Here is a 72089-nt window from a genome sequence, read left to right as displayed (position 1 = left end):
ATAACCACATTGTCAGTGAGATCGTGCAGTTCATCTGATGCAGCCATCCCACCCCGCGCCCTCCCCTTAAATTCAGACCCCTACCAAAGGCCTTCTCATCCACAACAACACAAGTATCCATTGCGCTGCCACCAAATCGCTCCATCACATCGATATCCATGCAAAAACACCAAGCCCTACTACTGGTGATGGCGTTCACCGACGAGTACAAGGGCATGGAGGCCCACGGCAACACCAAGTTGCACGTCATCCACACCAACGACAAGAAGCAGATGACGATCTCCCTCGTGCAGTACGAGCGCCACCTCAGCCTCCAGCGCCACAAAATCGTTGGCATTGATCTCGAGTACAACAACGAGCCTGAAGCGACGCAGAAACCCGCCCTGTGCCAACTCTCCATCGGCAAGAATCACCCGGTGCTGCTCTTCCAACTGAGCGCCGCTGAAAGGTGCACCGTCTTCGACAACTTCCTCGCGGACCCCAGGTACACCTTTGCAGGCTTCTCCATCGACGGCGACAAAACTAGGCTAGAGCGCGTCAATCTGGAGGTCACCAACTTCGTCGACATCCAGAAGGAGTGGTGGGTGCCCGAGGCAACCAAGGAGTTGGACTCCCTTGGAGACGTCTCCGGCAAGCTCATCGACGACTACTACAACAACATGAAGAAGAAGATCGCCGACGACGAACACAAGCGCTGGGCCACCCTGCCTCTGTCCATGAGGCACATCGAGTACATGGCGAAGGACGCCTACGCAGCGTACGAGATATGGAACCACATCACCCTCACCTAGGACGGGCTTCGCCGTGCAAAGCTGGATAAGGAGGAGCCCCCCAAGAAGCGCCAGGAGCAGCTGGGGATGGGGAGATGCTAACTGGTGAAGAAGAAGATGGTGCCGGCCAAGAGCCAACAATTCCAGCGTCATTTTAGAATTATCATCAAATTTGCTTTATGTTGTTTGCTTATGTATCATTAGTTTGCTTGTGATCATTTGCTTTTGCTGAACTTAGTTTGCTTGCCATGCAGAATTGCTTGTAATGATGAACTTTGATTATGTTAGATTGCTTTCTGTTCAACTTAGTTTACTAATGATGAACTTGTCGTACATAATGCTTGTGATAATTAGTTTTCTGTTGTTTGCTTATGTATCATTAGATTCGAGCAGTGCACAAAACGAAATAAGATGCAGTGTGCAAATAGGACGCATGCAGTGCAAATTGTGTACGAATGCAGTACAGACTCTGTCGAATGAAGTTTACACATACCCAACAAAGCAGTGTGCACCCTAAAATTGAAAATAATACATAAGAGCAAAAACACAAAAAGAAAAATGCGACCTGTATATGTAGTGCGAAAATATATGAACGTGCAGTATAGAAAAATAATCAATGCAGTACACGTATGATTTACTAAGCAGTGCACTCCCCTACATTGGAAAAAAATTTACATAAGAGCAAAAACACGAAAACAAAAATGAGAACTGTACATGTAGTACAGAATGCCTGCACATCCAGTACTGAACCCTGATCAATGCAGTGCACGGATGATTTGCTAAAGCAGTGCATGCCCCGACATTGAAAAAAATACATGACAGAAAACATTAAAAAAATTGACCACCGAGGTGCAACCGGCCCCAGCCAGCCTCGTAGTAGACCTACGCCCACAACAGGCGAGTCGTTCTGAGCCACGATGCATGGGGCTAGGCACACATGGGCCCACAGGTCAGAGAGCATAGAGTAGCGAGCGTTGTGTATAAGCGCCCAAATAAGTAACCAGAGGAGTTTGACACAGCTGCCTCGCCAGCGCTTATAAACAGGTCGGGCGCGCCTTCTGCGGGCAAGGTGGGACTAAACATTAGGCCGCACACAACGCATCGAGAACCAGCCATGCTCACAGGCCGACTTGGGCTCAATGCGTCTTCACTACCCACAGGCCCAACAAGGCCCACTAAGAAAAACAATAAGTTCAAAATAAAACATCAAAGAAAAATGAGAAACATTTTTTAAATGAATAACAACAAAAAAATGTGCGTGGGCACTGCCAGAAACTACAGTTCGCTATTAATAAATAAAACGCAGGAAGCCCGAAGTCAACGTACAAATGCAGTCCGTGGCGTACAACAATGCAGTTCTCCATGTGGAAGCACGAAGTATTCTTTTTTATGAAATGCAGTTCTCTTTACACTGCAATGCAGTATGGCTAAAATGAAGAATGCAGCCCTGTTACTTAAGCAAAGCAGTTCGACACCCCTACCCACACTACCCTCCATCCACACAAAAGCTGCATTACCATCAAAAAAAGAGAGAGAAAAGAAAGAACTCAATCAAAAAACTAAATGTGCGTACATCCGTGTGAATCCTAATCCGATAGAATTCAGTGCACGAACAATAAATTTCACTTCAATGAAGTACACTATGTGGACATACGCAATTCTGTTCTGATAGCAAAGAAGTGCACTTACTTGGAAAATACACCGAAAACACAATCATCACATTTTCTGACAGTTGCGTCAATACCTTGAACTAGTGACGAAAAAGAGGCGACGACGTTCCGAATTTCCAACGCACTAACAGAGCCACCTCATAGCAGAACCTCTCTACAGTTGCCACGTAACTAAAAACAGAGCCCCACCATGCTACTACCCCGCTCCACCTCTCCCACGTCCTATCAAGGAGAGCAGAGGAGAAAACACAACTGCTTCATCCCCCCAAAAACCCCATTGCATCTTATTCTTCACACTTCCTTTGACTAACCTCTCTCTCTAGAACAAACACGAGAGAGCAGAGGAGAGTCATGGCGGATGCACCTCTGTACAAGCAGCGCAGCACGTACAGTAGGGAGCTCCACGACGTCGACCTCCACAGCAACCATAAGCTCCACGTCATTTGCACAAGCAAGGGTGAAGACGTGGACAAGATGTTGTCCACGCTCAGGAGGAAGCTGCTACCTCTTGAGATTGCGTTGGATTTCCCCGAAGAGGAAGGGATGATGCAGCAGAGTAGCGTAAGTATTTCCCTCAGTTTTTGAGAACCAAGGTATCAATCTAGTAGGAGGCCACGCTCAAGTCCCTCGTACCTGCACAAAACGATAGCTACTCGCAACCAACGCGATTAGGGGTTGTCAATCCCTTCACGGTCACTTACGAGAGTGAGATCTGATAGATATAATATTGTTGGTATAGAGATGCAGAGTGAAAAGTAAAAGGCAAAGTAAAAAAAGCAAAGCAAGATTAAAGTGATGGAGATTGATATGATGAGAATAGACCCGGGGGCCATAGGTTTCACTAGTGACTTCTCTCAAGAGCATAAGTATTCTACGGTGGGTGAACAAATTACTGTTGAGCAATTGACAGAATTGAGCATAGTTATGAGAATATCTAGGCATGATCATGTATATAGGCATCACGTCCGTGACAAGTAGACCGAAACGATTCTGCATCTACTACGATTACTCCACTCATCGACCGCTATCCAGCATGCATCTAGAGTATTAAGTTAAAAACAGAGTAACGCTTTAAGCAAGATGACATGATGTAGAGAGATAAATTCATGCAATATGAAATAAACCCCATCTTGTCATCCTCGATGGCAACGATGCAATACGTGCCTTGCTGCCCCTTCTGTCACTGGGAAAGGACACCGCAAGATCGAACCCAAAGCTAAGCACTTCTCCCATGGCAAGAACTACCAATCTAGTTGGCCAAACCAAACGGATAATTCGAAGAGACTTGGAAAGATAACCAATCATACATAAAAGAATCCAGAGAAGATTCAAATATTATTCATAGATAGACTTGTTCATAAACCCACAATTCATCGGTCTCAACAAACACACCGCAAAAAGAAGATTACATCGAATAGATCTCCACAAGAGAGGGGGAGAACTTTGTATTGAGATCCAAAAAGAGAGAAGAAGCCATCTAGCTACTAACTATGGACCCGAAGGTTTGAAGTAAACTACTCACACTTCATCGGAGAGGCTATGATGATGTAGAAGCCCTCCGTGATGATGGCCCTCTCCGGCGGAGCTCCGGAACCGGCCCCAAGATGGGATCTCATGGATACAGAAAGTTGCGGCGGTGGAATTAGGTTTTTGGCTCCTCCTGATCGTTTGGGGGTGCGTAGGTATATATAGGAGGAAGGAGTACGTCGGTGGAGCACCGAGGGGCCCACAAGGCAGGGGGGCGCACCCCCACCCTCGTGACCGCCTCTTTGACTCCTTAGAGTAGGGTCCAAGTCTCATGGATCACGTTCGGTGAGAAAATCATGTTCCCGATGGTTTTATTCCGTTTGGACTCCGTTTGATATTCTGTTTCTCCAAATACTGAAATAGGCAAAAAAACAACAATTCTGGGCTGGGCCTCCGGTTAATAGGTTAGTCCCAAAAATAATATAATAGTGGAAAATAAAGCCCAATATAGTCCAAAACAGTAGATAATATAACATGGAGCAATCAAAAATTATAGATGCGTTGGAGACGTATCAGGCATCCCCAAGCTTAATTCCTGTTCGTCCTCGAGTAGGTAAATGATAAAAAGAGAATTTTTGATGCGGAATGCTACTTGGCATAATTTCAATGCAAATCTTCTTAATTGTGATATGAATATTCAGATTCGAACGATTCAAGACAAAAGTTTATATTTACATAAAAATAATAATACTTCAAGCATACTAACAAAGCAATTATGTCTTCTCAAAATAACATGGCCAAAGAAAGTTATCCCTACAAAATCATATAGTCTGGCTATGCTGTATCTTCACCGCACAAAGTATTTAAATCATGCACAACCCCGATGACAAGCCAAGCAATTGTTTCATACTCTAACTTTTTCAAAACTTTTTCAATCTTCACGCAATACATGAGTGTGAGCCATGGATATAGCACTATAGGTGGAATAGAATGGTGGTTGTGGAGAAGACAAAAAGGAGAAGATAGTCTCACATCAACTAGGCGTATCAACGGGCTATGGAGATGCCCATCAATAGATATCAATGTGAGTGAGTAGGGATTGCCATGCAACGGATGCACTAGAGCTATAAGTATATGGAAGCTCAAAAAATAAACCAAGTGGGTGTGCATCCAACTTGCTTGCTCATGAAGATCTAGGGCAATTTGAGGAAGCCCATCATTGGAATATACAAGCCAAGTTCTATAATGAAATATTCCCACTAGTATATGAAAGTGATAACATGAGAGACTCTCTACTATGAATATCATGGTGCTACTTTGAAGCACAAGTGTGGTAAAAGGATAGTAACATTATCCCTTCTCTCTTTTTCTCTCATTTTTTTATTTGGGCCTTTTTATGGCCTCTTTTCTTTCTCTTTTTATTTGGGCTTCTTTGGACTCTTTTATTTATTTTTCGTCCGGAGTCTCATCCCGACTTATGGGGGAATCATAGTCTCCATCATTCTTTCCTCACTTGGGACAATGCTCTAATAATGATGATAATCACACTTTTATTTTTCTTACAACTCAACAATTACAACTCGATACTTAGAACAAAATATGACTCTATATGAATGCCGCCGGCGGTGTACCGGGATATGCAATATGACAATGATGAATGTGTCATGATAAAAGGAACGGTGGAAAGTTGCATGACAATATATCTCGGAATGGCTATTGAAATGCCATAATAGGTAAGTATGGTGGCTGTTTTGAGGAAGGTATATGGTGGGTGTATGATACCGGCGAAAGGTGCGCGGTATTAGAGAGGCTAGCAAAGGTGGAAGGGTGAGAGTGCATATAATACATGGAGTCAACATTAGTCATAAATAACTCATATACTTATTGCAAAAATCTAGAAGTTATCAAAGCAAAGTATTACGCACATGCTCCTAGGGGGATAGATTGGTAGGAAAAGACCATCGCTCGTCCCCGACCACCACTCATAAGGAAGACAATCAATAAATAAATCATGCTCCGACTTCATCACATAACGGTTCACCATACGTGCATGCTACGGGAATCACAAGCTTCAACACAAGTATTTCTCAAATTCACAACTACTCAACTAGCATGACTTTAATATTATCACCTCCATATCTCAAAACAATTATCATGCTTCAATCTTTTCTTAGTATTCAACGCACTCAAAAGAAAGTTTCACAAATCTTGAATACCAAGCATATTATTATTAAGCAACTTACCATGCTATTAAGAGACTCCCAAAATAATTTAAGTGAAGCATGAGAGATCAATAGTTTCTTTAAAACAAATCCACCACCGTGCTCTAAAAGATCTAAGTGAAGCACATAGAGCAAAATTATAATGCTCAAAAGATATAAGTGAAGCACATAGAGCAAAATTACATAGCTCAAAATATATAAGAGAAGCACATAGAGCAAAATTATGACGCTCAAAAGATATAAGTGAAGCACATAGAGCAAAACTACATAGCTCAAAAGATATAAGTGAAGCACATAGAGTAGTCTATCAAATTTTAATTCATGTATGGCTCTCTCAAAAGGTGTGTATAGCAAGGATGATTTTGGCATACTAGAACACAAAGACAAAAATAATACAAGATGCTCCAAGCAAAACACATATCATGTTGGTGAATAAAAATATAGCTCCAAGTAAATTACCGATGGAAGTGGACGAAAGAGGGGATGCCTTTTGGGGTATCCCCAAGCTTTAACTTTTTGCTGTACTTGGATTATATTGGGTGTGCCATGGGCATCCCCAAGATTAGACTCTTTCCACTCCTTGTTCCATAATCCATCAAAAGAATTCACCCAAAACTTGAAAACTTCACAACACAAAACTTAAAGTAGAAAACTCGTGAGCTCCGTTAGCGAAAGAAAACAAAAGACCACTTCAAGGTAATGTAATGAACTCATTATTTATTTATATTGGTGTTAAACCTACTGTATTCCAACTTCTATATGGATTATAAACTATTTTACTAACCATAGATTCATCAAAATAAGCAAACAACACACGAAAAACAGAATCTGTCAAAAACAGAACAGTCTGTAGTAATCTGTAGCTAGCGCAAGATCTGGATCCCCAAAAATTCTAAAATAAATTGATTGACGTGAGGAATTTATCTATTAATCATATGCAAAAAGAATTAACTAAATAGCACTCTTCAAATAAAAATGACAGCAGTTCTCGTGAGCGCTAAAGTTTCTGTTTTTTACAGCAAGTTCAACAAGACTTTCCCCAAGTCTTCCCAACGGTTCTACTTGGAACAAACACTAATTAAACACAAAAAACACAACCAAAACAGAGGCTAAATAAATTATTTATTACTAAACAGGAGCAAAAAGCAAGGAATAAAAATAAAATCGGGTTGCCTCCCAACAAGCGCTATCGTTTAACGCCCCTAGCCAGGCATAAAAGCGAGGATAGATCTAGGTATTGCCATCTTTGGTAGACAATCCATAAGTTTCTCTCATGATAGTTTCATATGGCAATTTTATTTTCTTTCTTGTAAAGTGTTCCATGCCCTTTTTTAATGGAAATTGAAATCTAATATTCCCTTCCTTCATATCAATAATCGCACCAACCGTTCTAAGGAAAGGTCTACCAAGAATAATAGGGCAAGAAGGATTGCAATCTATATCAAGAACAATGAAATCTATGGGCACATAATTTCTATTTGCAACAATAAGAACATCATTAATCCTTCCCATAGGTTTCTTAATAGTAGAATCCGCAAGATGCAAGTTTAGAGAGCAATCATCAAAATCGCGGAAATCTAGCAAATCACACAAAGTTTTGGGGATAGTGGAAACACTAGCACCCAAATCACACAAAGCATAAAACTCATGATCTTTAATTTTAATTTTAATAGTTGGTTCCCACTCATCATAGAGTTTTCTAGGGATAGAAACTTTCAACTCAAGTTTTTCTTCATAAGATTGCATCAAGGCATCAACAATATGTTCGGTGAAGGCTTTCTTTTGACTATAAGCATGTGGAGAATTTAGCACGGATTGCAACAAGGAAATACAATCAATTAAAGAGCAACTTTCATAATTAAATTCCTTGAAATCCAATATAGTGGGTTTAGCAACATCTAGATTTTTATTTCTTTCAATCCCACTTTCATCAATTTCATCATAAAGATCTAAATACTCTGAATTTTTAGAACGCCTTCTAGGTAAGGGAAGATCATATTCAGTTTCATCAAGATTCATATTGCAAAACAAATATTTAATAGGAGACACATCAATAACTTTTAGATCTTCATCTTGATTTTCATAGGAATTGGAAGAACACGCTTTAATAAAGGCATCTTTGGAAGCACGCATCCTAGCGGTTCTTTCCTTGCGCTCATCAATGGAAATTCTGATGGCTTTGAGAGACTCATTGATATCATGCTTAGGAGGAATAGATCTAAGCTTTAAAGAATCAATCTCAAGAGAAATTCTATCAACATTCCTAGCCAAATCATCAACTTTAAGCAATTTCTCTTCAAGCAAAGCATTAAAATTCTTTTGTGAATTCATAAACTCTTTAACACTATTCTCAAATTCAGAGGGCATCTTATTATAATTTCCATAAGAGTTGTTGTAGGAATTCCCATAATTATTAGAAGGATTACTAGGATATGGCCTAGGATTAAAATTTCCTCTATAAGCGTTGTTACCAAAATTATTCCTACCAACAAAATTCACATCCATAGATTCATTGTTATTCTCAACCAAAGTAGACAAAGGCATATCATTAGGATCAGAAGAAACACTCTTAGTAGCAAATAATTTCATAAGTTCATCCATCTTTCCACTCAAAACATTGATTTCTTCTATCGCATGCACTTTTTTATTAGAAGATCTTTCAGTATGCCATTGAGAATAATTAACCATAATATTATCTAGGAGTTTAGTAGCATCTCCTAAAGTGATTTCCATAAAAGTGCCTCCCGCGGCCGAATCTAAAAGATTTCTAGAAGCAAAATTCAATCCGGCATAAATTTTTTGTATAATCATCCACAAATTCAAACCATGTGTAGGGCAATTACGTATCATTAATTTCATTCTCTCCCAAGCTTGTGCAACATGTTCATGATCAATTTGCTTAAAGTTCATAATATCATTTCTAAGAGAGATGATATTAGCGGGAGGGAAATACTTAGAGATAAAAGCATCTTTGCACTTGCTCCAAGAATCAATACTATTTTTAGGCAAAGACGAAAACCAAGCTTTAGCACGATCTCTAACCGAAAAAGGAAATAGCTTCAATTTAACGACATCATTATCGACATCTTTTTTCTTTTGCATATCACATAAATCAACGAAGCTATTCAGATGAGTAGCGGCATCTTCACTAGGAAGGCCGGCGAATTGATCTTTCATAAAAAGATTCAACAAAGCAGTACTGATTTCACAAGATTCAGTATTAGCAAGAGGAGCAATCGGAGTGCTAAGGAAATCATTATTATTGGTATTGGTGAAGTCACACAATTTGATAGTATCTTGAGCCATCGCGACAAACAAGAAATCCAACACATGAGCAAACAAAAGGCAAGCGGGCAAAAAGAGGCAAATAGAGAAGGAGGATAGAGAGAGAGAGGGCGAATAAAACGGCAAGGGTGAAGTGGGGGAGAGGAAAACGAGAGGCAAATTGCAAATAATGTAATGCGAGAGATAGGGATTGTGATGGGTACTTGGTATGTTGACTTTTTGCGTAGACTCCCCGGCAACGGCGCCAGAAATCCTTCTTGCTACCTCTTGAGCTTGCGTTGGATTTCCCCGAAGAGGAAGGGATGATGCATCAGAGCAGCGTAAGTATTTCCCTCAGTTTTTGAGAACCAAGGTATCAATCCAGTAGGAGGCCACGCTCAAGTCCCTCGTACCTGCACAAAATGATAGCTACTCGCAACCAACACGATTAGGGGTTGTCAATCCCTTCACGGCCACTTACGAGAGTGAGATCTGATAGATATAATATTTTTGGTATTTTTGGTATAGAGATGCAGAGTGAAAAGTAAAAGGCAAAGTAAAAAAGCAAAGCAAGATTAAAGTGATGGAGATTGATATGATGAGAATAGACCCGGGGGCCATAGGTTTCACTAGTGGCTTCTCTCAAGAGCATAAGTATTCTATAGTGGGTGAACAAATTACTGTTGAGCAATTGACAGAATTGAGCATAGTTATGAGAATATCTAGGCATGATCATGTATATAGGCATCACGTCCGTGACAAGTAGACCGAAACGATTCTGCATCTACTACTATTACTCCACTCATCGACCACTATCCAGCATGCATCTAGAGTATTAAGTTAAAAATAGAGTAACACTTTAAGAAAGATGACATGATGTAGAGAGATAAATTCATGCAATATGAAATAAACCCCATCTTGTTATCCTCGATGGCAACGATGCAATACGTGCCTTGCTGCCCCTTCTATCATTGGGAAAGGACACCGCAAGATCGAACCCAAAGCTAAGCACTTTTCCCATGGCAAGAACTACCAATCTAGTTGGCCAAACCAAACGGATAATTCAAAGAGACTTGCAAAGATAACCAATCATACCTAAAAGAATTCAGAGAAGATTCAAATATTATTCATAGATAGACTTGATCATAAACCCACAATTCATCGGTCTCAACAAACACACCGCAAAAAGAAGATTACATCGAATAGATCTCCACAAGAGAGGGGGAGAACTTTGTATTGAGATCCAAAAAGAGAGAAGAAGCCATCTAGCTACTAACTATGGAACCGAAGGTCTGAAGTAAACTACTCACACTTCATCGGAGAGGCTATGATGATGTAGAAGCCCTCCATGATGACGGCCCTCTCCGGCGGAGCTCCGGAACAGGTCCCAAGATGGGATCTCGTGGATACATAAAGTTGCGGTGGTGGAATTAGGTTTTTGGTTCCTCTTGATTGTTTGGGGGTACGTAGGTATATATAGGAGGAAGTACGTCGGTGGAGCACCAAGGGGCCCATGAGGCAGGGGGCGCGCCCTAGGAGGGTGGGCGTGCCGCCCCACCCTCGTGACCGCCTCTTTGACTCCTTGGAGTAGGGTGCAAGTCTCCTGGATCACGTTCGGTGAGAAAATCACGTTCCCGAAGGTTTTATTCCGTTTGGACTCCATTTGATATTTTGTTTCTCCGAAATACTGAAATAGGCAAAAAAACAGCAATTCTGGGCTGGGCCTCCGGTTAATAGGTTAGTCCCAAAAATAATATAAAAGTGGAAAATAAAGCCCAATATAGTCCAAAACAGTAGATAATATAGCATGGAGCAATCAAAAATTATAGATACGTTGGAGACGTATCAGAAGCTCGGCGGAATGCCCGTTAAACTAGTCGGCGTTGATGTCGAGTACACGCACTACATGAAGCCACAGCGGGCAGCAGTGCTCCAGCTATGCATAGAAAAATAATGCCTTGTCTACCACATCTCTGCAGCTAAAGACATGCCAGGATAACTATCAATCTGTACTATTGCTTGTCAATATTGATTTTAATTTTTCTTCACTGCAATTGCCAATATTTAAACTTTGGTTCTCATTTTTGAAAAGCATGGCATATGAATTCATTAAGAGTTTTCATCTGGCTCCATGTATGTCACTCACGTGTTCAATTCTTGAATTATATGATCTAGCAATACCCATAGTTTTATTTTGTTTTACCAAATACAAACTATTTGACTAAACAATACAAAACTGCAACATTACTATATGAAACTTGTATGAAATTTAGTTCAAGAATACAAGCATGCACAAAACATGCATTGTTTATGCAATATATTATCGGATTTACTACTTATGCAGAACAAAGTATTAGCAACTACTCACTTCAATAGATTCAGATATTCATATTGCAGTTTAGTTTCAGAAAAAACAAAAAAACATTGGTAGTTCTAAGAAAATAAACTATATTCACTCTATACAAACATCTTGCAGGCCAATGGAACTAGACAAATTCCTCATGAATGATGAGTACACCTTCATCGGATTCGCCATTGAAGGAGACAAAAGCAAGCTGAAGCTATCTAGTTTGGAGATCAACTCCGGCAACTGCATTGATATTCAGGTGGAATGGAGAGACCCATAAAATAAAAAGAAGTTTGACTCTTTGGCTGATGTTGCCGGCAAGATGATAGACATTCACTACCATGACATCAAGACAAAAAATTAACCACAAGGAGGACCATACTCTGTGGGGATTTTGCCCGCTGCCAGAAAAGCTTATCAAGTATGCAGCAATAGATGCATTCGCAACATATGAGTCATGGAGAATCATCTACAATGTCATAATGGGACTGGACAGGGCAAAAAGAGACAAAGAAGCAAAGAAGAAGAAGAACAAGGCTGTAATCCAATACAACAACTAGAAATAATCAGGGCTATGTTTAGTTTCACTTTACTTTAGTCATTGTGTTGTTCTTTGTTTCATGTATGCAAGCTTTTGATTATGTCGTTGCTTCATATCGAACATTTCTTTTGTAAAAGAATACCATTTTAGAATTATCATCAAATTTTCTTTCTGTTGTTTGCTTATGTATCGTTAGTTTTCTTGTGATCAATTGCTTTCGCTGAAATTAGTTGGTGTTAGAACAAGTATCCAGAAAACTTTGAAAAAATTAATCTATGATATCAAAACATACTATTCACATACAAAACATATTCAAAAACAATGTCAGACAAAAAATTAAGTAATCTGACTACAACTCATACCTAAAAAAGAAAGATTAATGCAGTTCACAATGGTAAAAATAAGCATTACGCATTTGTACACATGCAGTCCGCAAATAGTAATTATAGAAAAAGAACATTAATATTAATATTTATAAAAAATATATAATCCGCAGAACATTATAAACAAGCACGAACACAGTTCACATAGCAAATATAAGGCAGTTCACAAAGTGTATACATGAAGTGCTGTATATGCATAAATGTAGAATGAGAGGGGCTGCGGCAACTTTTGTGTAGTGCACAACACACGGACTTGGTACGCGCAGTGCAGCACTCAACGTTGGTGCAAGCAGTACAAATGACACCATTTGTACTACCACGAAATATATATACTCCAAAAGAAAAAAATGCTTCAGATAAGGAAAAAAATTGACCACCCAGCTGCAACCAGGCTCTAGCCAGTCCCGTAATAGGTCTGCGCCTACAGTAGGTGATTCGTCCTGAGCCACAATGCATGGAGCCGGGCACAAGTGGGCCCACAGGTTAGAGAGCATAGAGCAGTGCCCACCGTGTATAAGCACCCAAATAAGTAACCAGAAGAGTTCGATACGGCGGCCTTGCCACTGCTTATAAACAGGTCAGGCGCGCCTTCCGCGGGCGAGGTGGGACTAAAGATTAGCCCGCACACAACGCACAAGGAACCAGCCGTGCTCACAGGCCGACTTGTGCCCAATGCATCTTACACCCCAACGAACCCAACAAATTCTCATAGCCCCAAAACAAACAAAGCCCAACGACACACAACTAGCAAGTAATTCCAGTACCCCCTCACCTAAACAAATGCAGTCCGCTGTGCAGTCCGGTATGGGACGGAAGATGTGCTGTCAATAAAGCATTGCAGTTCGCTTAGACGAATATTTTTTCCATCCATTCAAGAATACTACCACGGGGAATCTTTTCACTTGGCTACAACGACACAAACCCACGTCAGACACTGGCTTGGTTGATAGGCGCACGGGGTGTGATAGGGAGGCGACGGGGTGTGACGGACTCGCCTACGCATGCGGCGCCGCGGCACGCCGTGTCGCCGCCTGCTCCGGCTCGTTCTAGGCTCGGCCTCATAGGGGGGTGGGGAGGGGGGTCACGACCCCCCTCCCACCCCCTGCTCGGCCTCGCGCTAACGCACGTAGTGCGCTTGCTTGACAAGCGCAGTGCGGACATTATGTTTTTCCAACAATAGGATGCACACAACTCCAGAGCCACACCCCTAAGATAGACATGGAGGCGATGGGGTGTGATGGACTCGCCTACGCATGCGGCGCAGCGGTACGCCGCGTCGCTGCCTGCTCCGGCTCGTTCCAGGCTCGGCCTCGCAGGGGGGTGGGGAGGGGGGTCACGACCCCCTCCCACCCCCTGCTCAGCCTCGCGCTAACGCACACAGTGTGCTTGGTTGATAGGCCCAGTGCGGACATTCGGTTTTTTCCAATAATAGGACACACGCAACCCTAGAGCCACACCCCTAAGATAGACAGGGAGGTGACAGGGTGTGACGGACTCGCCTATGCATGCGGCGCCGGGGTACGCCGTGTTGCCGCCTGCTTCGGCTCGTTCCAGGCTTGGCCTCGTAGGTGGGTGGGGAGGGGGGTCCCTCCCACCCCCCTTCTCGACCTCGCGCTAACGCACGCAGTGCGCTTGGTTGACAGGTGTAGTGCGGACATTCTGTTTTTCCAACAATAGGACACACGCAACCCCAGAGCCACACCCCTAAGATAGACAGGGAGACAACGGGGTGTCACAGACTCGCCTACGGATGCGGCGGCATGGCACGCCGCGTCGCCGCCTGCTCTGGCTCATTCCAGGCTCGGCCTCGCATGGGGGTGGGGAGGGGGTCACGACCCCCCTCCCACCCCCTACCCGGCCTCGTGCTAATGCACGCAATGCGCTTGGTTCACAGGCGCAGTGCGGACATTCTATTTTTTCCAACAATAGGATGCACGCAACCCCATAGCCACACCCCTAAGATAGACAGGGAGGCGGCGGGCTGTGATGGACTCGCCTACGCATGCGGCGCCGCGGCATGCCATGTCGCCGCCTGCTCAGGCTCGTTCTAGGCTCATCCTCACAGGAGGTTGGGAAGGGGGGTCACGACCCCCCTCCCACCTCCTTCTCGGCCTCGCGCTCACACACGCAGTGCGCTTGGTTGATAGGCGCAGTGTGGACATTTTGTTTTTCCAACAATAGGACGCACGCAACCCAGAGCCACACCCCTAAGATAGACAGGGAGGCGACAGGATGTGGCGGACTCGCCTACGCATGCGGCGCCGTGGCACGCCGTGTCGCCGCCTGCTCTGGCTCGTTCCAGGCTCGACCTCGTAGGGGGGAGGGGGTCACGACCCCCCTCCCACCCCCCCTGCTCGGCCTCGCGCTAACGCACGCAGTGTGTTAAGTACACGGAATACAGGAGCAATACAAATCTATAGACAACAAAAAATGGTGGGGCCCCCCAACCCCCCTACCTTACTGTACAAACAATAAAGAAACCAACTGCAGGATGCATCTTTTTGGCAAAGCAGTGCATTTAGTTAGGCAAAAAGCAATGCCGTATCATAAGAGCAATGCAGTTTCGGGATACACACATGAATACAGGGTCTGCGGCAAGTGCAGCAAAAAAACAGGTGCAACACAAACTTGTAGACAAATGCAGTGCTTTTTGTTGGACGAAGAAGTTCGGCATCACATGCGATGCAGTTTATGGGACACAAACGATACATATAAGCGTTACAAGTGCTAGTTCACACAGAACGTGGTTGTCAACAAAATAAAAATATACACATATGTATACTATATGAGTTATTTATATAAAATACATATACACGTACAAATTCGTCCATATACACTGCTGCAAAAAGCACACGAAAACACGACAACAGAAAAAAGTCTTTTTCATACATTATCTACCTTAGACAGCACACAATACACAACATGAACTTCTAGTTCTTGTCCATACACAGGCTTTTACCCAGTAAAGACAATGCCAAAATGACTGCGACTACGTCTATGATTGCGATAGGGAAGTAAGCCCCAGGTTCGCAATCAGATCTCGTAGCTCAAGCGGCATGTCTTCATAACACAACATGTTCGAAGGATTGAACAGCAGCTGAAACATGTACTCTGCCTGCCAATCTTCAACAGCAGGCTGGAAAAGAAAATTAAAAAAATGCAGACCAGTGATTAAAAAAGGTTGTCATAAAAAACAAAAACTGAAAAAGTAAAATAATAAAAAAAGTAACAAGAAAAATGAGAAAACAGAGAAGGTGTTACGTCGGATTTGATAATTCTCTCAACTAGACGTTGGCCGTCATACAACTGCGTCAACCTCAGAACATAGATTCCGCACTCGTTTGCTCCCTGCACTGGCACGACCAGGTAAGAGGGCTCCTCTGCCAATTTAACCCAGTCAAGGTGGTTCTTCGATTTATACATTTTTTCACCACAAATCGCCTTAAGCAGCTGAGTCATACTCCTCATCTGGCAAAGAAAAGGAATCACAAAGGTTAACACACATCACAGATCAAGTTACTATTCAGACAAACCAAAAAATAAAAAAGTTGTTCTCAACGTCTAGACAGTCCCTCTTTTAAATGCACGCGAGGTCATTCCTTTTACCCTTTTTTACACAGATTATGGGGGGTGTGAGAAAATGCAGTTCTGTCATGCATATGTTGCAGTGCACTACATAAACAAATGTGGTTCTATGTGTGCTAACATTGCATGTGCAGTTTATAAAAAAATGCAGTAGGAGAAACATAAAAAATCTTTGCACTTGGCAAGAAAAAATGACATACCACTTCAGTGCAATCTGAGTGGTAGTCAGTCCTGCGCCACTTTGTCGTGACATCAGGATGACCAGTGTACTTCCTAGTGTCATGGATATCAAATGTCTCGCAATGCTGGTCCATCGTGTATAAGGAATAATGACCATCCTTGGAGCGCGACATCATAATCTGTTCACATAAAAAACAAAAAATGAAAAGTTCTTTCGACACGTAGCACCAGGACCACGGTTCCAAAAATAACTATAAAAAGAAATGCAACAAACGAGAAAAATAAATGACAGAAAACAATGAACTTACCACTTTTGCATCCAACAGGTTTACGTCGTCGCTCACAAAAACCTTGAACTGCTTAACTGCATCTTCTAAAACAAATGGGCTATGCACAACTGGCAACATAGGGTTTAAATCATCATCTCTCGTCACAAAGGTTTCCATTTGAAGAACATACTGCACAGAAAAAAGAACAAAAAATGACATGAAAAAAAGGATAAACAATGCATGCATGCATGCACATGAAAAAATTAGTACAATAGGAAAAAATGACAGCACACGTTTACCGTGATAAATAAAGTTGGAAGGATCACACGTTCACCAGAATGATAAACTAAACCCAATTTAGGGTCTTGCTTCCAGTACTTGATGACAAAATCCATGAGATACGAATCCATTAAAGCTCCTTTGCCAAATGTATTATAGATATAGTCAATATTGTAAGTATCGACGTCACCAAAAGAACTATTCACCATAAATAATGCATTCCTGTAGTAAACATACACAGATGGGATCAATAAAATTAAAATTAAAAACAAAACACACAAAAAGGATGAAGGGCACACACATAAAACTTACTCGTGGTATTTGGTTACAAAATCTTTGCTGCGAACAAGATCCTTTATTTTCCTCACCTCATCAATATATTTGAACCTCGGAGGCTTCAAATTCTCTATAGAGCATCTCTACTTAAAAGCCCTCTCATCTACCCTCTGGTTCTAAAATACTTCAACCTCATACATAGGAGGACGATTAATTGCTGCACTCCTAGTCCTAGTGATGCATGGACACAGCATAGCCAAATCATCATCATCAACATCAAATACATCGTGTGGAGAGCTAGGTCAAGAGACACTTCCACCATCAGGTCCAGACGCCACATCTGTGTTCAAACCATCTCCAGCCAAAGAACCAGAATTATCTTGACAGATTTCAATGACACAATCCGCCATAACTACCTTAGAACCCTGGGACTCAAACAGTGACGTACAACCTTCATTAAGCCCCCCATCAAAACCTAAAAACATGTAGAAAAAACATGGAAACACTCAGCACAAAATACAAAACCAAAACACATGTAATACATCTCATTAATATAAAAAATGCAGTTCACTAAAGAACATAATGCAGCCCACTAGTCTACATTAATACAGTCCACTAGTCTACATCAATGGAGTCCACTTGTCTACAGCAATGCATCCCACTTGTCTACAACAATGCAGCCCACTTGTATACAACAATGCAGCCCACTTATAAAGAACAATGCAGCTCACTTGCCCAAAAAATAAAATGCATCTCACTAACACAACAAATAAATATACACATCCATTCTAAATCATGAACTTAACTAAACAAACTAGTAAAAAACCCATAAGAAGCGGAAGCAAGCAGTAGACAAACAATAATTAAAAGGTAGAATGAAGTAGTTCACTAAAACAACCTTTATCTGCAAAAATTAAAAGTGATGTTAAATCAAGGCAACACTTTCTCGATGTGAGCCAACTATAGAGCATGGTCTTTTTGATGTAGCCAATGTGCTCCACCCCAAACTGAGCAACTCGAACACCTTCCCAAGTCTGCAAGAATTGAAACATATAGAATCCACAATCGTGACTACAATAAAAAGAATAAAAAACATCAGTTTCAGAAAAATGAAATAAAAAAACTTGAGCAGTATGGTGGAGAGGGGTTGTACAAAACACACCCATTTGGCTGCATTGGGACAATGACATGTTTCAACACAAATCCATCAAGTGTAGGAGGATTTAGCGGCTCATCAGAACTTGAGCTTCCTTCTTTCCATGCACGCTTGACATTTTTAACCATCCTCCTAAAAACCCTGATCGCACCAGGCCTGCCAGGTTTATTGAGCGAGTCAAGAAATTCAAACAGCCTTTCTTTCACATTTAACGCAACTACACAAAAATGACCAACGCCATCCCTCATCTCTGGCGGATCAAAAGTTGCAAAAAGGACCTGTTCGAAGCACGAATAAATAAATAAAATTATTATAAGAAGAAGAAACACAACACTATAAAAACAAACACACAAAATATAGTTTTCGACACATAAAAAAGTTACTCACCATGTCCTTTTTATCAACACGCTCCTCGGCTTTTGAAGAGAACATCATTTCAACACTCTTGCCTACAGTACCACCATTCCAAATATTTGTCTGCCAAAAAAACCAAAAATCAAATAGTGCTCAAGCAAACAGGGTCGTCGCACGAAATCAGAAAAGAAAATCAACAAATAAAACAAAAATTTCTGCATTCTTACACAAATATGGTACGGGGCAACCATTGTTGGAGATTCCTTAAACTTATCTATCATCAAAGAAACCCCAACATCTACAAGGCTTGTAGTGAGCATCCCTTTATCCCAAAAGGATTGACCAACTTTGCCAATGGTAATATCAGCCATCTCAGTTTTAAAAGCAATCATGTCCCTGAATTTTTCATGAAAAACTAAAACATAAGATACTAAAAAAAATAACAACAAAGAAAAATGGGTAAATACCAAAATTAGAAAATACATATGAACAAAACAATTTCTAAAAAACCATACTTCTTCTTCTTGTCCTTCCGAACCCTTGTAACGGCAGCGTACAACTTATTGTATCTTTCCAGAAGAGCTGGATCAATGCTCGACGGTGTCACAACAGGAAGTTCGTCATCTGTAAGAAAAAGATGAAGTTCACTTATCGAAAGAATGAAGTTCAAATATTAACATAAGGAAATTCTGCTAGCTATTTTGAAAATCATAAACAAAAGATCAAGTTTCATTATCATTAAACATCTAATGTAGATACCATAGTAATTAAACAAATTGAATGAGAAAAACTTCAACTACACTGTTCGAAACAAAACTCTTGCCTTCAGTGTCAGAGTCTTCATGTTGTTATTCTTCAGAGCTGGAAAAAACATTTTCTGGGCTAGGTTGCGACGAATCCACCACAACCTCACTGGACTGCCCTTCTGCAGCAACATCATCATTCTCTGGATTTACAATAGTCTGGTCAACCGCAACGTCCTTAGATACTTCAGCTACATGAGACTCCACTCTCGATACTTCAGGAACATCGTTGGACGCCAGACAAATAGGGGAAGCAACAACACTAACAGCTGGGACGACATTCTCCAGTGGCTTTTCAATGCCAAAATCAGAATCTATTGGAAATATGCCCTAGAGGCAATAATAAATTGGTTATTATTATATTATATTTCATTGTTCATGATAATCGTTTATTATCCATGCTAGAATTGTATTGATAGGAAACTCAGATACATGTGTGGATACATAGACAACACCATGTCCCTAGTAAGCCTCTAGTTGACTAGCTCGTTGATCAATAGATGGTTACTGTTTCCTGACCATGGACATTGGATGTCGTTGATAACGGGATCACATCATTAGGAGAATGATGTGATGGACAAGACCCAATCCTAAGCCTAGCACAAGATCGTGTAGTTCGTATGCTAAAGCTTTTCTAATGTCAAGTATCATTTCCTTAGACCATGAGATTGTGCAACTCCCGGATACCGTAGGAGTGCTTTGGGTGTACCAAACGTCACAACGTAACTGGGTGGCTATAAAGGTGCACTACAGGTATCTCCGAAAGTGTCTGTTGGGTTGGTACGAATCGAGACTGGGATTTGTCACTCCGTATGACGGAGAGGTATCTCTGGGCCCACTCGGTAATGCATCATCATAATGAGCTCAATGTGACTAAGCAGTTAGTCACGGGATCATGCGTTATGGAACGAGTAAAGTGACTTGCCGGTAACGAGATTGAACAAGGTATTGGGATACCGACGATCGAATCTCGAGCAAGTAACATACCGATTGACAAAGGGAATTGAATACGGGATTGATCGAATCCCCGACATCGTGGTTCATCCGATGAGATCATCGTGGAACATGTGGGAGCCAATATGGGTATCCAGATCCCGCTATTGGTTATTGGCTGGAGAGGTGTCTCGGTCATGTCTGCATGGTTCCCGAACCCGTAGGGTCTACACACTTAAGGTTCGGTGACGCTAGAGTTGTTATGGGAAATAGTATGTGGTTACCGAAGGTAGTTCAGAGTCCTGGATGAGATCCCAAACGTCACGAGGAGTTCCGGAATGGTCCGGCAGTGAAGATTGATATATTGGACGAAGGGTATTGGAGTCCAGAAGTGTTCTGGAGGTACCAGGCTATGGCCAGCATGACCGAAAGGTGTTTCGGGAGCCCCGGCAAGTGTTGGAGGGCCTCATGGGCCAAAGGGGAAGGGGCAAACCAGCCCACTAAGGGGTGGTGCGCCCCCCACACCCTTTCCCACGTTACTTGGGGATGTGGGGCGCCTCCACCAGGCTTGGGAGGCAAGCCTCCACCTGCTTGGCTTGGGGGGCAAGTCTCCATAGGATTTTCCCTAGGGAGATCCAATCTGCTTGGTCGCCGCCCCCTAGGGGAAACCCTAGGGCGCCTCCCCCTCTCCCCTTGCCCCTATATATAGTGGAGGGGTGGGAGGGCAGACAGACCTCTTCCCTGGCGCAGCCCTCCCTCCTCCTACACCTCCTCCTCCTCCATAGTGCTTGGTCAAGCCCTGCTAGAGAATCACGAGCTCCATTGCCACCATGCCATTGTGCTGCTAGAGTTCTCCTTCAACTTCTCCTCTCCCCTTGCTGGATCAAGAAGGAGGAGACGTCCCCGGGCTGTACGTGTGTTGAACGCAGAGGCGCCGTCCGTTCGGCGCTAGATCGGATCTTCTGCGATTTGAATCGCCGCGAGTACGACTCCATCAACAGCGTTCTTGTAACGCTTCCGCTTAGCGATCTTCAAGGGTATGAAGATGCACTCCCTCTCTCTTGTTGCTAGCATCTCCTAGATTGATCTTGGTGACACATAGGAAAATTTTAATTATTGTTATGTTCCCCAACAGTGGCATCATGAGCTAGGTCTATGCGTAGTTTCTATGCACGAGTAGAACACAAAGCAGTTGTGGGCGTCGATATTGTCAATTTACTTACCGTTACTAGTCTTATCTTGATTCGGCGGCATCGTGGGATGAAGCGGCCCGAACCGACCTTACACGTACGCTTACGTGAGACTGGTTCCACCGACTGACATGCACTAGTTGCATAAGGTGGCTAGCGGGTATCTGTCTCTCCCACTTTAGTCGGATCGGATTCGATGAAAAGGGTCCTTATGAAGGGTAAATAGAAATTGGCATATCACGTTGTGGTTTTGGCGTAGGTAAGAAACGTTCTTGCTAGAAACCTATAGCAGCCACGTAAAAACTTGCAACAACAATTAGAGGACGTCTAACTTGTTTTTGCAGCATATGCCTTGTGATGTGATATGGCCAAAAGGATGTGATGAATGATATATGTGATGTATGAGATTGATCATGTTCTTGTAATAGGAATCACGACTTGCATGTCGATGAGTATGACAACCGGCAGGAGCCATAGGAGTTGTCTTAATTTATTTATGACCTGCGTGTCAACTTAAACGTCATGTAATTACTTTACTTTATTGCTAAAGCGTTAGCCATAGTAGTAGAAGTAATAGATGACGAGACAACTTCAAGAAGACACGATGATGGAGATCATGATGATGGAGATCATGGTGTCATGCCGGTGACAACGATGATCATGGAGCCCCAAAGATGGAGATCAAAAGGAGCAAATGATATTGGCCATATCATGTCACTATTTGATTGCATGTGATGTTTATCATGTTTTACATCTTATTTGCTTAGAACGACGGTAGCTTAAATAAGATGATCCCTCGTAATAATTTCAAGAAAGTGTTCCCCCTAACTGTGCACCGTTGCGAAGGTTCGTTGTTTCGAAGCACCACGTGATGATCGGGTGTGATAGATTCTAACGTTCGAATACAACGGGTGTAAGCCAGATTTACACACGCAATACACTTAGGTTGACTTGACGAGCCTAGCATGTACAGACATGGCCTCGGAACACGGAAGACCGAAAGGTCGAGCATGAGTCGTATAGAAGATACGATCAACATGAAGATGTTCACCGATGTTGACTAGTCCGTCTCACGTGATGATCGGACACGGCCTAGTTGACTCGGATCATGTTTCACTTAGATGACTAGAGGGATGTCTATCTGAGTGGGAGTTCATTAAATAATTTGATTAGATGAACTTAATTATCATGAACATAGTCTAAATTGTCTTTGCAAATATGTTGTAGATAAATAGCTCACGTTGTAGCTCCCTGTTTCAATACGTTCCTAGAGAAAGACCAAGTTGAAAGATATTATAAGCAATGATGCGGACTGGGTCCGTAGTCCGAGGAGTGTCCTCACTGCTACACAGAAGGCTTACGTCTTTGATGCACCGCTCGATGTGCAAACCCCTACAACGTCGTCTGTGGATGTTGTGAACACCTGACAGACACATCCTGATGACTACTTAATAGTTTAGTGCACCATACTTTACGGCTTAGAATCGGGATTCCAATGACGTTTTGAACGCCATAAGACATATGAGATGTTCCAAGAGCTGAAATGGGATTTCAAGCTCATGCCCGTGTTGAGAGGTATGAGACCTCTGACAAGTTCTTTTGCCAACAAGATGGAGGAGAATAGCTCAGCTAGTGAGCATGTGCTCAGAATGTCTGGGTGCTACAATCACTTAAATCAAGTGGGAGTTAAACTTCCAGATAAGATAGTGATTGATAGAGTTCTCTAGCCACTATCACTAAGCTACTAGATCTTCGTGATGAACTATGACATGCAAGGGATGGAGTTGATCCCGGAGCTGTTCGCGGTGCTTAAGACCGCAAAAGGTAGAATCAAGAAGGAGCATCAAGTGTTGATGGTTTAACAAGACCACTGGTTTCAAGAAGGGCAAGGGCTAGAAGGGAAACTTCATGGATGGCAAACCAGTTGCCGCTCCAGTGAAGGAACCCAAGGTTGAACCCAAACCCGAGACTAAGTGCTTCTATTGTAAGGGGAACGGTCACTGGTAGCGGAATTACCCCAAATGCATGGTAGATAAGAAGGCTGGCAACTTCAACAAAGTATATACGTGTTATTAATGTGTACCTCACTAGTACTCCTGGTAGCACCTGGGTATTGGATACCGGTTCAGTTGCTATTATTGGTGACTTGAAGCAAAAGCTACGGACTAAACGGAGACTGGCTAAGGGCGAGGTGACGATGTGTGTTGGAAGTGTTTCCAAAGTTGATGAGATCACCATCGCACGCTCCATCTGCCTTCGGGATTAGTATTGAACCTAGATAAATGTTATCAGGTGTCTACGTTGAGCATGAATATGATTAGATCATGTTCATTGCAATACGGTTATTCATTTAAGTTAGAGAATAATGGTTATTCTGTTTACATGAATAATACCTTTCATGGTCATGCACCCTATGTGAATGGTTCATTGAATCTCGGTCGTGGTAATACACATGTTCACGCCAAAAGATGTAGAGTTATTAATGATAGTACCACTTTCTTGTGGCACTGCCGCTTAGGTCATATTGGCGTAAGATGCATGAAGAAACTCCATGTCGATGGATGTTTGGAGTCACTTGATTTTGAATCGCTTGACACATGCGAGCCATGCCTCATGGGCAAGATGACTAAGACCCCGTTTTCAGGTACAATGAAACGGGCAAGTGACTTGTTGGAAATCATACATGCTGATGCGTGTGATCCAATGAGAATTGAAGCGTGCGGTGGATATCGCTATTTTCTCATCTTCACTGACGATTTGAGTAGATATAGGTATATTTACTTAATGAAGCACAAGTCTGAAACGTTTGAAAAGTTCAAGCGATTTCAGAGTGAAGTTAAGAATCATCATAACAAGAAGATCAAATTCCTACGATCTGATCAATGAGAATTTCTGAGTTATGAGTTTGGCAAACACTTAAGACATTGTGGAATTGTTTCACAGTTGAAGCCACCTGGAACACCACAGGGTAATGGTGTGTCCGGACGTCGTAATCAAACCCTATGAGATATGGTGCGATCTATGATGTCTCTTGCCGATCTACCGTTTTCATTTTGAGGTTATGCGTTAGAGACAGCTGCATTCACTTTAGATAGGGCACCATCTAAGTCCGTTGAGACGATGTCGAACATTGGTTTGGCAAGAAACCAAAGTTGTCGTTTCTTAATGTTTGGGGCTGCGATGCTTAAGGCTTCAGCCGAAGAAGCTCGAACCCAAAGCGGACAAACACATCTTCATAGGATACCCAAAGGTGACAGTTGGGTACACCTTCTATCTCAGATCCGAGGGCAAATTGTTTGTCACTAAGAACGGGTCCTTTCTCGAGAAGGAGTTTCTCTCGAAAGAATTGAGTGGGAGGAAGATAGAACTTGATGAGGTTGTCGAACCTTTACTTCAACCGGAGAGTGATGCAACACAGAAAGATGTTTTCTGTGGCGCCTATGTCTGTTGAATAGGAAGTTAATGATAGTGATCATGAAGCTTCGGATCAAGTTGCTATCGAACCTCGTAGGTCGACAAGGATATGTACTACTCCTGAGTGGTACGGTAATCCTGTCTTAGATATCATGTTGTTAGACAACAATGAACCTACGAGCTATGGAGAAGCGATGGTGGGCCCGTATTCCGACAAATGGTTAGAAGCCATGAAACCCGAGATAGGATCATTGTATCAGAACAAAGTATGGACTTTGGTGGACTTGCCCAATGATCGGCAAGCCATTGAGATAAATGGATCTTTAAGAAGAAGACGGACGTGGGCGGTAATGTTACCGTCTATGAAGCTCGACTTGTGGGAAAGAGTCTTTTCACAAGTTCAAGGAGTTGACTACGATGAGAATTTCTCACCCGTAGCGATGCTTAAGTCCGTCGGAATCATGTTAGCATTAGCTGTATTTTTCGATTATGAAATCTGACAGATGGATGTCAAAACAAGTTTTCTTACCAGTTTTCGTAAGAAAAAGTTGTATGTGATACAATAAAAGGTTTTGTCGATCCTAAGGATGCTAAAAGGTATGCTGGCTCCAGCAATCCTTCTATGGACTAGAGCAAGCATCTCAGAGTCGGAATATATGCTTTGATGGAGTGATCAAACTTTTAGGTTTATACAATGTTTGCTAGAAACTTGTATTCACAAGAAAGTGAGTGGGAGCACTACAACATTTCTGATAAGTATATGTGGATGACATATTGTTGATTCGAAATAATGTAGAATTTCTGGAAAGCATAAACGGTTATTTGAAGAGTGATTTTCAAAGGAAGACCTGGATAAAGCTGCTTACATATTGGGCATCAAGATCTATAGAGATAGATCAAAATGCCTAATGATACTTTCAAAGAATGCACACCTTGACATGTTTTTGAAGGAGTTCAAAATAGATCAGTCAAAGAAGGGGTTCTTACCTGAGTTGTAAGGTGTGAAGTTGAGTAAGACTCGAAGATTGACCACGGCAGAAGAAAGAGGAAGGATGAAGGTCATCCCCTATGCTTTTGTCATAGGCTCTATACGGTATGCCATGCTGAGTACCGCACCAGATGTGTGCCTTGCCACATGTCTGGCAAGAGGGTACAAAGGTGATCTAGGAATGGATCACCAGATAGCGGTCAAAATTATCCTTAGAGGAATAAGGAAATGTTTCTCGGTTATGGAGGTGATAAAGAGTTCGACGTAAAGAGTTACGTCGATGCAAGCTTAACACCTATCCGGATAGCTCTGAGTAGAGATACCGGATACGTATAATGGAGCAACAATTTGGAATAGCTCCAAGTGGAACGTGGTAGCAGCATCTACGATATGACATAAAGTTTTGCGAAATACATAGGGATCTGAATATGGCAGACCCGTTGACTACAACCTCTCTCACAAGCATAACATGATCAAACCCAGAACTCATTGAGTGTTAATCACATAGTGATGTGAACTAGATTAGTGACTCTAGTAAACTCTTTGGATGTTGGTCACATGGCGATGTGACCTGTGAGTGTTAATCACATGGCGATGTGAACTAGATTATTGACTCTAGTGCAAGTGGGAGACTGTTGGAAATATGCCCTAGAGGCAATAATAAATTGGTTATTATTATATTATATTTCATTGTTCATGATAATCGTTTATTATCCATGCTAGAATTGTATTGATAGGAAACTCAGATACATGTGTGGATACATAGACAACACCATGTCCCTAGTAAGCCTCTAGTTGACTAGCTCGTTGATCAATAGATGGTTACGGTTTCCTGACCATGGACATTGGATGTCGTTGATAACGGGATCACATCATTAGGAGAATGATGTGATGGACAAGACCCAATCCTAAGCCTAGCACAAGATCGTGTAGTTCGTATGCTAAAGCTTTTCTAATGTCAAGTATCATTTCCTTAGACCATGAGATTGTGCAACTCCCGGATACCGTAGGAGTGCTTTGGGTGTACCAAACGTCACAACGTAACTGGGTGGCTATAAAGGTGCAATATAGGTATCTCCGAAAGTGTCTGTTGGGTTGGTACGAATCGAGACTGGGATTTGTCACTCCGTATGACGGAGAGGTATCTCTGGGCCCACTCGGTAATGCATCATCATAATGAGCTCAATGTGACTAAGTAGTTAGTCACGGGATCATGCGTTACGGAACGAGTAAAGTGACTTGCCGGTAACGAGATTGAACAAGGTATTGGGATACCGACGATCGAATCTCGGGCAAGTAACATACCGATTGACAAAGGGAATTGAATACGGGATTGATCGAATCCCCGACATCGTGGTTCATCCGATGAGATCATCGTGGAACATGTGGGAGCCAATATGGGTATCCAGATCCCGCTATTGGTTATTGGCTGGAGAGGTGTCTTGGTCATGTCTGCATGGTTCCCGAACCCGTAGGGTCTACACACTTAAGGTTCGGTGACGCTAGAGTTGTTATGGGAAATAGTATGTGGTTACCGAAGGTAGTTCGGAGTCCTGGATGAGATCCCAAACGTCACGAGGAGTTCCGGAATGGTCCGGCGGTGAAGATTGATATATTGGACAAAGGGTATTGGAGTCCGGAAGTGTTCTGGAGGTACCAGGCTATGGCCAGCATGACCGAAAAGTGTTTCGGGAGCCCCGACAAGTGTTGGAGGGCCTCATGGGCAAAAGGGGAAGGGGCAAACCAGCCCACTAAGGGGTGGTGCGCCCCCACACCCTTTCCCACGTTACTTGGGACGTGGGGCGCCTCCACCAGGCTTGGGAGGCAAGCCTCCACCTGCTTGGCTTGGGGGGCAAGTCTCCCTAGGATTTTCCCTAGGGAGATCCAATCTGCTTGGCCGCCGCCCCCTAGGTGAACCCCTAGGGCGCCTCCCCCTCTCCCCTTGCCCCTATATATAGTGGAGGGGTGGGAGGGAAGCCAGACCTCTTCCCTGGCGCAGCCCTCCCTCCTCCTACACCTCCTCCTCCTCCATAGTGCTTGGCCAAGCCCTGCTGGAGAACCACGAGCTCCATTGCCACCATGTCGTTGTGCTGCTAGAGTTCTCCTTCAACTTCTCCTCTCCCCTTGCTGGATCAAGAAGGAGGAGACGTCCCCGGGCTGTACGTGTGTTGAACACGGAGGCGCCGTCCGTTCGGCGCTAGATCGGATCTTCTGCGATTTGAATCGCCGCGAGTACGACTCCATCAACCGCGTTCTTGTAACACTTCCGCTTAGCGATCTTCAAGGGTATGAAGATGCACTCCCTCTCTCTCATTGCTAGCATCTCCTAGATTGATCTTGGTGACACGTAGGAAAATTTTAATTATTGCTACGTTCCCCAACAAAATCTTCATGCCAACTAGGGGAAACAACATCATGGGATTCTTGAGCTACAGAGGCATCTGCACAGTTAACGGCAACCGATGTAGAAGCATCAACACTGCAACCACCATCAACAACACAACCGCCCTGATTCAGATCAACGTGAACTTCCATGTTTTCTTCTCCAGGTTGTGGTAAGTTTAAAAAACACAAAATAACACAAAATGAGCGTGGGGATAATTAACACAACAACACACAGGATACTTATGTCAAAAAGACTGCTGACAACATACACAAAACAACTGCAGTCCATGTGTGTCAAAACAACTACAACTGCAACCCACATAAACGTAAAAAGAACTGCAGTTCCCTTTGTCAAACGTTGCAGTTCAGTTATGTTAAATACTGAAGCTTACGTATGTAAAACACTATGGACCACGCATGCAAAAAGAACTGCATTTCACTTCTGTCAAAGACTGAAGCTAACACATGTAAAACTATTACAGATGACATATGTAAATGAAAATGCATATGAGTGAACAAAACAGCATACATCAAGTTTATAACAACAACAAAAAATTAGATTACAACCCACCAACAGAACAAGTAATACAACTATACCTTATCAGCTACAACATCCGGAGGGGACGATGCATCAGCCAAGACCTCATTCTTTCCAGAGCCATCGTAGGACTCTTTGTGCACATCACAAGCAGCAACACCAGTCTATGGGCATAGAACAAACAAAAAACGAAAATAAGATGGTAACGACCAAAAAAGAAAAAAAAACTTCAACTATGCACAAGCAGTACACACTTTACAACCGTGAAGTAAACAAAAAATACAATAAACTAGAAAGCAACAAATGCAAGTTCAAGAAGAGGGACGCATGGCAGAATACACATGGCAGAAGTACTTGCACCTAACCAACTGCATCGCCCCTAGTTCCATGGACACCAAAAGATTCCACTCCAGCCTATCACAAAAAACAAAATTAGTGAGGAGCAGTCCACATAATACACAAAAGAGGTTCAAAGCCACAAAAACCTAGAACATACATTAGTAGCGCCAACGCCAGCGTCCTGACGGTTCATTCCATCCAAAATATGCCCAGCATCCTTCTCATACCGACCGCATTTTTCCTCCTGTGAATGTCTCAATTGAGCATACGAAGACCGAACATTCGTCACTGCAATCTTCAGGCTTTCAATCACGCCACAATCAAAATTGTGAGCAGCAGCAATATCTTCATCTCGTGGGCCATGGCCAACAGGGAAAAATCCAGCAACTGTCCTCAACCTATCACCAGAGGTTGGCAAATCTTCAGTCAACTTCAAAACCTTCAGAAGAAGCTCGTCAATCTCCTTATGTTTTTTGCCGCCAACAAATGTCTGTTTATAAGAGCTTCTATTATCAATCATCTGTCGAGCCATGAAACCACGAGTACGCGGCACCTCATCATCACAGGCAGGAAGCTGGCTACAGATAGGCTCATAAAAGCTATCATGAGTGCTAGGCCCCGCATCAGAGCTGCCCCATACAACTGCAATAGGACGATTATACACAATATCACCTGATGCCTTCCACTACAAAAAAAGACAACAGGCAAAGAGAAGCACACATGTGAATACTAGAAAAGTTTAGATTTATAATGGCTGCACCTTTTTTTAAAACCAATTGATATTAAAAACTCAGATGCACTAACCGGCAGCTTCCCAAATTTGTAAGTTTCCAAGTAAATCTTTCCCTTCACAAGCACATCCTCATTGTATAACTTCATCAGGTCATTGGTCGTCAGGTATGATGCACATGGCGTCAACGTGTGCATGACTGAAAATTTGCAAAGCTTCAAGCAGTCAAGATACATAATCAGGGGGACAATGGCACAACCCTCTACACAATTCTGCTTGCTGCCTTTTGTTTGCCACCTCACCACAGCTGCCTGCAACTCATCAACAACAAGCTGGCAAAAGTCCATCTGAGCCATAGCCGCATAATCCATGTTCTCTACCATTGGAGCAACTCTACCCAAATGAACTGCAGGCCCGGGGCACAGCAAATTCTGGTAAAGTATCAGGAAGAACACCTTCACAACAAGGTCAACAGTCACAAGATCATCTTCCTCCACCAACACCTTCAACTTCTCAAGCAAGTCCTTGACACCTATACTTTTTGAACGTCCAAAGCCAAGCTCATCCTTGAGGACAGTCAATGAGTCATCATGGCCGCTGGCAGCAGGCATGGGTGCAGTGTGAGTTCCCATAGGCAAATCAAAAATGTGATGAACTGCATCACGATTGATTCGAAGAACCCTGCCATTCCCAAAGTCCATTATCATGGTGGCAGGGTCAATCACTCCCATCAGATAGCACATAAGAATGCGCGACACATTTTTCTTTACTGTCAGTTCAAAGACAACACCAAATCTAGCATCCCGAACACGACTATAGTGTGCCTCTTTCAACAAAGAAGCAGCCTTGCAAACAGTGGGAAGCGACAAACATACGATCTTGTTAAATCGAGAATCGTCTCCCTCAGCATCATCTTCAGTTGCATTGCTCTTACTAGACTTCTTCCTCTGTGTAAAGGGAAATGCAATCTACATTAGAAGACTAGCCATAAAAAAGAGACAGAGAAAACACAGATAGAATAACAATGAAGGAAACAAATGCAGTCCACTTCAACAAACCTTTGGAACAACATCCACCTCCTCGCTAGAGTCACCACCAACATCTTCATCGACATCATCACGGGCACGCTTGGGTAGACTCTTAGATGAACCACAGTCTTTGCGTCTACCAGTATGAACATCCCTCACAAAATCAACAAGCACAAAGTCATCATCATCAGAGTTGGGACCTTTAGTGACATGTAGTCGCTTGCGCTGAGGATCATCCTTTCCACCAGCTTCAGGAGTTCTCTTGCCAAGATTCTTCTTCATGCCAGCAACACGTGGACTCCGCCGAGGTGTACCACCTTTCTCAACAAGAGTACTCAGCCTCTTCTTCTGCAAACAAGGCTTCTTCACCTTGGCAAATTTGGCACCCTTGGCACCATCTGCAGCTCTCCTCTGCTTCTCCTTCTCCGCAAACTCTTTTGAGTCACTTTCAAACCTCAACTTCTTCTTACTCTGCTTCAACTCATATTCACGAAGCTGTTCCAAGACCATCCAATCCTATGTAACTTCCTTTGTACCATCAACAGACTGCGATTGTGTTTCAGACAAGATGGGGCATCTCTGGTGAAAGCTCACACCAACATTACCCTCTGCAAAATAATGGCCAATCAATTGAGTAACCTCCTCAAACCCAGGCGCCCCAGCATGGAAAACAGACACTGCGTCAAAATGAAGTTTTACCATGGTCGTTAAAAAGTGCACAAAAAGAACAAATGCAGTACACTTAGACATATAAATGTAGTGCTCCAACCATAAGCTCAAAATAAAAAATAATGCATTGTAAAAAACTTGAATAAAACAACAATGCAGTTCACACATACATATAGTGGAGTTCACATATACAAATAAATGCAGTGCTGCATACACTAACTTCACGTTTGTTCCCAACAAAATGTCGGACTAGATACAGCAAGGCAACACCAATTTGTACAACATCAAGTAACGAACATACACAAAAATAAACAAATCAATCACATACCAGAAGGAGGGGCCACACTTGTGGGAGAAGATTCAATAGGTGAATTCACTTCATGTCCTCCCTCGACACCATGATCCTTACCACTAGGACAACGAGAGCCAATTGGTGTATCATTATGAGCACTGTAATCACCTACTGGATTCAAAAAGAACTAGAAACAGAAATTACAAAACATCACATGACAAAATAATGCAAACGAACGCTGACAACTAACAGAGCATAAACCAATATGCAGGATGAATTAGGAAACTAGATAAACATCAAACAAAATAAACAAAGCCTAAAATAAGCACTCCACATATCCTGAACTCCTCCCCCCACTCTACTCGGCGAAGACATTGCGTTTGCCTGCAGCACAAGGACGAAGTGACAGATATAAGAAACAAAATCAGCGAAAATCTCACGAGACCCTAGATCCACCTTGCTACACACGACTATCGACTTCAACATCGAGATAAAATCGACTGCCTACAGAAAAATTACACAAGCAAAAATAGCAACAACAACTACGATTATCACAAAACAAGACGAGGGGACGATCAAGACCGTGGCCAAGTGGAACATACCACAAAAAAGGGTGCGGCGAAGGCGGCGGGGAGGGGGCAGCGACAAGAACAAACAAAAAAGAGCTCGCGGAGCGGACGGCAACGCGGAATGCTGGAATAAGGACCTCTTGAGGGCGGCGATTCCTCAGGTGACGGTGGTTGCTGCGGGCGACGTCGGTTTTTCTTGAGGATGAGATGCCTCCAGAGAAACTGCAATTGAGGAGAGGGGATTGTTCTCGGTCTCTCTCCCTGTCAGTGGAGCGGTGGGATCGCCTGGAAGGGACACATAGGAGGCCCGCGTGTGGCAAAGGGTCACATAAAACGGGCCGGCCCAAAAACGTCCCGGCTAAAATAAGACAGACTACATCAAAACGCACATGATGCAGTTCTCTGTGAAGAACAATGAAGTTCAGATAGTAAAACAAAAATAAAATACATACAATTCATAAAAAAGTTAAAATAAAAAACAACACGCGTGTTAGGAAAACTCATCCGAAAAAAGTCTACCTTCAAATAAGTGTCACACCAAAAAAGGGGGGAACCCCCCTACCCCTCCCGTACCAGTGACTGCAGTAAGTACATGTAAAAAAACAGATGCAGTACATAGCACTAGAAAAATGCAGTGCATTTCGTTACACGATGCAGTACGGTATTGCAATCTAGTTCCGGATTACCTACATGAATAAATACACGGTATAGAACACAGCGAAAAACTCGTAAAATTGCAGAATACATTATACTTTTTTCAGGGGCTGCAGCAAGGACACGCAAAAAATGGTGAAGTACGCACCTGTAGAAAAAATGCAGTTCTGTATTGTAGACGATGCAGTACAGAACTATATCCAATGCAGTTTCATTATCACGCAGGATACATATAAACGTGACAAATGCCCGTTCGCACAGAAAGTGGTGGTTAAAAAAATTTACTGATCAAAAATAAAATAAAACCACGTTAAAAAACACGTTCGCATACAACCACCCAATCGGAGTGGTTCCATCGCCACAAGCCCACGATCACAGACGCAACACCAACCCACGATCTACACAACTGCATCGTTAGTGAGATTGTGCAGTTCATCCGATGCGGCCATCCCACCCCACGCCCTCCCCTTAAATTCAGACCCCTACCAAAGGCCTTCTCATCCACAACAACACAAGTATCCATTGCACTGCCACCAAATTGCTCCATCACATCGATATCCATGCAAAAACACCAAGCCCTACTACCGGCGATGGCGTTCACCGACGAGTACAAGGGCGTGGAGGCCCACGGCAACACCAAATTGCACGTCATCCACACAAACGACAAGAAGCAGATGGCAATCTCCCTCGCGCAGTACGGGCGCTACCTCAGCCTCCAGCGCCACAAGATCGTCGACATTGATCTCGAGTACAACAATGAGCCTAAAGCGACGCAGAAACTCGCCCTCTGCCAACTCTCCATCAGCAAGAATCACCTGGTGCTCCTCGCTAACCCCAGGTACACCTTTGCAGGCTTCTCCATCGACAGCGACAAAACTAGGCTAGAGCGCGTCAATCTGGAGGTCGCCAACTTCATCGACATCCAGAAGGAGTGGAGGGTGCTCGAGGCAACCAAGGAGTTGGACTCCCTTGGAGACGTCTCCGGCAAGCTCATCGACGACTACTACAACAACATGAAGAAGAAGATCACCGACGAAGAACACAAGCGCTGGGCCACCCTACCTCTGTCCATGAGGCACATCGAGTACGCGGCAAAGGACGCCTATGCACCGTACGAGATATGGAACCGCATCACCCTCACCCAGGACAGGCTTCGCCGTGCAAAGCTGGAGAAGGAGGAGCCCCCCAAAAAGCGCGCCAGGAGCAGCTGGGGATGGGGAGACGCTAACTGGTGAAGAAGAAGATGGTGCCGGCCAAGAGCCAACAATGCCAGCGTCATTTTAGAATTATCATCAAATTTTCTTTATGTTGTTTGCCTATGTATCGTTAGTTTGCTTGTGATCATTTGCTTTTGCTGAACTTAGTTTGCTTGCCATGCAGAATCGCTTGTAATGATGAACTTTGATTATGTTAGATTTCTTTCTGTTCAACTTAGTTTGCTGATGATGAACTTGTCGTACAGAATGCTTGTGATAATTGGTTTTCTGTTGTTTGCTTATGTATCATTAGATTCAAGCAGTGCACAAAACGAAATAAGATGCAGTGTGCAAATAGGACACATGCAGTGCAAATTGTGGACGAATGCAGTACAGACTCTGTCGAATGAAGTTTACACATACCCAACAAAGCAGTGCGCACCCCTAAATTTGAAAAAATAATACATAAGAGCAAAAACACAAAAAGAAAAATGTGACCTATATATGTAGTGCGGAAATATATGAACGTGCAGTGCAGAAACATAATCAATGCAGTACATGTATGATTTACTAAGCAGTGCACTCCCCTACATTGGAAAAAAAGATTACATAAGAGCAAAAACACAAAAACAAAAATGAGAACTGTACATGTAGTACGGAATGCGTGCACATGCAGTACAAAACCCTGATCAATGAGGTGCACGGATGATTTACTAAAGCAGTGCACGCCCCGACATTGAAAAACAATACATGACAGAAAATATTAAAAAACATTGACCACCTAGGTGCAACCGGCCCCAGCAGTCTCATAGTAGACCTAAGCCCACAGCAGGCGAGTCGTTCTGAGCCATGATGCATGGGGCCGGGCACACATAGGCCCACAAGTCAGGGAGCATAAAGCAGCGAGCGCCATGTATAAGCGCTCAAATAAGTAACCAGAGGAGTTCGACATGACTGCCTTGCCAGTGCTTATAAATAGGTCGGGCGCGCCTTCCGCAGGCGAGGTGGGACTAAACATTAGGCCACACACAACGCACCGGGAACCAGCCGTGCTCACGGGCTAACTTGGGTCCAATGCGTCTTCAGTACCTCCAAATAAGTACCACACCAAAAAAGGGGGGGACCCTCCTACCTCTCCCGTACCAGTGACTTCAGTAAGTATAGGCAAAACACAGATGCACTACGCAGCACTAGAAAAATGCAGTGCATTTCGTTACACGATGCGGTACGGTATAGCAATCCAGTTCCGGATTACCTACATGAATAAACACACGGTATAGAACACATCGAAAAACTCGTAAAATTGTAGAATACATTGTACTTTTTCAGGGGCTGCAGCAAGGACACGCGAAAAACGATGAAGTACGCACCTGTAGACAAAATGCAGTTCTGTATCGTAGACGATGCAGTACAAAACTATAACCAATGCAGTTTCATGATCACGCAGGATACATATAAACATGACAAATGCCCGTTCACATAGAAAGTGGTGGTTAAAGAAAATTTACTGGTCAAAACTAAAATAAAACCACGTTAAAAAAACCACGTTCGCATACAATCACCCAATCGGAGCGGATCCACCCAATTGGAGCGGTTCCATCGCCACAAGCCCACGATCACAGACGCACCATCAACCCACGATCTGCACAACCGCATCGTCAGCGAGATCATGCAGTTCATCCGAAGCGGCCATCCCACCCCGTGCCCTCCCCTTAAATTCAGACCCCTACCAAAGGCCTTCTCATCCACAACAACACAAGTATCCATTGTGCTGCCACCAAATCACTCCATCACATCGGTATCCGTGCAAAAACACCAAACCCTACTACCGGCGATGGCGTTCACCGATGATTACAAGGGCGTGGAGGCCCACGACAACACCAAGTTGCACGTCATCCACACCAGCGACAAGCAGCTGATGGCGATCTCCCTCGCGCAGTATGAGTGCCACCTCAGCCTTCAGCGCCACAAGATCGTCGACATTGATCTCGAGTACAACAACGAGCCTGAAGCGATGCAGAAACCCGCCCTCTGCCAACTCTCCATCGGCAAGAATCACCCGGTGCTGCTCTTCCAACTGAGCGCTGCTGAAAGGTGCACCGTCTTCACCAACTTCCTTGCCGACCCTAGGTACACCTTTGCAGGCTTCTCCATCGACGGCGACAAAACCAGGGTAGAGCGCGTCAATCTGGAGGTCGCTAACTTCGTCGACATCCAGAAGCAGTGGAGGGTGCCCGAGGTAACCAAGGAGTTGGACTCCCTTGGAGACGTCTCCAGCATGCTCATCGACGACTACTACAACAACATGAAGAAGAAGATCACCAACGACGAACACAAGCGCTGGGCCACCCTACCTCTGTCCATGAGGCACATCGAGTACGCGGCAAAGGACGCCTACGCAGCGTACGAGATATGGATCCACATCGCCCTCACCTAGGATGGGCTTCGCCGTGCAAAGATGGAGAAGGCGGAGCCCCCCAAGAAGCACGCTAGGAGCAGCTGGGGATGGGGAGACGCTAACTCGTGAAGAATAAGATGGTGACGGCCAAGAGCCAACAATGCTAGTGTTGTTTAGAATTATCATCAAATTTGCTTTATGTTGTTTGCTTATCTATCGTTAGTTTGCTTGTGATCATTTGCTTTTGCTGAACTTAGTTTGCTTGCCATGCAGAATCGCTTGTAATGATGAACTTTAATTATGTTTGATTGCTTTCTGTTCAACTTAGTTTGCTGATGATGAACTTGTCATACAGAATGCTTGTGATAATTTGTTTTCTGTTGTTTGCTTATGTATCATTAGATTCAAGTAGTGCACAAAATGAAATAAGATGCAGTGTGCAAATAGGACGCATGCAGTGCAAATTATGTACGAATGCAGTACAAACTCTGTCAAACGAAGTTTACACATACCCAACAAAGCAGTGCACGCCCGTAAATTTTAAAAAATAATACATAAGAGCAAAAACACAAAAAGAAAAATGCGACCTGTATATGTAGTGCGGAAATATATGAACGTGCAGTACAGAAACATAATCAATGCAGTACACATATGATTTACTAAGCAGTGCACTCCCCTATATTGGAAAAAAAGATTACATAAGAGCAAAAACATGAAAACAAAAATGAGAACTGTACATGTAGTACGGAATCCGTGCACATGCAGTACAGAACCCCGATCAATGGAGTGCAAGGATGATTTACTAAAGCAGTGCACACCCCGACATTGAAAAAAATACATGACAGAAAATATTAAAAAACTGACCACCCAAGTGTAGCCGGCCCCAGCCAGTCTCGTAGTAGACCTACACCCACATCAGGCGAGTCATTCTGAGCCACGATGCATGGGGCCGGGCACACATGGGCCCACAGGTCAGAGAGCATAGAGCAGCGAGCGCCGTGTATGAGCTCCCAAATAAGTGACCAGAGGAGTTCGACATGGCTACCTCGCCAGCGCTTATAAACAGGTCGGGCGCGCCTTTTACAGGAGAGGGGGGACTAAACATTAGGCCGCAGACAACGCACCGGGAACCAGCTGTGCTCACAGGCCGACTTGGGCCCAATGTGTCTTCACTACCCGAACACAGGCCCAACACACAAAGGAGAGGCCACTAAAAATAATTAAAAAAATCCCACATACCATACACAAACACAGGCCCAACCACGCATTCCGCAGTTCATTGTGATATGACAATGCAGTTCGCTATTTTCAAGTAAGCAGCCCTGTTGCTTCTCAAATGCATTCCCGTACACTGAAATAGAACCAATCCACCACCTAACACCAACCACAACATTTATTACTTCTGTTGCTCAATTGGTTGCATAAAAACGTATCCATTCATGCTCCAGACTAACACAACTCCTCCCCATGTTCCTCTTTTTCTTCAAATCATAGATCTAGGGTTCATTCCACTTCTCTGGAATTCCACTAAACCCGCCATGGACTGTAACTGCGGGTGTTTGGCAAGGATGGCGGCAGTAGCAGACACATGTGTGTACACAGAAGGTCTAGAGCTCACCAACACTGAGTGGCGCAGCATGCTCGGGTGCCTGATGATACCCAACAGGGGGTTTCGGGCGCCATTTCTTCATCGCCTCACAATCCCAGATCTGTAGGAAAGTTGGGTATGTTTTTCCACTTACAATTTTGGACATAATCTAGCCTGCAAATCCACATCTGAATATTTATTCAATCAATTTGTTCAACAGTGTTAACAAAAAACAAAACTAAATTTGTAGTGTTGTTCAGATTGGTTAGCTATTAAGACTAGATGCTTCCACCTATTTTTCTTTAGTACCACACCAGGTATCGACACTAGTTAGATCAGAACTCCAACACACGAACAAAAAAGGGGTCAGTAGACCAGTGTTGCAGTTCTCTTAACATGTTGGCGGAGTACATTGTAACTGACCTTGCAGTACAAGCATGTTGCAGTATAATATATATCCTAGTAAAACTAGAGGTCAATTCCATATATAAGTTTGTTCATACATTGCAACTACTTTAGAAAATAGCAGTCATATATATGTAAGTATGTAAGTCAACATAAACAGATCATCCTAAGTATAAAGAAAAACATTTGCTATTTACTTATAAAATTCTTTTTCCACCCATTCCAATATGCAGAAACTGCCGTCCACAATAAAATTTCCTGCTCCGAGTTCAAGGAAGGTTACTTTGGAGACACAACACAAGAATGGGTATGCAGATATGCAAGCTGACTACCACATCGACTCTGAAGACTGCATCAACATAACTACTGGTTGGAAAGATTTTGTCTCCCAAAATGGCTTTGAGGTCGGAGAAGTGGCCATGGTGTTTTTCTACAAAGAAGAAGACTCCCTCAAGTTTACAATATTTGCACTCTAGGCTGTCTAATATGAAGCAACCAATATTTCTAATGCTTTGCTTATGTTGTATGCTTTTAAAATTATGTCCATCAGACATTTTGAGCGATGCCTATTTAATATGCGACCTCAACTGCATCATTTTATTATCATTTTTAGACAAGTTGCTGTTGGCAGTAATGCAGTTCTCTCAAACACATAGTGTGGTACTAATAAATAATAAAAAGCAGTCCTCTGAATAGTAACAAGGAAATGCGAATGGTCGAAACTTTGCAGTTAACATATGATGTTCAAAAACAATTCTCATAGTATGCAGTTCAAAAAAATTCTTATAATAACTATTAAGCTAACCACAAGCATATAATGGACCATCCATTCTAATAGCAGAATAGAACATTAACCACACTGCTAATGCAGTATGAAAGTGCATATTATGCAGTCCTCTAGAACACAAAACGTAGTTTAAGAAAATAGAAATCTCATTAGCTTCCATAACCACTGTAATGCAGCTACAACAAAGTACACTACTAATAAAAATGCAGTGCACTACAACGTATGCCATAACTACTACAAATAAAATTAAAGCAGCAAAACTCCAGACATGTGGTATACTAACAGAGGTGTCAATTTCACTTGCACTTCCCTAACTCGCCTAAAAATTGTCCAACCACTAAACTATCGAAAAATAGCCCCGCAAAAAATTATATGGAAAATACGACAACTCGACGAACAACATCAGCTTTCATTTAAAATATGCAATTCAAAAAATGACAATTATACCCGCAATATAATGAATTCAAACCTATAACAATAGTAATTAGAATATTTAAACATGCATCGACGCGCAAAATCCAAAAAATCAACAAGAATAGAGGAGCGGACGAAGCTCACCCGCCCGCACAATCAAATTATCAGGAATTGAAAACTAACTCCTAAAAATTAACAAATTATAGAGTGAACGGACCGATTAAAACAAACGCAATCAAAGAATTCCTACTAAAAAACAACATCCGAGCACAAAAAAATCGCATCTGACGTGAACACGAACGAACAAAGAAAGCTCGTCCGCCGAAGCCCTCGATTTGCAAGCACTCTAGTAGATTTTCATGTAAATTAGAAAGAATAAAGGTAAAATGAGATGCAGAGACAAACTAAATCATCCAGCAACACCCGATTCCACACAGAAAATGTGGGGGGGACACCAGAAAATGAAGCAGTTCTCTCGTGAAGCATTGCAGTTCCCAACGTAAAGACGATGCAGTTCGCTTCTATTGAGCATGCAGTGCGGAAGTGTTGTCAAAATAACTATATATATATATACAACACTCGGTTCACAGAGAAGAACGAGGAGATGACTTGAGAGACATCCCAATCCCACAGTCGACAAGTTTTTACCTTCCATACGAGTTGTCTCGTCTTTGGCCTTCTGCAAGTTCTGCTTGGCCAACTCCAAGTCAAGATTGAGCTGTATCTGCTTCCTCTCGAATTCAGCGAATTGGGAGATAAGCTCACAGGATTTCTGTAGTAAGTAAAAAGATATATCAGTGGATAGAATCAAAGATTATTCACTTCCGAGTGAAAAGAATTCTAAGACTACTGCGGAATCAAACATTCAACAGTAGTCTCGGGGACTACACCTAGTGGGTGCACTTAGCGTGCCCCCACTAGTCCAGGTTCCACTCGACACGGTCCGTCCAAACCGAGTGGAAGAAAAAAAGAGATTAGAAAAAGAAATGGTTATTCTCAGACCACAACCGACTGCCCGCAGTCGACCGCGGTCTCGAGGACTACACCCAGTGGGTGCACTCAGCGTGCCCCCACTGGTTCAGGTTCCACTCGACAGGGTCCGCCTAGACCGAGTGGAAGAACTGAAGAACAAGATATTTTTTATCAAGACCCCTGCCGAATCACACATTCGACGGTGGCCTCGGGGATTACACCCAGTGGGTGCACTCTGCGTGCCCCCACTAGTCCAAAGATACAATCAACACAACCTAGTCGATTCAATTGGAAAAACTACCCAGCATAAATTGAAACACCCAGTGGGTGTACAGATGCGAAGTGCAGACTGACAAATGGATGCACAATGGAAGTTTCCAGGTAGCATATATATCCTAACAGAACAAGCGTCAAGCTAGGAGATCAGTCGGAAACCAACTAACCTGGACATTGGCTTGGAGGGTTGCACTGGCATCATGGGCAGCTTGGCTGGTTTCATGCACCGTCTTCATCTGCTCCATCATCAGGCCTGCTTAGCGTATAGCTTCCTTAGCAGCGCTTGCCTGGTCCTCTGAAATGTGATGGGTGACAAACAACGGAGACGGGGGAACAGTCGCAGCAGCTTGAGGATCCGAGGCGTGGTGTTGTACACACAAAACAGGGACTTGTGCAGTCGATGATGAAGGGCGTTCACTCGACACTGGAACAGCAAAAGTAACAAAAGCCCGGTTGAAGTCTCCGGACTGCTGAATCATTGGTTCCGTCGCTGGGGTTGACTATGATGTCTTGCTAATTGGTGCCTTCCTGCTAGAAGTCCTGCCCCTCCTCCCTATGGGTCTCTGTGGCACATCTTCGTCGTCATCTGGGAGTTCAATAACATTGGGTGGAGCTGCAAAGCAATCAATTGCAAGAGTTCAGTCGACCGTCAAAAGTGGCTGATAAAGTAAAGACAAGATGTCAAGAATTATACCTGCGTTGGAGGTGACTGCGTCTTCCATCTCCTCGTCATCATCATCTTGGTAAATAGAAGTCCCAGAGGTAGCAACACTGCAAATTTCAGAATTCACTCGGTCAAGACAGGAAAGTGAATCGACCTAAGATCGAGTCATGCAAAAGCTAAGAGGTCGAACACAATAATTACCCAGAAGCGATGGGGACAGCCACTTTAATCTTGGGAAAGGCCTTCCGGGGCTTTGACAGCGTGACTTTGGGTTGCTTCAGAGCTTTCTCAGTCGGCACAGGAGAAGATGTTCGAGTGCGCTTTGAGGTCTGTCCGGTCGGAGGAGTCACTTTGCCACGAACACTTGATGGGTCCTGCCTCTGCTTGGAGCGTCTTTCCGTGTGAGGTGGAGAGTGGAACTCCTCACCACTGCTCGAGTCTTCACTCTTCTTATCTCTGCCTCCGTCAGAATGTCGGTCGCCACTGTCACCCCTGCTCGCCTCTCCCTCCTGTTCCTGCTCTCCGTTGGGCATCGAATACATCTCAGTGTAGATCTGCAAGGCACAGAGTTGAGTGGATATCAATCGCTTTCGAGAAAAAATACATGTCGGAACAAAGGACACTCAGAAGAAAAGAGTCAGACCTTGTCGGGTTCGTTGGTGCTGTCGAGTGGAGGAATCCTCCTAGACCCCCTGGGGTTGTCCTTGTTGCTAGTGATGCCCTTCAACCACTACACCACCGTCTCCTCGTCAACTTCCTCCGGGTGGATCCGAGTGCTATCATCGATACCCGAGTACATCCACATTGGACGATCACGGGCTTGGAGTGATTGGATGCGTTGGCTAAGAAACACCTCTAACAAGTCCATGCCAGTCACGCCGTCGCGGACAAGTTGGACTACTCGCTCAACCAACATATTCACCTCCACTTTCTCAGCTGGAGTAACTTTCAAGGGAGAAGGCTTCTCAACTTGCTCTATGAAAAACGGGGGAAGACCAGTCCACTGACAAGGGGTCGGTTGGTCCTTATAGTAGAACCAGGTCGACTGCCACCCTCTGACTAAATTGGGAAGAATCATAGCAGGGAAAGTACTTTTACTCCTCATCTGGATCCCTAAACCTCCACACATCTGGATCACGTGTGTCCTCTCATCACTTGGATTAGCCTTTTTTACAGACTAAGAACGACAAGTGAAAATGTGTTTGAAGAGACCTAGTGCGGTCGACAGCCCAGAAAGTTCTCACACATGGACACATATGCAGCAAGGTATGTGATGGTGTTGGGAGAAAAGTGATGAAGTTGGGCTCCAAAAAAGTTCAGAAAACCCCGGAAGAAAGGATGGGGTGGCAAAGAGAAACCACGGTCGACGTGGGTCGTGAGAAGGACGCACTCACCCTCCTACGGCCGCGGCTCGGTCTCGTCCTCCGGAAGCTGCCAAGAATCATGGGGAATCAATCCCCCCTTAACCAAATCCTCCAGATCTTCCCGCTAGATCATTGACCGGATCCAGTGGCGCTGGCTCCAGCCGGACCGAAGGCCAGTTCTCGATGATGACCCTCCCTGGCTCGTCTTCTTCCCCTTCGCCCTTGTCGTCGCCTTCTTCGCGCGCTCTAGAGCTGCCGTCTTGTCCTTCCCCATCACGGCGGGTTGAGCTCGGGCTGGGCGGCGGTACCGAGGGGGAGGCGGATGAAGTGGAGAAGCAGAGGAAGAAGGAAGAAAATGGGACGCGCTGTGCAAAGACACTAGCCCGGACGCCTTATATGGTCCTATTCCCTGAGTGACTGACCCTTGGGCCTAGGCAAACCTGTCAAATCCCGCAATAGTCATGCGCTCGATACGTGGCGAAAAAGGCGGCGCGAGATTTGGGTCGCCCCTGCCTAAACCGCCCCTCTTACTATGGATCTCTCCGTCCCGCGCGCTTCCCCAAATTTAGAATCCCGTGAGATCCAGGAACGGCAGCGCAGTCGATCGCGCAAAAGATTTTATGCCTCATCAGCATTCGAAGCTGATCAGCAAAGTTCACATGACAACCTCTGAATGGCTCAAGGCGACTGAAAATGATGTCGAAATTTTCGCATGGCTCGCCAACCCAAGTAAAATGCTTCCTAAGCACGAAAATTGGGTCGGAACCATCTTCAACTTCATCTCCACTCAGACCCAGAACCATTCGGGGGCTAATGACGATGACATATACCTACTGTAGGGCAACAGACCTGATCTAAGCGCCCTTCCCAAGGACACTGCCCTACAGTAAAAGACATTCAAAGGGCTGCAAATTCTACTGACTGAAATCACCTCAGGATGCAACTCACTCGACGATGGGTTCCACTCGAACAACCCAATTCTATTCGACCAAGAATATAATCATTCGACCACATCGGAAACCACTTGGAGTACATATGATCTAAGGTCACTCTGGATGGCAACGGTCAGGCGTTCACTCCATGGTCTTAATGATCATTTATATGACTTTAATACTGACGTTACCAGTAACATCCCCTCTTTATGTACATTGAACCTTATGTAACGGGGGATGGCCGGGGTTCTGGCGCACTCTATATAAGGCTCCCACCACCTCTGGGACAAGGGTTCATACCCCTATAACTTCACGCATAATCCAATCGACCGGCGTCCGGGCACCGAGACATAGGGCTGTTACTTCTTCTGAGAAGGGCCTGAATATGTAAATCTTGCATGCACAACTTCACCGTAGCTAGGATCTTGCCTCCTCATACCTACCCCTCATTCTACTATCAGACTTAGAACCACGACAGCTTGTCCTTGGCAAGGAAACGGTGGTGTCCAATGTAGATCTTGCTAAGTATTGCGTATGACAGCGGATTCCTGTCACAACTAACACATGCATTGTAACCATGTGTCGCTCGCCCTAACATAGTTCCCAAAGCTGGATAATCATGGATGCACCAAATTATAATAGCACGTAGAAAGAAATCAGCTGCTGGGCTGCTTATAGGTCTCGAGTGAGAACACCCCTCCATAGCTGTTGAAGTTCCTCCACAAGAGGCTCCATGAATAAATCAAAATCCTTTCCAGGACTTTTGTAACCTGGGATGAGCAAGGCCATCATGTAGTTTGATTCTTTGGTACAGACATTTGGAGGCATGTTGTAAGGGATAACAAGCACTGGCCACATGCTATATGTGGCGCTCTGGTGGCCAAATGGGGTAAATCCATCTGAAGCTAAGCCAAGTCTAATGTTTCTCGGGTCAATAGCAAACTTTTCGTGTTTTTGATTGAAGCTTTTCCACTCACTACCATGTGATGGCTCATTACATTCTGATCTCTGTACTCCTGGTTCCTATAATGTCACAGTACATCTTCTCTTGTTTCAGCATCATGAAACAACCTCTGCAATCTTGATGTAATTGGAAAATGTCTCGGAACTTTATGAGGAATCCTCTTGATAGCATCGCCATCTTTCCATCTTGATGATTTGCATTTAGGGCATTCACTTAAGTTGGCATAATCCTTCTAGAACAGAACACAATTATTCTTATAAACATGGATCATATCATATCCAATTCCAACTGCATGCAGGAAATTCTTCATTTTACTGTAGGTGTGTGGCAGCTCAGACGCATCTAGGAAAGCTTAGCGGAAAGCAGCCAACATCGCATCGAATGAATTGTTGGTTATCCGCTCAGATGTCTTCACCTGAAGAAAGGTGACCATAGCTGAGAATACTGACATCTTATTTCCTAGGGTGACAACCACATTTTATTGTTCCAACATGCAGGCCCACCGTTTTTCTTCTGTAGGTGAAAGTTCACAAAATGAACGAGCATTTCATAACATTGTTTCAATGTTGGTCAAACTCAGTGGCTCCACCACCGCCTCCTCCTCTTCCACCTGAGCATCAGGCATATCAAGATGGTGATCTACTACTTCCACATAGTCAGTAACATTGCTTTCACATGTTCACCATGATGAACCGACCTAGTATATGTGACCAACATCTCATGCAAGTGTAGATGATTTTGCACCGTTGACTGGGGTCTTGTAACTGAATTCATACAACTGCTACACAGGCAGAGCACAGCTGATTTCGGACCACCATACTCAACTCTGATAAAGTTCATGTAGTTTTCAACCCCCTCGACATATTCAGTAGAGAATCTTCAAGCAGAAGTTATCCAAGTCATGTCCATCTGTTAGACATACAAATTAGTTCTTCTACTAGATATTACAGGAAAAACATATATGCTTTTTTATGAAGTCCAGAAAAAATACCTAGGTTGATGTCTAAAGCTATGGCAAGATATTAGGACAAGAAGATCTAAGGAACAAAATATATTTAAATCTAATTCAGCAAACAGATTTGAGTGCTAAATTACAGCAGGCTGTTTTAGTAGTCAATGAGGCCGAGCACACAGCCATCGAACTATCTAAGGCCATCGTAGCAACAAAGATCCAGTATAAAATGGTGTAGGGCTATTTCACCTAATAGATTGGCTACTAGACCATGGCAATCTACGTCACAATAAATATATGGCAGAATATTTTAGCAACTAATTGGGCTTGGCATGCCATCTCAGCTAAGCAGATTGAGTGGAGAACAGGGCAAGGAAGCTTCTTAAGCAGAGCATATTGACTGTAAACTACTTTGGCAAATAGTGAGATTAACAACGTCTATCACCTAACATTCAGCGCTACACCAACATGCACGGGGCCTCAGTCTAGAATGCGCGTACCGTGGGAGAAGCTGACCGCCGTGCATCTCCACATGAACTTCGCCAGCGGTGGCGGCGCTGACCGCCATGCGCCTCCACAAGAACGTCACCAGCGGGGGCGGCATGGCTCGAGGACGGCAGTCTACGAGAGCGTACTGTGGGAGCGAGAGGATCGTCGTGCGTCCCCTCGACGAACCGCGGCGCCAACGTATCGGCGCGGCGGGGAGGGCGACTTTGGCGGAGCGAATGGAGTGAAGGGGGATGGGGGAGGGGGGTTTGGGGAATATTATTGGCTAGTTGGCTGAAGGGCGGTTGAATTTGGGATTTGGGGGGATTTTCGCATGGTGGATGGGGAGAGTTGGGCGCATGGTCGGTTTCTCCAAGTGCAGTCCCACGTGTCAGTGAAGAGGCAAGCCGAAGCGCGTTCCGTTCGCATGAGCCGTGTGCAGGAACAAACATGTGTGGGGTGCAATGCGACCGTGACAGGGGTGCTGTGAGTGTACCACCTTTTTCCTTTTAAACTAGGTGCTTCACCCCCTCAAAAAAACTTGGTGCTTCACGCAATGCATCGATACTACTACTAGTAATCTGGTAACCCGACTAAAATAGCGCGACTGGGTATTTTCCCGCGCGATACGCTGGGAGGTTGGCTTAGTTGGGTTTTTGGACGAGTAATGCTACACCTACGTAATCCCAGTTACGTAATTAACGTAATGTGAAACGTGTGATCTGTTGATTGTAGAATGGGGAGAGGGAGGGGCCCACCACCATGAAAATCAGGGAGGAGAGAGAGGCAATTTACGTTAACCCGTTCGTAGGTTCCTGTAGATGTAGAAACATGTGAAATGCGTTAATGTGTAGTGGACATACTATTGGAGTGCCTAAGATAAATTGTGTATGTAGAACCTATGTGTTTATTTACTTTGCATGTTAGCTTTGTTTCGGTTCAATAAAAAGCAGAGTTGGTGATGATGGTGTGCCTGCCATCCTGCAATATAGGTTGTCCGATCTATATCTAACGGATAGGAAGGAAACTATGACAATTTATCCACACTCCTCTCCACATTTGCAGATAAGGCCTTCCCTCGTTCATCCTTTTCCCCCACAAGATCTTGATGTTTCGTGCAATGCACGGGCATCTTGCTAGTACTCCTACAATATACTATATTATTGTGAGAGTTCATATACACCGACTGAGATTAATGCAAACACGGCAGATTTTCATTAATTTCGAACTTTTATAGGACAGAAAAATAAAAGAAACACAACCCTAAACCTATTCTACGGCGGCGACTGACGTCCTCCATCTGTGATCTCCATGTACGGGGGCAGGGTTCAAGACGAAGGTGTGGTCTCCGGTGTGGAAGAGTAGAACACGGGAGACAGACCGGCCAGTTGGCACACCATGCCCTGCCGCCTCCCATGCCCTACTCATCCTCGGAGGAGTCCCCGACCTCGGCGGTGCCGTACGGTGGACGGCGGCAAGTAGGCCGTGTGGCTGACAGTGCTCTCATCGTCGGCCTCCATCATGGCCACCACTTGTGCGGTCGCGTCCGCGTCCGGCTACGCCGCTATTGCGTCGCGAGCGGCGACTTGAGCGAGGGCGGCGACCTGAAGCTTCATCCCCGAAGACAAATCTCTCCCACAGAGCGTTCGTGCTCGTGATCACGGTGGATGTGGTGCCAGGTAGCAGGACAATGCGCTATGGTGTGGAGGTTAGCTAGGCATTGCCGCTTTAAGTAGCGCATTTCGGTGCGGCCAAAGCGTTCGTGCACGTCATTAAGTCATCGGAGTTTGTTCCTCGGGCATCGAGTCTCTTGACGATGGCATACAGACGGACGACATGAATGCGGGCAGCTGGCGCCGTCTGGGAACGCACCACACGACGGCGTGAGGGATGAGGGTTTTTGGTGTGCCAGGGTAGTCGGCTGCGATCGTGGCAATGTTGGAGATGCCCTTTGCTCACATGCAACTCCACATGTCATTGAAAAACCAAGATGACCCGGCATGGTCTCAGGTCTTGGGGATGCAGTTGGCCGCGCTACACCACTCCGCGGACGCGTCGCGGCGTGCACGCACTTCGGCGCCCCGTGCATCCTCGACGAGCCGGGTGTTGATCTGCTGGTCGTGCCACAGCACTAACGCCACCCTTGGCACACTGAAACCAACCGTGTCCAGCAACGATGCACGTGTCGCTCGCCGCGGTCGCCCTATCCAGAGGCGGTGTTGGTGCTGTGCCACGTTGCTGGCCCCCACGACCCACATGAACGGTTGCCGGTGGCGAGGCGGTCGTGGGCCATCTCCTCCATTGGACTAGTGTGCGCCACGTCGTCCTGACAGGTGTGCCCCACATGTCGGTTTCCCTGTTTTCCCGGCCATATTCGAGGGTCAGTGCTCCGCGTTGCGCATTAGGCGTAGAATAGGTGGTTTTTGTGCCCTGGCTCAAATCTGGTATAGTACCAAGTTGTTACCCTAGCCCCAAGTGTGGTGGTTTTGGGTATGGTACCACCCTTTTCCTTTTAAAGTAGTGAAGCGTAACACTTGATTAAGTAGCCGGATGGTGTGATAAATGTAGGTGTCCGACTGTTTGAAAGACTAATTGAGGTGTGCCCGGTCCGTGCCCGCATTTAGGGGTCCAACTTACCATGTTCCGACAGTAGTAACTATACTAGTCCCTGTGTACTCCCTCTGTTTTTATTTACTCCGCATTTTTGCTTTGCTCAAAGTCAAACTTTGTAAACTTTGACAAAGTTCATAGATAGAAATAATAACATATACAATAACAAATCAATACCATTAGATTCATTATTGAATATACTTTCACATCATATATACTTGCTATTGTAAATGTTCATATTTCTACTCCTACTAGCAAGATGCCCGTGCATTGCACATAACATCAAGATGCATATGTATGACTAGTTTATCTTGTGAGAGAAAAGGATGAACGAGGGAAGACCTTATTTGCAATTGTGGAGAGGTGTGTGGGTACCTTTTTGCAAAATTGCCAGAGTTTCCTTCCTATCCGTCAGATATAAATCGGACGACCTATATTGCAGGATGGCAGGCACACCATCATCACCAACTCTATTTTTTATAATTGTTCGTCCGATTTATATCTGACGGGTATGAAGGAAACTATGGCAATTTTGTGAAAAGATACCCACACCCCTCTCCACATTTGCAAATAAGGCCTTCCCTCATTCATCCTTTTCTCCCACAAGATAAACTACTCATACAAATGCATCTTGATGGTCCGTGCAATGCACGGGCATCTTGCTAGTGTACATAAAAAGTAGAGTTGGTGATGATGGTGTGCCTGCCATCCTGCAATATAGGCCGTCCGATCTATATCTAACGGATAGGAAGGAAACTATGACAATTTACCCGCACTCCTCTCCACATTTGCAGATAAGGCCTTCCCTCGTTCATCCTTTTCTCCCACAAGATCTTGATGTTCCATGCAAGGCACGGGCATCTTGCTAGTTTTCTATAAACTTGGTCAAATTTTATGAAGATTGACTTCAGTCAAACATAATATGAAGAGTAAATAAAAACAAAGGGAGTATCTTACTCCGTGACCAAGACGGAAGGGAAAACGAGACAACTTATTGTTTATTTGAGCCGTTCAAGTATAATCATGCGGCGTTGCTTATTTCTCATTCCTCTCCAATCCTCTTCTCCATTGATCATGCCACCCTCCGGTCGAGTCCATCCCCCCGCATGCGTGATTTGAACATTCTGCCGAGTATCATTTGCATGCGGGCCGAGACCATGCTTGTATTTCCAATGTTGTAATTTGTCTGACATGCATACAAACAAACGGTTAGTTTAAAGTTTCACTTTTCCTCCACTATGTGTCACTTCCTGTCTTAGTTTTGACATCCCATTCGGTTCATGCCCCGACACATCTTGACAAGATCGATTGATGTTGAGAGATCAATTGCATGTCATGCAAGGAGATAAAGGTTTGGTCTATTTCTATGATATAAATGACCCGTGGGGGGGGAGGTCTGTGAGGATCAGAGGGACTATATTGTATGTTCATAAGCGAAACGAACGTATTGTACCCACCATAGTCCTCTTTCAATCGATCTTCGGACCCCGAGATGAAATTGAGAGAAAACGAGTGGGTGCATGTGTGATACCTAAGGCGGATTCAAAATTTTGAACCGGTGATCATAGCATCCGCAAATCATATATAAAGGGTATTCAATGTTCGTTTCGCTTTTGAACGTATAATATACTTCCTCCAATCCTTTCTAGTTTAAATATAAGTTTTATGTGTAGTCAAAGTATCTCTACTTTGATTAAACTTGCAGAAAAAGTATCAACGTTCAACAATGCCCAATCAATATTGTTAGATTCGTACGTACTCCTAGATTTGTATTCAAACAGAGATGGTTTCCAATTTGTTTTCAACCACGTGAATGTGCTTGTTCTCGCACATGCTCTTCCTACTAGGATTTCGCCACGTATAGCCAGTCCAATAGTAACTTTTTTAAGCTCCCTTTCCAACAGTACTAGTGGAGTACTGACAACATGTGCAATAGAGTATGCAGTGCTCATAGTACTCCCTCCTTCCATTTATATAGGGCCTAAGAGCAAGTCTAATAAGGCCTAGTCAGCAGGCTATAAGAATTGTCATGTCATTAAAATCCTACTTGGAGGAGTGAGAAGAGAGGAGAGAGAGTGAAGCAGGCTCTTATATTCTACAGCCCAACTATAACACATAGATCAAGAAAAAATAGTACGCATGCAACTCTCTTCCAATCATATACCTTGCTCATGCAAATATTAAATGCTTAGAGCCAACATAATAGCCATTCTAAGAGCCAACTTACATGGCACTTTTGCCTATGTGAAGGAGAGAGATGTGAAAAAGTAAGGGGAGTGAGCTCTCATGTAAGAGCCTAGCTATATATGCATTCCTAGGTAAATACAATAAATATGAAGAAAGAGATAGAGAGGAGATGGGAAAAAGTACTAATACAATAGCCAACCTTATATTTTTTTGCGGGAAATAGCCAACCTTATAGCCCACGCTATTGTATGCGTGCCTAGAGATGATGGCTATAGATGACATGGCAGTTCCTTATAGCCATCGCCTGGCTATTATATTAACCAGGCTCTAATGCGTTTTTCAAAACTTCCTTTGACTATTGACAAGATTAATAGTACATGAGATATATAATGTGAAAATTTTATCACTGGAAGCTCCTTTCACATACGAATTTAACCGTATGCTTTGTGTAAGTTGCATGCAATATACTATTACTCTATCATTTTGTCAAAGTTAGCCTCAAAAAATGCATTAGGACTTGTAGATGGAAGGAGGGAGTAGTTGTGGAAGTGGATCCTCTGACATAGGTATCCCTGCCTTACCCTCCCTTTTGGTCACTTACTGGCGGACCCCATGCTTGCTAGGCCCCGCATGTCAGTTACTCAATGGGTCCAGCCACATCAGGGGATCCTCATCCATAGTATACTCCCTCTGTTTTTATTTACTCCGCATAAAATGGAGTGAGTGGTAGTATAAATGACGCGGGCGGGGGAGGGGGAGGGACGTCGGTTTGCTCTCAACTGCAGTCCCACAAGCGAGCGAAAACACAAGATGAAGCGTGTTCCATCCGGTGAGCGACGTGGAGGGTCCAGCATGCCGGGGTGCAACGCGAACGCGACAAGAGAGATGTAAAGTCAAAACCGATTGACCGGTCGTCACGGGAACTACTATTCACACCAAAACCTAAGCTGCTCGGCCTACGCCAGCCACTGCCCCAAAACCACACCTCCTTTCCAGCCCATTCTCCCACCTTTCGATCCCCTAGCCCGCATCAAGCGTCCCCTAGTTCGCCGGACAGCCATGGTGCACCGCAAGATCACGCACTACAAGATGCTAACGTCGGAGTGTCGCGCAGAAATTGCGACAGCGGTCAGCGCCACTGACCTCCGTTCCCAAGCTCGCTTTGCGGCGGGCCAATCCCCGAGTTCTTTGGAGCCAAGCTACAAGAAGGAGGAAGCTGATCCAATGTTCATGGTGGAGGTCGCGGCGCAGAAGGCCGCCGATGGGTATGAGACGATGGACGTCGACTTCATGCCGGCATCCGGGTCCCCCATGGTGCAGGCGGACCAGTGGTTCAACCTGGCGATACTAAAGGAGGACCGGGAGGCAGAGGCTCAACTCGATGCGGAGCGCATGCATGCCGCTGCCATCGAGGCTCTCCTATAGGCGGAACCGGATGTAGTGGATGTGAACCGGGCGGCGGAGGCTCAACTCGACGCAGAGCGCGCGAATGCCGCTGCCATCGAGGCCCTCCTGTAGGCAGAACCGGACGGGGGGCTCAACTCGACGCGGAGCACGCGGATGCTGCTGCCATCGAGGCCCTCCTGTAGGCAGAAGCGGACGTCATGGACTTGAACCGGGCAGCGGAGGCTCAACTCGACACGGAGCGCGCGGATGCCGCTACCATCGAGGCCCTCCTGCAAGCGGAACCGGACGTCATGGACTTAAACCGGGTGGCGGAGGCTCAACTCGACACGGAGCGCGCGGATGCCACTGCCATCGAGGCCCTCCTGCAGGCGGAACCAGACGTCCTCGACTTGAACCGGGCGGTGCTCTCGTCCGTGCAGAGCGCCCGCACGCACCGCGTGAATGAGTAGTCGGAGGCCAAGGACAACCACGATGCGGAGACACACGTCGGCAGCTATGGCTGGTTCGCACCGGTAGCCAAAGATGACGAGGCCGTCTCGTTTCGCGAGTAGTGAAAGTTTTTCTTTATGTTGTTTTTTTAGGGATCTTTTGTTGTGTATTTTTTTTGAGGGTGATCTTTTGTTGCGTAAAAACATATACTGTTATGCAAGTCGCCTGACTTTCATCATTTGGGTCAGTCTACCATTGCAGGCGGTTGGATGAATATCCTACATCTCCTAACCCTTCTTCCTCACCTCTTCTTGTTCCCCAACAGTCCATTGCACGGGTTGTACGGATCCACCCCAACATGCGGTTGGATAAACATAATGTATGAATGAAAATTATCTGTCAGCGGTAGCACATGTCAGTGAGGGTGTGTTTCCTTTGTTGGGTTTGCGGCGTGCAGGAGCGACTGTGTGAGGGTGCAATGCGACCGTGGCATGCAGGAGCGACCGTGTGAGGGTGCGGTGCGACCGCGACAGCATGCACAAGTGTACCTCCTTTTCTCTATCTCTACTCTTATAAAAAAACCAAGTTGGTGATGATGGTGTGCCTGCCATCTTGTAATATGGACCATGCGAGCTACATCTGACGGATAGAAAGCAAACTTTGACAATTTTACAAAAAAAACCGAACCTCTCTCCACATTTACAAATAAGGCCTTGCCTTGTTCATCCTTATCTCCCACAACCTCATTGCTGAGCAATTAAAAAGGAAGTGTCTGGAACAATCTGGCATGGTGGTCACTGTCGGCGCCGTCCATCCCCATGCCTCCGCCCAGTCCGACCACCAATCACCACCATGCCCCACTCCTCCTCACCTTATCTCTCATCTTTCTAGAGATATCATTTTTTCGATGAAATTCTCGAGATACCATTTTTCCGATAAAATTCTTGAGATATCATTAGTTTTTACACATGGGATTACTCTTGCATGGGTCAATCAGAACAGGTGTTTTGTAAAAAATTGCATCTTGACATTCTGTGCAATGCACGGGCATCTTGCTAGTCATTTTGAAAACTTTAGGCAAGCTTGGCAAAATTGTGTGGCAAAGTATGGCAATGCAATGCCTAGACCCAAACAGGATAAGTACGTACGTACTAGGAGTACTAGTGTTAAAAAAGAAAGGCGTGGTTTTCCTTCGCGAGATTAATCAATACAAATCCTCGTTTGACGTGTCAATTAATGCGTATTTTTTCTCCAAAGCTGAAAGAGCTAACCATCTCACTCCTCGTTGCTTGATTAATGCAGCGCCATGCAAACAAACCTTCTCACTTCCGCATGCATGCAAGGGTATATTAATGTCCTTGGTTGCTAGTATGAGGCAAATCCCATCAATTTTGCCTCGATTAGTGTTAGTGGCCTTTTGCAAATTGTAATTTTTATATACTGGCCTTGTGTACAAAAAAATGGAGGTAGTAACTATTTGACTCCCTTCCCCATTGCGGTGATGTCGACGATATCTCGAACGTTGTGGTTTGGCGAAGTGAGTTCGATGGAGAACACCATTGAGGGAGACCATGGTAATTCGTTCACAAGTGTCACCTGCAAGCGGAGACAACCGCCTTATTTGCATCCAAGAAGTCTGTTGAATCAAAGAACGCGTAAATGTACTAGTACTACTAGTACACAATAGCGTTGTCCGTCCAGCTTAGTGCGGTGAGGTGGTTTCTCGAAGAAGAGGATGGAGAAGCGGAGTCAGCGAAGAGTGAAACGTTGGTTTCTTCCTCCATGCTTTGTGATTTGACGCCTCACTACTTTGTGATTTGTGATAGAAGGGACAGGGGAGTAGACTCTATGCTCTATACTGTACATGCATCCAAGCACGGGAGAAAGAGAAGAGACGTTGCATTTTTCTATTCCTTCAATCAATCAATCAATCAGGGAGCTTCGGTTCCATCTCTTTGGCTTTGGCAGCACCGTCCACAATGGTTCCCATTGATGACAAAAGCTATTTTCACATTTGGCTACACATTGTGGATGCCCTTAACCATACCACTTCGTTTTTCTCCTGTGTGCTATCTATACAAATCTCAATTATATTGATCTAAAAAATTATAGAATCAAGATTAGTAAAAAGGAGGTGATTTTGCCACGCGGATGGCGGGGGAGGTTTCTTATTTTTATACGACATTGGCCTGGCGGTTTGCTAACATGCGGTCCCATGTGTCAGTGCTAAGCCGATCTACGTCCCACATGAGGCAGAACAACGGCAGAAGCAACACGTGGTTAACTTGAAGAAGATGAGGGAGAAGAGGATTCAACAACGAGTGAAATGATGATTACTTCGTCCCTCCAACTTCTTTTTTACTAGCATTATTATTACTTCATCCCTCCAACTTAACAGCGGGAAAGGTGCAGCTTTGTGATTTGACGCCTCATTTCTCATTACTACGCCGGCGCCATGACTGGGGTGCTTCACCCCTGCTGCTCTGCACTGTATTTCGGTATGACATGTGGACCCGGTAGCATGATGTCCCACATGTCGGCGAAAGGGACTAGAACATTTATGAAAGCGAGGCTCCACTCTTACAACGGAGGAGTACACAACATGGCCGCCCAGTGAACTGTCACTTGCACTGCATAGTACTATAGTTTTGTTGTTTCGCACGATCCATCGATACAAACCCGATTAAACAGGAAAGGGCGGGATTTTTCCCGCGCGGTAGATGATACTGCCCATACATTTAAAAGGCAATTTTAATGTATGCAAACTGAATAATTAAGTAACAATATGATATCTAATAAAACCAAAAACACATATGATTTATTGTGTTAGAGAGTAGTAGTAGTGCTGTATTGCATAGTTGTTAGATGTAACATGCGAGAACATGTAGAGATGTAGTTTTGGAGGGCCTATAGAGAGAATGCATAATACGGTCACCGAACTTCAGAATACGCTCATTACGGTCACTATATACGTTTTGCGGTGATTATACGGTCACTTGCTCACCGTTCAGTATCGGATTGCACTCTGTTGACTGGCTAAATAGTCTACGTGGCACCATGTTGACTAGTTAAATTGACCATGTTCCTTGTGGGTCCCACCTGTCAGTTCGCATAGGAAAAAGGTCAGATAAACACAAATTTATGCAGGCGCGACAAGACTCCAACCTGTGCGCGGGAATCACCTGGTTGTGTATGTGTCTGTCAAGGCCTGATGTGTGCGCATGCACGTGTAGGTTGAGCACTTAGCGTGAGAGTGTGTGTTGGTCGTATGGTGTGTGCATGCATGTGTGCGTGTGTGCATGTGAGTGTTGCATGCGTGGCTGTGTGTGTATGTGTGATTGTTGCATGCGTGCATGGCTGCATGTGTTCGTGTGAGTGTTGCATGCATGCAGTTCGTGTGCATGCATGTGTGTGTGTATAATCACCAAACCAGCTCCTATGTGTTAAAACAGATGGCTCAACATACCAATACAAGGCCACCTTGTCTGTTGTGCCTGCGGTCATGACTTCGAACCATCGTCCAATATTTTTTTGTCGTTTGTTTTCATTCTTACTAGCAAGATGCCCGTGGGTTGCACGTAACATCAAGATGCATTTGTATGATTAGTTTATCTTGTGAGAGAAAAGGATGAATGAGGGAAGGCCTTATTTGCAAATGTGGAGAGGTGTGTGGGTACCTTTTTGCAAAATTGCCATAGTTTTCTTCCTATTCGTCAGATATAAATCGAACGGCCTATATTGCAGGATGGCAGGCACACCATCATCACCAACTCTGTTTTTTATAAGAGTGTAGTATAGTTATAAGAGTGTACATGTAGATGTAGAGTAGATACAAGCCGACAGGTGGGCCCAATGGTAGTGAGATAATGTGATGCAACACTAGAGGTGCCACGTGGAGCGTTTAACTGGTCAACTAGTCGTGTCTTGAGCAAATACAGAGCTGTACGGTGATCCCATGACTGTATAATAACCAAAAATATAAATGGTGACCGTAATGAGTGGATTCTGATGTCCAATGTACGTATCATGCTTTCGCTTCAAATACAATGATCGTCACTGTATATATCGCGAGAGAAAGGTGAAACATGCGTGAATGTGCTGGGGGCTTACTTTTAGAGAACCTGGAGATAGTTTGTGTGCGTACGTCTAAGGGGCGTAGAGGGGGTGTATGCGATGGAGGGAGAGATTCTCTTCGTTTCTCTTTATTATGACTAACTTTATATATAGTAGAAAAATATAAAAATTCACAATGCAGAATAAATATCATTGTGGGCACCATGCAATGCAAATTAACATTCATACTCCTCCATATAACTTTGTAATGTTGTATATATTTAGAAATTCTAAAAAAATTGGCCACACTTTATTCAAAAGGAATGTTGTATGCGAAATAAACGTGAAGAGAGGGCTTTTTAGATCAATGGGGTACGTGATGTAACATGTGTGAATGTGTAGTTGATGTATTTGGCAGGGCCTAGAGAGGTATGTGTGTGTATTACGTATTTGAGAGAGGCATGGATAGAGGGGCCAGCGGGGGGAGGGGGCGTGGGAGAGATAACACGAGAAATGAGAGAGGTCTAGAGAGAGATGATACATCTCCGTCGTATCTATAATTTTTGATTGTTCCATGCCAATATTCTACAACTTTTACATACTTTTGGCAACTTTTTATACTATTTTTGGGACTAACATATTGATCTAGTGCCCTGTGCCAGTTCCTATTTGTTGCATGTTTTTTGTTTCACAGAAAATCCATATCAAACAGAGTCCAAACGGGATAAAAACTTACAGAGATTTTTTTGGAATATATGTGAATTTTGGGAAGTGGAATCAACGCGAGACGATACCCGAGGGGCCCATGAGGGTGAGGGGCGCACCCCAGGGGGTAGGGCACGCCTTGGCCCCTCGTGGCCACTCCGTAAGGAGGTTTGTGGCCTTCTTTCGCTGCAAGAAAGCCAATATCCGGATAAAAATCGTGTCAAAATTTCAGCCCAATCAGAGTTACGAATCTCCGGGAATTTAAGAAACGGTGAAAGGGCAGAATCGGGGAGTGCAGAAACAGAAGGAAACACACACACACACACACACACACACACACACACAGATCCAATCTCGGAGGGGCTTTCGCCCCTCCACTGCCATGGAGGCCATGGACCAGAGGGGAAACCCTTCTCCCATCTAGGGGGAAGGTGAAGGAAGAAGAAGAAGAAGAAGAAGAAGGGGGGCTCTCTCCCCCTCTCTCTCGGTGGCGCCGGAACACCGCCGGGGCCATCATCGCAACAATGATCTACACCAACAACTTCACCGTCGTCATCACCAACTCTCCCCCCTCTATGCAGTGGTGTAACCCCTCTTTTACCCGCTGTAATCTCTACTTAAACATGGTGCTCAACGCTACATATTATTTCCCAATGATGTATGGTTGTCCTATGATGTGTGAGTAGATCTGTTTTGCCATATGGGTTAATTGATGATCGTGATTGGTTTGAGTTGCATGTTTTATTATTGGTTCTGTCCTATGGTGCTCTCCGTGTCGCGCAAGCGTGAGGGATCCCCGATTTAGGGTTTACAATATGTTCATGATTTGCTTATGGTGGATGGCGTGAGTGACAGAAGCACAGACCCGAGTAAGTAGGTTGTTTGCATATGCGAGTAAAGAGGACTTGATGCCTTATAATGCTACGGTTGGGTTTTACCTTAATGATCTTTAGTAGTTGCGTATGCTTGCTAGAGTTCCAATCATAAGTGCATATGATCCAAGAAGAGAAAGTATGTTAGCTTATGCCTCTCCCTCAAATAAAATTGCAATAATGGTTACCGGTCTAGTTATCGATTGTCTAGGGACAAATAACTTTTTCATGACAAAAAGCTCTCTACTGAAACTAATTTAGTTGTGTCTTTATCTAAACAGCCCCTAGCTATTATTTACATGCTCTTTATTATCTTGCAAACCTAGCCTACAACACCTACAGAGTACTTCTAGTTTCATACTTGTTCTAGGTAAGGCGAACTTTAAGCGTGCATAGAGTTTTATCGGTGGTCCATAGAACTTGAGGGAATATCTGTTCTACCTTTAGCTCCTCATTGGGTTCGACACTCTTACTTATCGAAAGAGGCTACGATTGATCCCCTAAACTTGTGGGTTATCAAGACCTTTTTCTGGCGCTGTTGCCGGGGAGCAATAGCGTGGGGTGAATATTCTCATGTGTGCTTGTTTGCTTTATCACTAAGTGGATTTTATTTGCTTTTCTAAGTTGTTCTCTATCTTTATTTATGGATACCAAAAAATTAGGTTTACTTGCTACTCATGGAGATGGGCAACCTCCTAAAACCCTCTATGCTCATTATGTGAAAGATATTATGCACTACTTTAATAATCCTGAGAAACCCCCATTCAATTATGTAATGGGAGACACTGTAAAACCCTCGATGCGACTATAGCTACCACGTGTCAAGGCGCGACTTAGAGACATAATCGCGTTGAAGGCATATGTCGCAAGTTAGGCAATCTTCACAACATCCCATGTAATATATAGATAATAAAAGGGGAGATAACATAGTTGGCTTACACTCGCCACGTCAATCAAGTACATAAATAACATTACATCAGTCAAACACTCATGGCCCGACTACGGCGCCAAAATAAAAGATATTCCCACATGCGACACGGTCCTGATCACCCCCAACTGGGCACCACTACTGATCATCAGGAAAGGAAACATAGTATCGTTGAGAGTCCTCGTCGAACTCCCACTTGAGCTCGAGCGCGTCACCTGGAGCGGAATCGTCAGGCCCTGCATTTGGTGTAATAGTAATCTGTGAGCCACAGGGACTCAGCAATCTCGCACCCTCACGATCAAGACTATTTAAGCTTAATAGGTATGGCAAGGTAAATATATGTGGAGCTGCAGCAAGCGACTAGCATATGTGGTGGCTATCCTGTTCGCAAAAGAGAGCGAGAAGAGGATGCAAAGCGCGAGCGAGAAACTAGAGAGCAACCTACGCAAGCATTACTCCAACACCGTGTTCACTTCCCGGACTCCGCCGAGAAGAGACCATCATGGTAACTCACACTGCTGAATCATTTTAATTAAGTTAAGGTTCAAGTTATCTACAACCGGACATTAACAAATTCCCATCTGCCCATAACCACGGGCACGGCTTTCGAAAGTTCAAATCCCTGCAGGGGAGTCCCAACTTAGCCCATGACAAGCTCTCACGGTCAACGAAGGAATAGACCTCCTCCCGAGACGTTCCGATCAGACTCGGTATCTCGGTTCTTCAAGACACTTCGACAGGTTAAAATAAATCCAGCAACACCGCCCGAATGTGCCGACAAATCCCGATAGGAGCTGCACATATCTCGTTCTCAGGGCACACTCAGATAGGTCAAGCTACGAGTAAAACCAACCCTTGAGTTTCCCCGAGGTGGCCCCGCAGGCTGCCTGGTTCGGACCAACACTCAGAGGAGCACTGGCCCAGGGGGGGGGTTAAAATAAGATGACCCTCGGGCTCCGGAAACCCAAGGGAAAAAGAGGCTAGGTGGCAAATGGTAAAACCAAGGTTGGGCATTGCTGGAAAAGCTTTAATCAAGGCGAACTATCAAGGGGTTCCCATTATAACCCAACCGCGTAAGGAACGCAAAATCCGGGAACATAACACCGATATGACGGAAACTAGGGCGGCAAGAGTGGAACAAAACACTAGGCGAGAGGCTGAGCCTTCCACCTTTACCAAGTATATAGATGCATTAAGATAACATGGCAATATAATGATATCCCAATAAGAAAATAATGTTCCAACAAGGAACGGTCTCCAATCTTCACCTGCAACTAGCAACGCTATAAGAGGGGCTGAGCAAAGCGGTAACATAGCCAATCAACGGTTTGCTAGGACATGGTGGGTTAGAGGTTTGGCATGGCAATTTGGGAGTCTTGAAAGAAAGTGGTAGGCATCGTAGCATTGGCATAGCAAAAGAGCGAGCATCTAGCAAAGCAAAGATAGTAGTGATTTCGAGGGTATGATCATCTTGCCTGCAAAGTTGTCAGAGTTGACTGGATCCTCAAAAGCAAACTCAACGGGCTCCTCGTTAGCGAACTCGTCTCCCGGCTCTACCCAAACAAGACAAACAAGAAACAAGGACACAATCAACCACGTGCAAGGATCAAACAATATGATGCAAGGATGGTATGCTATGCGGGATGCGATGCGGGATGCATATGCAAGATTTGACAAGGGCTGCATGAACCTGGCCTCAACTTGGAAATCCAAGTTTGCCACTAGAAAGATGAGATGAAATCTCTTGAAAACTATATAAAGAACGCCGGAATCGGAGTTACGGTTTGGAAATGGCAATCGATTCAAATATGACACCAGTCTGCGATTTACAGCAAGTAGCCATCTAAATGCAATGAGATGAACAAGCTACAACACCCAAACATGGCAACAAAATACATGGCAGGGATGCATTCATGATGCTTAACAAAAGTCTAGCACTGAGCTACGGCCAATTCATCCATTAACAGGTTCAAAGAAGCATGGCAAAAATGCATATGGTAAACAGATCTCAGACTTAGTGAAATTAACACTTGTCTGGAATTTCAGATCAGATAGCACTCTTCGGAGCAACAACACTACATGCTACAGGACCTGAACATGGCAAAGTAAAGCATGGCATGGAGATACTCAAAGAGCTTAACAAAAGTCCCTTAGTGACCTTGAGCCAAAAGGGATCATAAAATACAATTGCAAGCATGTGAACATGGCAAAAACATAATCAGTTCTCAGACTTAGTGAAAAACTGGAGCATGCTGAAACAGATATCAAGTAGGCATATTTACGAGCTCGATGCACTCACTAAAGAGCAAGTCATCACAAGCTAAGCATACACCCATCAAGAATACACAAAATTCAAGCCATACATGGCAAGAACAATAGCATAGCATGCACGGATCAACTACAACATCCTCGGCAAAATCGCTAACAAGTAGACAATCTGCCTAGATTCACAAAGTAGCAAAAGTAGAGCTCGATTGACTCAAGCTAGGGTGCTCCATAATTGCAACCAAAGACATGGATGGATAGAGCACTACAATATTAACAAAACATCCTTACTGATCATCCTCAAAAGAGGCACGGATCACTAGGAAACAACATGAACATATCGCCATATGAGATAAACAGGTCAAGGACTTAGTGGAAATGCTAAGTCCCTGAAATCAGCATTACCAAGTGCCTCACTTTCAAGCTTGTGCTAGTCACCACACACATCACAAAAATACATGGGTTCCACCTCTGGAAAGATGGCAAAACCCTTAACAAAACATATGTAGAGCTCCAGGTCATATCATGCACACAATAATCATTGCAAAAATGACAAATATCTAAATGGAGCAACAGATCTAACAAATATCTCAAGTAGCACTCTTCTAACAGCATTTCGGGCATCATTATGAACTCAAATGAAAATGATGCAGTGGAATGAAATGATGTACTCTCTGTGACGAACATTTTGATATGCTATATGCCAAAAACGGAGCTACGGATGCGGAGATATAACATGATGAAAAACGCCAATTATTAGGGTTTGGGACGAAAAAGTCAACCCCGATTCTCAGATCTGGATCCAGCGCGAGGATCGAGGAGATCGCCGGATCCGAGCTCCTATTCGCCGGAGATGTCGGGGTTCGCCGGAGTAAAGCCGTCCGGAGCTTGTGGCGGCGAGAAGAAGGCGGCGCCGGCGCGGCGGCGCTCACCGGCGACGAGGCGGCGCGGGGCGGACCCGGGGCGGGGCGGCAGAGACTACCGGGGTCGTCGACGGCGGCGAGGGGCGCGGTGGCCGGCACGGTGACCTGCGGCGGGGAAGAGAGGCACGGGGCGGCGCAGCTCTCCCAGGCGGCGGGGCGGCGAGAAGCCCGGTCGGGCGGTGGGGAGGGCCGGCCGCGGGCTTCCGCGGGTCGCGGCGGCGGAGATCGGCGGGATGCCACGTGGCAAGTGGCGACTGGTCGACGGCGGTGGGCGGACGTGTCCGGCCCGATTCGGACACGTCCGGCGGCGAGGAGAGCTGATTCTAGGGTTTCGGGGGAGAAGGAGATCCTGATTTCGGAGGTGGTCTTTATATAGGCATAGGAGGAGCTAGGAGAGTCCAAATGAGGTGCGGTTTTCGGCCACGCGATCGTGATCGAACGCTCTAGATGATGGAGAGGGTTTTGGTGGGTTTTGGGCCAAAGTGGAGGGGTGTTGGGCTGCAACACACACGAGGCCTTTTCGGTCCCTCGGTTAACCGTTGGAGCATCAAACGAAGTCCAAATGGTACGAAACTTGACAGGCAGTCTACCAGTAGTAAACCAATGCCGCTTGGCAAGTCTCGGTCCAATCCAGAAATGTTTAATCCCCACACACGAAAGAAAGGTAGAAATGACCACCGGAGGAGAACGAAGCGCCGGAATGCAAAACGGACAACAGGGAAAATGCTCGAATGCATGAGATGAACACGTATGCAAATGCAATGCACATGATGACATGATATGAGATGCATGACAAGGATAACAACACACGGAGACAAAGACCGGAACCCGAGAAAATTAAATAACTTAACGCCGGAAACGGCAAGAGTTGGAATACATATTGGGTAAGTTACATCCGGGGTGTTACAACACTCCACCACTACGAAAGGATCTCGTCCCGAGATCTAGGACTAAAAGAACACCGGGTATTCAGAATGGAGGTGATCCTCGCGTTCCCAAGTAGCTTCACGGTCGGAATGGTGTGACCACTTGACTTTGAGGAATTTGATTGACTTGTTGTGAGTCTTGCGTTCAGACTCTTCAAGAATAGCAACGGGGTGCTCACGATAGGAGAGATCTTCTTGGAGCTCAATGTCCTCGAAGTTGACGGTGCGGTCAGGAGTCTTGAAGCACTTTCAGAGCTGAGAGACATGGAACACATCATGAACATTTGCAAAGTTTGAAGGAAGCTCGAGGGCGAGATCGCCTCTCTTGCTAACAATCTTGAAAGGTCCCACGTATCTGGGGGCAAGCTTCCCTTTGATACCGAAGCGACGAGTACCTTTCATTGGAGAGACGCGGAGGTAAACATGATCTCCGATCTCGAAAGCCAAATCACGGTGCTTACTATCATAGTAGCTCTTTTGGCGGGATTGGGCTGCTTTGAGGTTATCTCGAATGACTTTGCACATTTCCTCTGCCTCTGTGATTAAGTCATTACCCAAAAGCTGACGTTCACCGGTTTCGGACCAGTTGAGAGGGGTACGACACTTCCTGCCATACAGAATTTCAAATGGGGCCTTGCCCAAACTTGCTTGAAAACTATTGTTGTAGGAGAATTCAGCATAAGGAAGACAATCCTCCCACTTCATGCCGAAGGAGATCACACAAGCCCTGAGCATATCTTCAAGAATCTGGTTGACACGCTCGACTTGACCGCTAGTTTGAGGATGGAAAGCTTTGCTGAAGAGGATGTTCGTGCCCATGGCCTTCTGAAAAGAATCCCAAAACTTGGAGGTAAAGATGCTGCCACGGTCTGAAGAGATCACTTGTGGAATACCGTGCAGAGAGACAATTCGAGAGGTATAGAGCTCCGCCAATTGAGCTGCAGTGATTGACTCTTTGATAGGCAGAAAATGAGCCACTTTAGTGAGTTTGTCGATGACAACAAATATAGCATCATTGCCACGCTTGGACTTTGGAAACCCAGTCACGAAGTCCATTTCAATGTGGTCAAACTTCCATTCTGGAATGGCAAGAGGTTGGAGGAGACCAGCTGGCCTTTGGTGTTCTGCCTTCACTCTTCTGCAGACATCACACTCATTCACGAATTGAGCAATCTCGCGCTTCATTCGAGTCCACCAATAAGCCTGCTTGAGGTCCTGATACATCCTCGTGCTCCTAGGGTGGATGGAGAGGAGAGAATTGTGAGCCTCATTCATGATCACTTTACGGAGGTCACCTTTGGGTACAACAATACGATCCTTGAAGAAGAGAGTGTCCTTGTCGTCAAGGCGGTAGCACTTGTACTTGGGTTGACTCTTGGCAATCCAAATCTTCACCTTTTTTACCATAGCATCAAGAAGCTGAGCTTGGCGAATCTGGTCTTCCAAGGTGGGAGAGACTTGAAGGTTGGCTAGGAAACCTTGAGGAACAACTTGCAGATTAAGTTTGCGGAAAGCTTCACAAAGCTAGGGTTGATAAGGCTTGAGAATCAGACTGTTGCAATAAGCCTTTCTGCTCAATGCGTCAGCAATCACATTGGCCTTGCCTGGAGTATACTCGATACTTGAATTATACTCTTGAATCATTTCGACCCATCGAGTTTGCCTGAGGTTGAGATTAGGCTAAGTGAAGATGTACTTGAGACTCTTGTGGTCAGTGAAGATGTCCACTTTTCTTCCCAATAAGAGATGTCTCCAAGTCAAAAGAGCATGCACAACTGCCGCCAACTCGAGATCATGAGTGGGGTAGTTCTTCTCATTAGGCTTCAATTGGCGAGAGGTATAAGCAACAACTTTCTTCTCTTGCATCAATACTGCGCCAAGACCTTGGAGAGAGGCATCACAAAAGACCTTGTACGGCTTGGATTCATCAGGCGGAGTCAGAACTAGAGCAGTGATCAATTTCTCTTTCGAAGTGTTGAAAGCAATGTCACACTCCGGAGACCAAACGTACCTGACGTGCTTCTGGAGAAGATTAGAGAGAGGCTTCGCGATCTTAGAAAAGTTTTCAATGAATCTTCGACAGTAGCTTGCGAGACCGAGGAAGCTACGAAGTTGCTTCATGTTCTGAGGAGGTTCCCAATTCACAATTGCAGACACCTTCTCAGGATTCACCGCAATGCCCTTGGCAGAGATGATATGACCAAGATAAAGAACCTCATCGAGCCAAAATTCGCACTTGGAGAACTTGGCGTAGAACTGGTGTTCCCTCAGCTTATCGAGTACCAAACGCAAGTGCTTGGCATGATCATCCTTGTTCTTCGAGAAAACCAGAATGTCGTCAAGATAGACCAAAACGAAGTCATTGGTGTAGGCGTTGAAGATGAAGTTCATCATGCGAGAGAACGTCGGAGGAGCATTGACGAGGCCAAAAGACATGACCGTGTATTCGTATGAACCATAGCTTGTCCTGAAAGCCGTCTTGGGAATATCTTGCTCACGGATTCGAATCTGATGATAACCCATACGGAGATCAAGCTTGGAGAATACTTGGGCACCTTTGAGTTGTTTGAACAGCTCATTGATGTTAGGAAGTGGGTATTTGTTCTTGATGGTCTTCTTGTTCAATGGACGGTAATCAACACAAAGCCGGTCCGTTCCATCCTTATTCTTCACAAAAAGAACACCACAACCCCACGGAGAAGAAATAGGCCGGATGAGACCCATTCTCTCTTGAATATCGAGTTGCTTCTTCAGCTCCTTCAACTCTTCAGGTCCGAGCTTGTAAGGACGCTTGCACACTGGTTCCGTTCCAGGCTCAAGATCAATGACGAATTCAACTGGGCGGTGCGGAGGCATTCCTGGAAGCTCTTCTGGAAAGACGTCTTGATATTCGCAAACGACTGGAATTTGCGAGATAGCATCCAGTTCACCCTTCTCATTGAGAGAAAACAGACGGATGGTATCATCACGAGCGACAAAGACAATTACATCCTCAGACGAATGAGTCAATTGAATCTGCCTGGCTGCACAGTCAAGATGTGCCTTGTGCTTAGAAAGCCAATCCATTCCGAGAATAAGATTAATATCCGAGTTGCCAAGAACCATTGGGGAAGAAAGAAACTTGTAGTCGCCCAAGGTGATAGTAACATCTGGCACCTCCAGACTTGCACTCAAACGTTTGCCAGGAGAAACGATATCCATTTGTTTACCCAAATGAGACGAAACGAACTCATGCTTGGTAAAAAATGGCTTTGACATGAGACAATGCGATGCACCAGTGTCAAAAAGAACTCTTGCAGGAATATCGTTAACAGGAAGGTTACCCATAATGACATCTGACGAATCCTCTGCCTGAGCTGCGTTCATCAAGTTGACCTTGGCGTGCTTGGGGTTATGCTTGACCGCAGCTGTACTTGCCGATATGACAGGAGGAGGAGGAGGAAGACGCCTCTGGTTGAGACACTTGTTGGCATAGTGACCCTTCTGTTGGCACTTGTTGCACGTGACCTCTGAAAGCGGACGGTGGTACGGAGCACTCGATCTTGGAGCTTGAGACGAAGTCTTGTTCTGAAAGCCAGGGTTGGGTGGGTGGGAAGATCCACTGCCACCTTTGCTCTTCTGCTGATACGGCTGACAGAATGGAGGAGGAGGAAGCCAATACTTCTGCTGCTTGGCCACTTGAGTAGAGGAAGGAGTAACATCTCTGACTCGCTTCTTGGAAGCATCACACCTCAATTAAGCAGCCTCTTGCTTCAACGCCATGTTGTAGAACTCATCGTACCTCAAGGGCTCAAAGAGAACAAGAGCTAGCTGAATTTCTTCTCTGAGACCACCCCTGAACTGGTATATCATGCTCTTCTCATCAGGGACGTCCTGCTTAGCAAAGCGGGCGAGCTTCTAAAACAACTTGTTGTAGTCATAGACAGACAAAGAGCCTTGCTTCAGGTTGCGGAATTCCTCACGCTTGCTTTCAACCACGCTCTGAGGGATATGGTGAGCTCTGAAATCTTGACGAAATTCATCCCAGGTAATTACACGCCCACCTCTGGAATCCTTGTACTGCTGGAACCATTCTGCAGCTTGATCTTTGAGTTGGAAGGAAGCGAACTTGACGAAGTCCTCAGGCCTGACGTTACTGCACTCGAAATGCTTTCACAGATCCACAAGCCAATCGTCAGCATCGGTTGCCTCAACACAATTGCTGAAAGTCTTTGGCCCGTTAGCAAGGAACTGGTTGAGTGTAGCAAAGTGATTCTGATTGTTGCCTTGGTTCCCTTGGTTGCCTTGATTGCGCTCTTGGAGAATTTGCATGATCAACTGTGTGTTTGCATTGGTTGCGGCCATCACAGCTTGCCATGCCTCCGGAGGAGGTGGAGGTGGTGGCGGATCTTGATTCTGATTCTGATTGGTGCTCTTAGCGGGAGCCATCCTGAAGAGGTTGACCACCTTAGCACATAGACAGATAAAATGAAGCTTGAAAGTGCGTTATATCGACTAGAGGGGGGGGGTGAATAGGCGATTTTTATGAAAGTCTTCAGAACATGGGAGTTTTGAAGACAAACGATAAAATTAAACCTATTACCATGTAGCGAAAGGTAGACTACACTAGGCAAACCATAGTCAAGTATTCAATGAAGTGAAGGCACAAAGACTAATAGCAGCTAGGTAGTAAGGATCAGGTAGGAAGATATTGTGAAGCCAAACAGAACACGCAGTCACTCAATGAAGACAAATGATAGAGCAAACATACAATGACTTCACAAGGAGTAATAGAAAGTAAAGTGAAGTGAAGATGAAACCAGTGACTCATTGAAGACAATGATTTGTTGAACCAGTTCCAGTTGCTGTGACAACTGTACGTCTGGTTGGAGCGGCTAGGTATTTAAACCTTAGGACACAGAGTCCCGAATACCCAATCCTGAACACGCAGCTCAGGACACCCAGTCCTCACCGTATTCTCCTTGAGCTAAGGTCACATAGACCTCGCTCAATCACTCTGGTAAGTCTTCAAGGTAGACTCCCAAACCTTCACAGACTTTGTTCACTGGCAATCCACAATGTCTCTTCGAAGCTCAGAACACGACGCCTAACCGGCTGGAGGATGCACATTCCTCAAGTGTAATAAGTCTTCAGATCACACAGACAAGAAGACTTAAGTGATGCCCAATTCTCTCTGGCTTTGGTGGTTAGGGATTTATCCTCGCAAGGAATTCTCTCTCAAAGGCTTCGAGGTGGGTTGCTCTCAAACAACAAAAGTCGTGCTTTCAATCTGAGCAGCCAACCATTTATGGTTGTAGGGGGTGGGCTATTTATAGCCACTTGGCAACCCGACCTGATTTGTCTGAAATGACCATGGGTCACTAAGGAACTGACACGTGTTCCAACGGTCAGATTTCAAACTCACACGGCAACTTTACTTGGGCTACAAGCAAAGCTGACTTGTCCGACTCTGGACAAGATTCGCTCTCATAGTCTTCACTTGAAGACATAGGTTTTTGGTTTAGGCATCACTTCAGTCATTCTGGCTGGTTCTCTTGGACCCCACTTAACAGTACGGTGGTTCCTATGACTCAACACAAAAGAAAAAGAACTATGAAAGATCTAAGTATTCGAGCTCCATAGGCTTCATATAGTGTCTTCTCTTGTCATAGTCTTCAATGTGAATATCTTCATATACCACCTTTGACTTGAATGTCTTCATACATTTTTAGGGGTCATCTCTGGTAGTAAAACCGAATCAATGAGGGACTTCTACCTGTGTTATCCTGCAATTCTCACAAACACATTAGTCCCTCAACTAGGTTTGTCGTCAATACTCCAAAACCAACAAGGGGTGGCACTAGATGCACTTACAATCTCCCCCTTTTTGGTGATTGATGACAAACTAGTTGAAGTTTTCAACGGGGAATATAATCTGTGAAATTGTAAAGGATAAGGAATTGTCTTCATAAGTTGCAAGGGCTCCCCCTGAAGATGTGCATATAAGTTAATTTGCTTTTGGAATGCAAATGCACATGGCAGGTTGTACTTGTGGAGATCCACTTCAACTTATGATGACAATCCACTATGCATGTGAAAGTATATGAAGATAATGACATGCATAATGGAAAATGGACGTCTGCAGAATGAGCTAAGTGCGGAATTTATCGTCGCACATGCGGAATTTATCTTCGCAAAACAAGGTGGAAAATAAGTAGCAGACGACCATCTAGTTTAAGTGTTACAACTCATAAGAACCAAATGTAGCAAAAATGAGAGTTGTAAGCACGAAGCAAAATATAAAGCACCCGCCCATATGGACCCGCTTGAAGACTATCAATCTCATATGCTTCTCCCCCTTTTGTCAATAATGACCAAAAAGGTTTGAAGACATAGAGCCTCTACTCGTTCCCATGAGGAGTAGGTGAAGTAGCAGGGTTGTTGGTGTTGTTCGGCGGTGCAGAAGAGCTTGGAGGTGCTGAAGGAGGTGGCGGTGAAGTAGCATCGTCTTCTTCCTCAATAATTCTGGCAGTCACTGTGGCAGCAGAGGAAGAGAACTCAGAGTCTTCAAGGGATGGAGTTCCTAGCAGCACAGCCCTTCGAGGAGGTGTGGAGTCAAACTTGAATCTCTCAGAGAAGCCATCCTCTTGAAGATCAGCTTTAGAACACATCATCGTGAGCCCTTTCCATGTGCGGCGACAGGTTTCATGGGCAACGAAAGCATTCTTGGTGGCAAGATTCCGAGTGCGATTAACATCCACCAAGAGGCTTTTCATCTGATGCTTCAGCCAGTCATGATGCCTATCTTGTTTCTGATGTAGAGCCACAAGAAGCTCTCGGTCGTTGAGAACACGAGTGCGCTTCTTGGGTCTTGGAGCAGTGGCACTATCTGTGGCTTCAGTGGAAGCAGGGTGTGGTGCACGTGTAGTGCCAGCCAAAGGATACACACAAGAAACTGCTTCAACGCCTTCAACATTCTGAGTAAAACTCTGATGGTCTGCATTCTGAAGACTTAGAGGTTGCTTGGCAGGCTCAGAATATATGGCTTCAGTAGACATGTCCATGTCAGGCAAGAAGATCCGATGGTTGCGGGCTGAGGGCTGATACGAGATGGCGGAGTGTAGCTTGATCAGCCGCATGACCCAAGGGGCGTAGAACTTCAAACCAAACAGATCAATGCCTGATGCAGCAAGTTGGCGTATGAAGAAGTCCTGTGCATTGAAGCATTTGCCATGAAGTATATAGAAGACCAAAGTCTTCATTGCACCCTGAAGCTTGGCATTTGGAGAGTGCCCTTTGATAGGCCAGAGAGTTCGCCTGATGATGTGATAGATGGTTCTGGGCAGGTACTCAAGGTCTTCAACGAAGAACTCTGTGGGATAAGCAGCATCTTGGGGCAATGGCTTCATCATGCTGAGCATTTGACTCATATCAGGTTCTGGCCGCTGAAAGATGCTCTCAATAGCTTCAGCATGCAGCTGACAGCCTTGCTCGAAGAGATCGCCAGGAGTGGGCAAGCCAGTGAGCTCAATGATGTCAAATGCATTGGCTTCGTGATGAACGTTGCCAGTCATCCACTCTAGGACCCAAGTCTTCGGATCTCTGCTGTACCCTTTGATGTGAAGTGTGGCATAGAATTGTAGCAGCAGCTCTTCATTCCAATGCTCTTCATCAGTAACAAACTGCAGCAGACCCACTTGCTTGAAGCAATCCAACACTTCTTCTAGACAGGGCAGACTAGCTATAGCTTCAACGTCAAGGCGATTGTGTGGGAAGATGCGACCTTGGTTGTAAAGAATGCAAGAGTAATAGCTTCGCTGAGGATAGCTCCAAAACCGATCAAATGATATCCTTTCCCTTGAGTAGGGGTTCCTAGAGCTATTGAAGAACGTGTTGTCTGCCCTGAAGCCATTGATGTTGAAGGAGCCAGGTGCTGATGCAGGACCTGGAAACCTTGGCAGTCTTTGAATTGGCTTCTGGACCTGAGGTCTGTGCTCAACATGATAGTTGAATTGGGGACTGGCAGCAGACTCAGGAACAGAAGTGGCGGGATTAGTGGCTTCGCTGTCTTCTGAAGCTTTTGCTGGGGAGGGCTCCACATTAGCTTCATTG

The sequence above is a fragment of the Triticum aestivum genome, chromosome 1A (genome assembly GCF_018294505.1).
Source record: "Triticum aestivum cultivar Chinese Spring chromosome 1A, IWGSC CS RefSeq v2.1, whole genome shotgun sequence".
Lineage (NCBI taxonomy): Eukaryota > Viridiplantae > Streptophyta > Magnoliopsida > Poales > Poaceae > Triticum > Triticum aestivum.
The sequence above is the reverse complement of the archived record's forward strand: the minus strand, read 5'-3'. Positions refer to the sequence as shown.